The 69,500-nt window shown below is 41.8% G+C and overlaps 9 protein-coding genes across 9 annotated transcripts in view; 1 reads left to right on the top strand and 8 right to left on the bottom strand.

Annotated features, from left to right (window-relative positions):
• gna11b (guanine nucleotide binding protein (G protein), alpha 11b (Gq class)) overlaps window positions 1-3,243 on the bottom strand; it is a 24,687-nt gene extending 21,444 nt beyond the window's left edge. The window contains exon 1 of the mRNA XM_061082405.1: window positions 2,128-3,243. Within this exon, the coding sequence (XP_060938388.1) occupies window positions 2,128-2,263 (136 nt within the window). The 5' untranslated portion in view covers window positions 2,264-3,243. The remainder of the gene's footprint in view (window positions 1-2,127) is intronic.
• A 2,041-nt stretch (window positions 3,244-5,284) lies between these two features.
• Window positions 5,285-8,837, bottom strand: LOC133015551 (uncharacterized). The gene is made up of 4 exons (XM_061082779.1): window positions 8,630-8,837; window positions 7,130-7,678; window positions 6,877-7,037; window positions 5,285-6,220 (listed from the first exon to the last, which is right to left on the bottom strand). Exons 1-4 carry the CDS (start codon window positions 8,792-8,794, stop codon window positions 5,788-5,790), a joined length of 1,308 nt encoding a protein of 435 aa, XP_060938762.1. The 5' UTR covers window positions 8,795-8,837; the 3' UTR covers window positions 5,285-5,787.
• A 165-nt stretch (window positions 8,838-9,002) lies between these two features.
• On the bottom strand, window positions 9,003-12,402 carry tpgs1 (tubulin polyglutamylase complex subunit 1). The gene is made up of 2 exons (XM_061082781.1): window positions 12,059-12,402; window positions 9,003-10,606 (listed from the first exon to the last, which is right to left on the bottom strand). Exons 1-2 carry the CDS (start codon window positions 12,400-12,402, stop codon window positions 9,961-9,963), a joined length of 990 nt encoding a protein of 329 aa, XP_060938764.1. The 3' UTR covers window positions 9,003-9,960.
• A 1,027-nt stretch (window positions 12,403-13,429) lies between these two features.
• On the bottom strand, window positions 13,430-20,222 carry LOC133015818 (inositol-3-phosphate synthase 1-A-like). Its single transcript, XM_061083092.1, has 11 exons — window positions 20,169-20,222; window positions 19,920-20,044; window positions 19,122-19,283; window positions 17,466-17,595; window positions 17,105-17,298; window positions 16,667-16,816; window positions 15,845-16,060; window positions 15,126-15,290; window positions 14,921-15,034; window positions 14,304-14,521; window positions 13,430-14,114 (listed from the first exon to the last, which is right to left on the bottom strand). The coding sequence occupies exons 2-11, from the start codon at window positions 20,031-20,033 to the stop codon at window positions 13,925-13,927; spliced, it is 1,653 nt and encodes a 550-aa protein (XP_060939075.1). The 5' UTR covers window positions 20,034-20,044; window positions 20,169-20,222; the 3' UTR covers window positions 13,430-13,924.
• A 3,017-nt stretch (window positions 20,223-23,239) lies between these two features.
• LOC133015236 (programmed cell death protein 10) lies at window positions 23,240-32,708 on the top strand. Its single transcript, XM_061082391.1, has 8 exons — window positions 23,240-23,370; window positions 25,056-25,280; window positions 26,580-26,633; window positions 29,102-29,219; window positions 29,406-29,532; window positions 30,733-30,811; window positions 30,918-31,000; window positions 31,824-32,708. Exons 2-8 carry the CDS (start codon window positions 25,191-25,193, stop codon window positions 31,903-31,905), a joined length of 633 nt encoding a protein of 210 aa, XP_060938374.1. The 5' UTR covers window positions 23,240-23,370; window positions 25,056-25,190; the 3' UTR covers window positions 31,906-32,708.
• A 4,751-nt stretch (window positions 32,709-37,459) lies between these two features.
• On the bottom strand, window positions 37,460-40,686 carry LOC133014950 (uncharacterized). The gene is made up of 4 exons (XM_061082162.1): window positions 40,097-40,686; window positions 39,004-39,334; window positions 38,721-38,896; window positions 37,460-38,009 (listed from the first exon to the last, which is right to left on the bottom strand). The coding sequence occupies exons 1-4, from the start codon at window positions 40,684-40,686 to the stop codon at window positions 37,778-37,780; spliced, it is 1,329 nt and encodes a 442-aa protein (XP_060938145.1). The 3' UTR covers window positions 37,460-37,777.
• Window positions 40,687-47,866: 7,180 nt separating this feature from the next.
• LOC133015937 (uncharacterized) lies at window positions 47,867-52,833 on the bottom strand. The gene is made up of 4 exons (XM_061083229.1): window positions 52,202-52,833; window positions 49,378-49,708; window positions 49,075-49,250; window positions 47,867-48,663 (listed from the first exon to the last, which is right to left on the bottom strand). The coding sequence occupies exons 1-4, from the start codon at window positions 52,801-52,803 to the stop codon at window positions 48,438-48,440; spliced, it is 1,335 nt and encodes a 444-aa protein (XP_060939212.1). The 5' UTR covers window positions 52,804-52,833; the 3' UTR covers window positions 47,867-48,437.
• Window positions 52,834-56,997: 4,164 nt separating this feature from the next.
• LOC133015654 (beta-1,4-galactosyltransferase galt-1-like) lies at window positions 56,998-61,556 on the bottom strand. The gene is made up of 5 exons (XM_061082898.1): window positions 61,476-61,556; window positions 60,769-61,378; window positions 58,805-59,135; window positions 58,495-58,670; window positions 56,998-57,782 (listed from the first exon to the last, which is right to left on the bottom strand). Exons 1-5 carry the CDS (start codon window positions 61,483-61,485, stop codon window positions 57,542-57,544), a joined length of 1,368 nt encoding a protein of 455 aa, XP_060938881.1. The 5' UTR covers window positions 61,486-61,556; the 3' UTR covers window positions 56,998-57,541.
• Window positions 61,557-65,182: 3,626 nt separating this feature from the next.
• The window catches only part of LOC133015904 (beta-1,4-galactosyltransferase galt-1-like), a 7,486-nt gene continuing 3,168 nt past the window's right edge, over window positions 65,183-69,500 (bottom strand). The window contains exons 2-4 of the mRNA XM_061083194.1: window positions 66,498-66,828; window positions 66,188-66,363; window positions 65,183-65,476 (exon numbers count right to left, since the gene is read on the bottom strand). Coding sequence (XP_060939177.1) covers window positions 65,236-65,476; window positions 66,188-66,363; window positions 66,498-66,828 — 748 coding nt within the window. The 3' untranslated portion in view covers window positions 65,183-65,235. The remainder of the gene's footprint in view (window positions 65,477-66,187; window positions 66,364-66,497; window positions 66,829-69,500) is intronic.

Below are 69,500 nucleotides of genomic sequence, written 5' to 3' on the forward strand. Positions count from 1 at the left end.
CTTTACATCACTATTAACGGATTGTCTTTTCATTTAGAACTTCTGGACGGACAACAGAAGCTGTTTTAAGATATAACCCGAGCACTTTTATCTTGAATCTTTAAATATCATGGCTAAAATATTTAAATTAAATTAATAGAACTAAGAACAGTTGCAAATACTCACAATGGAGTTTTTTCTACCCTACATCAATCACTGTAAATCCAGATACTGAACATCGTATTATAACACGTCTCCACACTGAAATATTTCGGGGCTAATGCTACAAAAGTCTTACCCGCAGAAACACTTAATTTTCAACTAAAAGCCTGCAGGCCCAGCTGAAACATACAATCCATCTCCTGCACATGCACCTAACTGCATGCTGCTGATGACAGAATATCTCCCACAATACCATTATGCACAGTATCACTTTCCTTGTTCCGTAAAACACACTTGATGGAACATGGTTGGTTAAATGATTCGAAGCTGCGATTGTCTTCCTCCTCCAGTGAGGTGAGGAGAGGCAGGAGAGCTCACCGAGGGCCTGAGAACAGTGTCAGAGGATAATAGGAGTCAGTGACATCTCAAAGTCTGAGCAGCGGATGTGTTTAACCAAGCCTATTAAGACCTGGACTAATCCTGCCTTACACGTCCTTATCCAGGCGTCCACTGACAGCCTTAGCTCACGCTGGATGGGCCACTTACAGCATGACTGGTTGCAGTTCTTGTCAGCCTGTCACACAGATGCTTTCAATAATTGTTTTGTGAGGTCTGTCGAAATCAGGGATAGACTGGTAACAATCGAAGAACTACACATTACAATTCCAAAGAGAACGATGCTACTGCGTGTTATCGATTGCCTGAATCCCGAAATATCTTGAATCACTTTGTCAATCCAACCTTTCATTGATCACCTGGCAAGAGAAATATGATGGCAGCACACAAGCAAACCATTTTTAAAACTGCTGGGACGAAAATAACCACCCTTTCCATCTGTTCACCTACGCCGTCAGGTAGAATTAAGCGCAATGGCGATTAAAATGTATGACACAGATTACAGTATGTCCCATCCACGGTGTGTCTCTAGTGTGGCCTACTTCTCCGCAGAGGTATTCAGCAGGGAAATGAAAGGAGACACACATGTCAAATAACCAGGGCTGCTTTTGATGGGCGAGAAATGAGAGCAAACGTTTCGAATCCAAGGATGCAACCTAGATATTCTTAATTGTCCCTAAAATGGGCACCCGCTTTATTTCCAAGGAGCTTTCGCACTTGGAATTGGTTCTTCGAAGAGGCTGGCGGATGCACGTGCGGTTGAAAGTTCATCTGTTCGAATTTACACACACACACACACACACAGGATAGATTTCCCTGAAAGCAGCACAAGTGGAAAACGCATAACCCAATGTTCCTCTTTGTGTCCACAGAAGTATGAATCAATGCAGCGCAGAGCAACTTGTTCAACAGCAGCTCCCACCTGCCCACACACCAGCTATAAAAATAGATAACCTACTCAGCTAGACTCCCGGATGAGGGGGGCAAATCTCTCAGTATCCTTGTCCACTAGGAGGGTGGGTTTGTGACACTGGGTGCACACTGACATTACCAATAAATGGGAATGAACTAGCTCCAGGCCAGATCTGCACTGAGGCACCTCAGGTTGTACAAATGTTATGCAACCCAGTGAGCAACAGTGTAAAGCAAACCAATGCTGCTTCTGCAACCAAGGCACCATCTTCACCTGTTAACCAGCAGCAGCTCACAAACCACAGGGATTAGCTTGCAGGGCTGGTTTATATGTCAAACTAGCCTGTGAATGGTGACATCTTAGTTAACAGCAATGCAAAATGAGACGATCGTTGTCTGCACACACACACATAAAATCACACACATGAATAAGGCGACAGAAAGGGTGGTTAGCATGTTCTCGCAGATATGCACATGGACCAGGAAGCTCCACTTATTTGATCAAATCCTGTCCCCAGGCGTTCCTCACTTACAGAAGCCAGGCTCCAAGCTAGCCACCTCAACTAGCTGTCTCTGCTAGCATGGGCAGGAAGGCCCGAGGAGGTTCGTCTTGCACATAGCGACACAAGACAGCACAATCAAAATGGGAGCACATGAGAGAATGAGCGTGGCACCTACCGAGGAGCAGCAGCTTCAGCTCTCTCCGGGAGTCTCGCTTGTCTCGGCGGAGTTGTTTGTCAATCTCTGCATTGATTCGTTTCGACTCCTTCGCCTCTTCGCTCAGGCAGCAAGCCATCATGGACTCCAGAGTCATCCCCTCTGCTTGTGGCAGCCCGGTTCAGACCCGACCCGATACAAACACTTGCCCACGGTCCGCTGCTTTTTTTTTTCCCACACCTGCTTGTTCGTATCCCCCCGGTCCCTCGCGTTCTGTCTGGGGCGAGGAGGAGGCGGTGTGCTCGGGGCTGGACGGATTGAAGGCAGGGAGGGAGGATGGATGGACGGGACTGGGGCGGAGGGGGAGGGGAGACTAAGCTAAAGGGGCCTCGCTGTCAAGTTGCCCCCCCGGCCGGGAACAACTGCGACCTCACCCGGGTGTTCTCGGCAGATCGCTGGAGACTCGGTCAGGGGAGGGGAGTCGGGAGCCGGCGCGGCCTCCCGGAGATGCTCTGCCTTAGCTAGGGGGGGGCTAATGTTAAAGCAAAAAAAAATGCCTGCAACAGACTAGCCACTTGATACCCGCGTCACACCATGAACCCGCCTGCTATCCGCTATTCTGTGGTCCGGTTCTACCTCGGTAGCGCCTGTCGCTGGGCCCCGGTTCGGTCTCCGCAGTCCGTGGTTCGAAACCGGCAGTGTCGCGACATCCAAATCCCGTTACCGGTCGGTTTCTGTGCAGCGCTAGCAAGCTAGGAACAAAAAGTGGTAGTCCTCGCTAGTGAGCTAACATTAGTGATAACAGTCAACTAACCACACTTGCTAACGTTAGCTAGGACAGACGTGACGGCTACGGACGCTAGCTAGCTAGTCCCGGCTAGCTCACCCAGCGACGCCTCTGCTTACGGCGGTGCCAACCCCGCAGTGAGTGGAGCGAGCAGCGGGCTGGTTGGAGGAATGTGTCCGCCTGGCTAGCGACGGCGGGGCGGCATTACATCCCGACTCATTCTGACGGTGAGAAAACGCAAAACGAGCAAAGGGCCGTCGCCGGTGAGACAGAGACAAACCCCGAAGACACGAAGGAAGAGGGGGGGGGGACGAGATGCGATGCGAGGCGGCTGCTTTGTGCCAGAGATGTTTTCACAGGGAGCAGCTGGAACAGGGTGGGCGCGCGTACGTGCACGCTCACACCAGGCTGATGCCAAGCAAGGAGGAGGAAGAGGAGGAGGAGGAGGAGGAAGCGTGGTGTTGAGTGACAGACGGAGGATTGCATGGAACAGATTTGTGACAGTGATTGAACCGAGGTTGGATTTAATGCAAAACACACGAGAAGTGAGGGAAACACCGATTCTGTAGTCTCTGCACAGCAAGTGAGGTAACAGCCGAACATCTGCTGCACTTCAAAGATCTTCCCAGTTTAGAGGAGATGTGTGAAAAGAGAAACCACTGCAAATCCCCATCACTCCCATCAGTTTACCTGCAGCACCAGAGCTGACAGGTTGTAGGTGAGGGCTGAGGAGGCCCTGCGGTGTGAGAGCAGCGATATCTAGTGGCCTTGTTGTGCAGTTGCATGTAACTCCACCATCCATCCATCGCTTCTTAAGATTCAGAGCCTCAGCATGTTGAGAAATAAAACTCAAAATGACACTCAGTTGTAGTCCCCTTCAAGGTTCAGTGTGTAAGATCTAGTGACAGTTAGTGGTGAAGTTGCTGAATATCCCTCCCCTCATCCTCGATGAAACATGAAAGAGAACCTGTGGTAGTCTTCAGTTGTCATAACAACTGAAAAGGTGTTTAGTTTGTCCAGTCTTGGCTACTGTAGAAAACATGGTGGCCTCCGTAGAAAGGACCTGCTCACTCTGTGAATATAAATTATTTAAATATATAGGGTACATTCTAGGGTAGGGAAAACAAGTAGTACAATTTAGATGAAACACAGGTTTATTTTATATTCAATTTCTGCCAATAGATCCCTTTCACCTAAATATTACACATAGGACCTTTAAATTCAGTCAAGATGCACCAATTTACAAATACTCATAAATATCTGTCCCCTAAATTACGAACATACATAAAATAAAGATTTCCCTAGAAACAAAAATGTTGAAAAACGCCCCTCTTGCTAAATCTGCTCCCTGATGCGGATCCTCACCAAAACTCAATAGGTTTCCTCCCTGACCTGACTGCATCCCTACACCAAGTCTTGTGGTAAGCCATCCAGTCGTTTTTCTGTGACACTGCTAACGATCAAACAGACTTACAAATGCAGATGTACACATAACGTGCCATGTCTCAGGTTTAATAGTGAGAACCTGAACTCTTTTGAGCCTGAACAACATTGAAACCACTCACAAATTCCCTAGGAAGCGTAACTCCACCATCCATCCATCGCTTCTTAAGGTTCAGAGCCTCAGCATGTTGAGAAATAAAACTCAAAATGACACTCAGTAGTAGTCCCCTTCAAGGTTCAGTGTGAAAGATCTAGTGACAGTTAGTGGTGAAGTTGCTGAATACCCCTCCCCTCATCCTCGATGAAACATGAAAGAGAACCTGTGGTAGTCTTCAGTTGTCATAACAACTCAAAAGGTGTTTAGTTTGTCCAGTCTGGGCTACTGTAAAAAACATGGCGCCCTCTGTAGAGAGGACCTGGTCCCTATGTGAATACACATTATTCAAATATAAAGGGTCCATTCTAGGGTAAAGAAAACAAATAGTACAATTTAGATGAAACACATTAGGGTTTATTTTATATTCAATTTCTGCCAATGGATCCCTTTCACCTAAATATTACACATAGGACCTTTAAATTAATTTAAGATGCACCAATTTACACACTCATAAATATCAGTCCCCTAAATTACGAACATACATAAAATAAAGATTTCCCTAGAAACAAAAATGTTGAAAAACGCCCCTCTTGCAAAATCTGCTCCCTGATGCGGATCCTCACCAAAACTCGATAGGTTTCCTCCTTTGAATCTGAAAAAGGTTGAATCACCTTTGAACACTTGCAATTTGTTGTTAAAAGTGTACAGATGTGTCTACACTGATGTAAATCTACACAAACTAACGCTAAGACTTGTCACTTAAGTGTAGTATCCATTATTGTGTTAGATTTGATAAAATTGAAGGCAGTGGAAAGCTGGAAAATAAAAATCGGACCAAATAGGATCTGGATTCTACATAAGTAAGTACTTTAAATACGTATCAAGTCATTAGAATAAAATAAGAGAGGACACATAAAAAGTTTAATTACAGAATAAAAGAGAAAAGGTTTTCGATAGATTTAAAATGAAAATGGGAAGAAAACAATTTCCCTGTTGTAAGATAAAACGTGAAGTTTGGACGGAAGGTGGCACCAGAGGCAAGACGTGATTCAGCCTGAATGAGAAGGCTTTTTCTCCCCTGGATTCTTCATGATTTGAGGACATAAAATAATCAGATGTCTTGAATAAAATGGGTCTGAACTGTAATTTGTGATAGTGAAGAGCAGACAGGTTCTACTGTGGTTTGAGATGTATGCTCATGTTGTCAATATGCCTGGCTACAATTAGCATAAAGCTACATGGTAACACTGGACTGGCAGAACAAGTGACTGAGTGACACAGCCATCTCTACAGCACGAGCACAAAACAGTACGATGGTTTACATGTTTTTTTTTAAAATAGTATAAGTCCTTGATCAGATATTCAAATGTTGAAAATAGTCACTGAAGAGGTGCCGGACCTCCTCACCCTGACCTTGCTCCACACTGGTGGACAGGAGCTGCTTGTGGCTGGGCTGTGGGCTCTCTGACTCGGCCACCTCCGCCAGCCACTCCGCCATGAAGGCATCACCGTGGGACTCGCATATGTTGTGCAGAATGCAGCACGCCAGGATCATAGTGGGCACCACGTCCAGGCCACAGTCGTTCCTCTTGCTCAGACACTGCCAGCGCGCCCTCAGTCTTAGCAGAGCCTCATCGGCCACACGGTGCGCTCTGGAGAGCCGACGGTTAAAGAGCCGCTGTGGCTCCGTCAGTGCAGCGTGAATTGCCCCTCTGCCTCTTTGCTCAGGGTAAGGCTTCATCAGCCAGCTCTGGAGGGGGTAACAGGCCTCGCCCAGCAGCACATACCTGGGCATTACAGATGTTTATTAGTCAGTTACGGCCTGAAAACACAGACTAGAAGACTTTTGGTATGAATATCCAGATATTAATTCATTTAAATTTAAATGTTTGATAGAAGCGTGACAACATCCTCTTTAGGTTCAGTTAGCAGAGAGATATAAAAGGCAGCTGGAATAGTTCAGGAAAATGTAATTTATTTAGTGCATGTCTGAAAGAAGCTTCAGTGAAGTGTGTGGCCCCTCCGCCTTCCTCATTATCTCCAAACTCTGAACTTTATTTTTCCCACATCCTTTTGGTCGACTCAGCATAACTGTGAATTCAACTAAGCTTTTAGAAAACCTTTAAAATGGCAGTGAGTAGGTTTAATTTTGTGTCAATCTCATTGCTTTTGCACAAATTTAAACCCAACAGTAAGTTTTGAAAACAGTGCAGCTCGGGCCAGAACGTTTGACATTAAATCAGTATATAAAATGTGTTTGTATGTGTTATCTGGTTATACAAGCCTTAATGCTAGACACCATTCAAGGTGACCAGGAAAATGGAAAAAGATGAAAAATGTACTTCTCCGACATTTATATTATTTTAAATGTCTGTAAAATGGTAATAACTTGGTACTGAAATAGATCCTGATGCAACAGTTGCGCCAGTGGCTTTAATTTTACCTAAGTGGTCTTCCCATGAAGACAGGTAGTGGGGCAGGCGACAGTCCACCCTCTGCGGCTGTGGTCCACAGTGATGAACTCTGTAAGATTTCAGCTGGGTCTGTTCCACCTGGGAAACTGGCACATACATCCCAGAACTGCCCCCGACCACTGACGGCCACCTGAAACAGCAGAGACACAGCGAGAGGCGAGAAATAAAAATCTAATGCAGGACGACGACTTGCAGCAGCATGGATGCAGGTTCCTTTTCTACCTGAGACAGTACTGAGAGCCAGCCGGCAGGGTTAGCATAGTCAGACGCATTGTTTGATGGAGTGATGATAGCTGTGTGGAGGGTTGCTATGGCAGCAGCACAGTGGGGGAAGCCCAAGTTGTTCAGGAAGAGTTGGGCTGAGTCCTCCAGCTCCCGCTCATTGGGGGGCCGCAGGTAGATGGAGCTGAGGAGCCCCACAATGGCGTGACACATGTCTCTAACACATCGGCACACGGTGGACTTCCCCACGCCGAACAGCGTGCTGATGGTGCGGTACTCGATGTTCGATGCCAGGCGCCACAACGCCACAGCGACACGCTTCTCCACCGGCAGCGCCAGACGGAAGCTGGTGTCCTGGCGAGCCAGACGGGGCCTCAGTTTGTCACAGAGGTGAAAGAACGTCTCCTGGCTCATACGGAACTTATCCAGCCAATCAGAGGGCTGGAATTCTGTCATCACCACCCGCTCCCACCAATCAGTGCTTGCAGTGGTGGTCCAGGGACGAGTGCGGATGCGGACGTTGGAGCGGATACCTCCTGCTATCATCATCTGGTAAGAGAAAGATAAAACAGATAAACAGATTTTTTTCACTTTGAATAAACCACTTTGTCGACTGATACTATAATTTATATAAAACATTCTGCTTTTTCTCCTAAAAGGGGAAATGTTTAATTCAGTTCCTTTCAAGCTGAAAGGTGACTTTTCATAATATATCACCTTATATTTAAATGGACATACTCTATACTTTATCACTGTTGGTCGTTTGTATACTTGTAATACTCCTGATTAATCATCATTACTTTTTTTTTTTTTACCATAACAATGGTTTCAGCTTCTATCGGAATATACTGTATAAGAATTGATGGATTTACTGAGAAGATAATTGGCTGATTAAAATCGATGTTGACATTAGTTGTTAGATGCAGGTCTGCGTATGTTGTTACACTCCATGTTATGGCTGGGAATTAAACAATAAATATCGCAAAATCAACACAGAACACATTTAATATATATTGATTTAATTCTTAGTCATTTTGCAAGCACAGTAAGGAAGAATATTTCAAGATGGGTTTTAATGTTTTAAAGTGTTTTTGCATTCTCTGCCTATAAATAAGAGTTTTACAGCTTCACTCAGGAGCAGAAATCTCTCATGAAATGTGTAAGAAATAACTAAATCATCAGAAATATTGAAATGATGATTATTTCAATAGCCCTACTCCACGTGACCGCTGAGTCCATCTAACCTTTGTAAATAAGAATATCAGCTTGTGATAATTGATTAATGTCATTGTTGAAATGATTATTATCATTCACATTCTTGTAATTGGTTGTAGATTGGTGAGAAAATGGTAAATATAGCCCCTGAGTTTTAAAATCCAGGTAATAAAGTGTACATATAAAAGGTGGAAACGTTGTGCAGCCACTGTGTGATGGGGGCGGTTTTCCAGGTGAGTCTGATTCCTCTGGGAGGAAGAGGGGATGGAAGATGGAGGGACTGACCAGCAGCATCCTCCTCTGTCTCTGGAAGAAGTACTGTCTGTGTCGGATGCGTCTCTGGATCTCACTGCGCCTCTGGACGTGTGCGTCGTTTATGTCTCTGCGTCGCTTCTGAAGCACGAAGGTCAAGAGGAACATGAGGGAGAGCAGCTGCTCCTCTTCCGCCATGTTTCACAAACACACCACATCCACTGACAGATAAACACGGGAGCTCATGTGTCGCTTGTGTACTTCCGGATTTCTTTCCGGTTTCTCTGACTCTGACCACATGATGGTGCTGCCATCTAGTGGCTGACGAAAAGCATGTGTTTCAAAGATTCAAGATTTATTGTCATTGCAAAACATGAGGTACATGAAACTAAGTACAGAGGTCCTGGTGAGAAGCAATGAAATATAGCAGAAGCAGAAAATAAATACAATGAAATAAAAATACTAGTCCATCATCGTGTCCATACACAATCTACACCGCTGGTGCTTTATTGGGGGTCGGGGGGGACAGAGACACCCCCAAGGACAGCACATGTGACTGGCTCCTGTTTCTATTACAAAATGTTATATAAGCTTAGATAGCACAGACCAGTTTACTCAACATCACTGACAGTCTCAACAAAACCTTGAAATGTTGTATCTTCAAAGAGAATCTCATACAAGGCTGTTGTGCTGGACTGCAGCAGATGTATTGTACATACTTTATTAACTGAGCACGTCAGTGAAAACACTGAACAAAGGTTGAAGCCGTCGGGACAAATGCTGAATTCAATGAATCTATTTAGTCTAACCGAGGTACGTCCTGTCCTCCACACGGCACAGCAGCTGCCTGTGTGGCCACAGCAGATGTTGTTGACATTAATAAGCTCAAGACAAACAGTGATATCCAGAGAGGAGGTAATATCTGTGGGTCTTATGGAGACATTAGCCTTTGGCCCATCTTTTTTGTTATGCTAATCCCCTCAGTATGTTTTGTTTCCTTTGTGAGGCAAGTATCCAGAGGGGGGAGTCTGGTTGATGACTTTGGTTGGAAGAACCGTCCTATAAGAAATGGCCTTTTCTGGCCAGGACCCGCCCCAGCACATTATTTTGTGTTCATGCATCCAACATCTTTCTCATCCCACATTCATGCATACATGAACCCTCACTACTGACTTAACTGATCCCATAATATCTTAAGTTCATTCTGGTGTTGATTATATTACTGTACATTTTGAATAAACAACTATTTTCCTTCATCCTGCATTCTCCTTATATTTTGTTGTGACAGTAGTAGGTGCACACAGGATAATGATTTACTCTATAACATGGCTGTACATTCATAACTGTGAACACAGAGAGGAGACCTAGGACACAACTTTGACTCGAGTGATAAAGAGCTCAGCCGCTGCATTCTCAAACTCCTTAGCGTCCATGTCGCCGCCCGGACCCCGCAGCTGCGCTCCAGACATAGCCTGAGCGAGCTTGCAGGGAGAGATATTGGCGCTGGCCTTCAGGTAGCGTATGGCCTTCACGTTGGCCTCCAGACAGGAGTTGTTGGCGTTAACGCAGCAGTTTGCATCACAGCCCTGGGACGTCTCCAGAGCTTCCTTCAGGGTGCCCAGCACGGCCAGGCACAGCGCCCGGGAGGCGGGCCCGTTGTCTGGGCAGCACACCTCGGCGTAAAGCCTCTGGGCCTGCCGGATGTAGTCCGAGAAGACGGCACACGTGAGCACGCCGTGTCGGAAGATGTCGTAAGGGACAGCCTCGTGGTCTTGGCAGTGGAGTCGTCGGAGGAGTGGAGCGGAGGTGGAGGCAGGGACGCCACCTTCACTGCATAGACACTGCAGAGTCTGGGAGTAGAGGCCTCCTCTCACCCCTCCTCCTCCTCCTCCTGTGGGGCTCTCGGTGCAGGAGCCGTCTGGGCCTTCAGGAGCCTCCCCTGGATGTCTTTGGGGCCCGGTGAGGTTTAGGAGGTCGAAGGCCACGCGGACGTTGTTGCTGAAGGCAGATCTGGGTTTAAAATGAGAAATGGAATCAGCGTGAAAATCATAGTTTAGTCGGACGCATTTAGAAGCAAATCAACCTTTGTTAACTGGTAACTCTGGTAACCTGTACCACAATGACATATTTATAAATAGCATAAATCGTTATCTTCAGTCTCTAAAATAGTAGAATACCCTGTAACATTTTCAATCCTTGTTTATTTTTTAAAATAAAGGTATCATATCTTCCACCCTAATTATCCAATTTGTGTTTTGTAATTTTTAAACAAACGGGGAGCGCTGTGGATTATGTACAGGTACGGGGACACCATTTCCAGAATAAGATGTTTCTTTCTAATTTTTTCAATTTGTCATTTATCACTGAACCAACAGAAGTCTGTTCACATTATATTAATTGGTGATGTTACTGTAAATATCTCTCACATTGGCAGATAAGATCAGTAGTGACAGACAAAGGTTGAAGAGTTTGTTCCTCAAAACAGTTTAAACATGTATTATTAATCTGTATTATTAATTATTACTAGCCAGCAGGTTGTTACCAATACAGTCAAGTCAATAGTAGCCTTTGATGCAGGATGTGATTGTGGGACTTTAATCTTCTGTTAGATGGCAGAAGCTGATATTCCTCGAATAAAACAAGAAAGGGGTCAGATGAAATATTACCTGCCAGTGACGGCATTCTTCTAGTGTGCACTAAAATAAATTTTTATTATTTATAACAATCATACCTTTACATCCGTTTTTTAACTTTGACACAAGGCCAGGTTAACTAGTGTCAAGCTGAATTCAATGGTAGAAATACGTCAGGGCTGTGTCCTGTTAGAATATGTGGTTCATGTCAAAGTGGGTGAGTGACAGAATGTTGCATCTATAATCAGGGTTCATACACATTTTGACCAATGGATTTCCATGACTTTTCAATAACTTTAAACCAAATTTCCATGACCAAACATTTTGTGAGATCTCAGTGTAAACATGAAAAAGTGACCAAATTTAGTATTTAAGCTAACAATGAGAATTTCAAAGCATACAGTATACCTTGAATTAGACAAATTAATGAGACAGTAGTTTGATTAAGGTCTTAGTCTGTTGTAACCCATGGCATGTACTTTTCCATTTGTAGCCAAGCATGGTTCAATCTACACTTCCATGGCATAGTGCATTATCCCGCCTGCTTCCCCACCGAACTTTTCAATAAGTATGAGAGAGTATGCTTGCATTTATATTTTGAGCGTATATTTCTTTTAAAAGCATATGAATTATTTAAAACTCAGCGTAAATGAACGACATAAAAATATGAATATAACAAATTTCCATGACTTTTTTCAAGCACTTTTCCAGGCCTGGAAATAAACATTTTACAATTCCATGACTTTTCCAGGCTTTTCATGACCGTAGGAACCCTGTATAATGGAACCCCCCGGATCCCCTGTACAACCACAGTGTTTGGACCGTGAACCTCTGGGAGTGATGCGCCAGCCGCAGGTGCCACAGCGCCCGGTTGAGATGCTGCTGCTCCTGGGCGCCTGCGCTGAGCGGTGGTGCCTTGCTCAGCGGCTCCGGGTCGCAGCCCCCCGCCGAGCCGCCCTCCGTCATGGAGGAGGAGAGGTTGCAGAAGTGGTCGGCGAGGAAGCCGATGGGATCGTCCGACCTGGCCTCCACCATCTTCAAGATGGCGCCGCGGAGCAGCTCCCCCACACCGGCCTGCGACAGGAACTCCCTGTCGCTGTCCGACTTGGTGGCTTTGCCCTCGGGCATCGCGGGGGGAGCCAGCCCGGGCCGGCGTTTGTCTTTGTCCGCCATTGATGTTGACATCCCGTGTCGCAGCAACGGCAGCGGAAGTGGTGGAAGAGCGGCCGGAAACAGGAAACGGAGCAGTTTATTTCAGGGAGAGGTGCATGGCACTGCATACTTATGAATAATTATGTTATTTTCTAAAATAAATAAATAATTTATGCAGGGTCATAACTACATATCTGACGTTTATAACAAACCAGACCGTTTCAAAATCGGTTGAAAATTGAGAAAGTTATGGTTATTTACCACTACCAACACAATGTTATGGGTGAGCCAGCTGCCCCGTAGCAAGATGGCCGCCATGTGGTGACGTCCGGCTCCGTCGAACGAGACATCTAGTCTTTATATATGTCTATGGAGTAAACCAAGTGGTTCCTGGTCCCCTGGGTCAAACTGGACTCATTCCATAGCTGTAACATAATGTAAAATAAAATAAAATAATATAATTAAATTGTCTTTTACGCTCTTATAATACTCCCATGACTCATTCCTGTCACTCTCCTGAAACGTCTAGTCAACAATTATACAAATACATGTTTACAGGCTTTCTGAGTCAAAACACAATGGTGAGTAATTGATAAAAATTAAGGATTCAAGATTAGACCATGACCAAACAAGGTACAATTATGAGATAAAGAAAAATGTAACATATGACTAACTACATGAAAAGTTTTGACTTCTGTCTTTTTATTTTAAAATCTTAACCCGTCCCTAAAATTGTTACCTTTTATAAAATATTTTTTTTATTCATCAAATAAGATTTTTGGCTTCTCTTATCATTTTGATAGTAAGTCAAAAAAGATTAATTCACATTTGTTTAATATGATCTTTTTGCTCATTACCATGTTTTGTATGCCTAAACATGTATTTACCCATTTATTTATTTACCTTTAATTACCCAGTCACACAGAACGCATATCTGAACTTCACAAATTGCTAAGTAGGAGGAAAGTTGAATTAAAAAGACCAACCACAATAATTCATATCACTTCAAACAACAATACCTAAATGTTTATTTTGTATTAGTATTTAGAATGCTTGACCTGTCAACCACAAACAACAGAAAATAGATGGCTGAATATAAGTAAGCCAAGTTACTCTTTAACATTACATTTCAGCTTCACAAAAACATTTGGAGAAAGCAAACAGGCAATGATAGACAGTAACACAAGATACAAAGATGCCACTCATTCATCAAGAAAATCTACAGTACATTAATTTACTGAAGATGAATTAGAGCTTGAATAAAGGTACAAACACCTACAAAAAAAAAAACTAAAATAATACAAAATGTATCTGTTAAAACCATTAAATGGTTAATTCTGCGTAAAACCATGTCTATCTCTAACAGGACAACATGCTCCGAATACCCATCATATTAAATGCATCTCACCTAAATGTCAAGTTGATAGCAGCTTGTTTTTTGTGATGACAGCTTGATCAATAAGGGCCCTTGATCTTTTACAAACAAGGTTTTCATTTTGTTTCAGTTACCGTTGTATTTAGGAATGTAGTATTGTGTCTGTAATCATATTTCACATGCATCCTCATCATGTGCATGGAAGCCATTTGTTGAACTGTGGATCCCGTTTGTGAAGATGGCTTTTTTCTTAGCCGCTACTTCTCCGTTGATGTAGGTGGAAGGTGGAGGCAGGAAGTTTCTCTTCAGCTTGTGCTCCAGAAGCATGTGATTCTGAGGAGGGAGGCCAATGCACGCTCTGGAAAAGACAAGGAGGTAGTCTTGCGTCAATTTCTGCCACAAAATTAACACTAGAATTTCACACCTGTACCCTGGCCACGGTCATATAAAGTATCTCTCTTCTATTGAATGTTATAATTTTATTAAAATTGTGTAAGGCAGCCTTAGGTAAAGAAAACCAATGCCTTCAAGTGGAAGGGAACCACACCTCATAACGTTTTCTATGCAGGCTCTCTGGCTGTGGAAGGCATTGATGATTGGAGTGCCTTTTGGGACCAGTGGGGCCTTGCAGAGGAAGGAGAGTAGTGCCAAGACACTGTGGAAGGACTGGAAGTCCTCCTCCCCCTGAGGCCGCACAGTCACACGCTGACAAAGCTCTGTTAGGATCACCAGGTCCAGGATGATGGGGCTGGCGAGCAGAGAATCCTGTTGCAATCAAAGACAGATGACAGATGAGTCTTCTGCATTGTGGATTAAACTATCAATTGAAATTCATGTAAACTGAGTAGATTTTTATATCTTGTGATGTAATAAATGGTAGCCGGTCAATACAGGTTTGCCCCTGAAACATGAAATAACTATGTCAGTGCCCCGCAGATTTACTGTAACTTTAATTTAGCTCCAAGACCTGCTAAGAAGGATTAACAGTAAACTCTGGCTCCTGAGCCCCCTCCTCCTCAACTACAGTCAGATAAAGGAGCACAGCTCAGCATGTTTAGTGGGCAGTCAGCAGTTTGCACTCTTAAGTCAGAAATGTTTGGTTATGACATTTTTAGATTTTGTTCATTTCTGACACATTTATTACAAAAAGTAGTGACCACCGACCTCACAGGTGTTGTGCATAGCAATAGTATTGTGCCCGCCCATCATGATTTCAGAGGTGTACTCGTCCATGGCACGCTTGCTGTCCCCCACATAAGGGACATACTTAATCACCACCTGAAACAACACACAGAGATAAGTTCCATCAGTTGTTTTCTGTCATTCGTCCACGTGGAGCTCATTCTCTTTTTGTGTCTGTGTCACTCACACAGTGGTCAGGCTTCTCTCCAGGCCGGTACAGGATGGGGTTTGACTGGACCATGTCGTCCACCACGTTGCTCTTGGAGATCTCCTTAGAGCGGAACTGCTGCGGAGCAGACAGGTTTTTCCCATCGTTGTTGCCGAGGTGGTTGTAGCTGACGATCGCGGTCGGCTGTCGAAGGCATAGGAACATGTTCAGATGTCTTTGTTTGAAAATAAAAAAAGTTGCTAGTGGTTACTGTTGTATGTTACTGAATTTTTTCATTTGTAAAATATTATTTTTGTCTAATGCCCGGTCAGAGGAAGTCAATTACCCTTTACTGACACCACTTCTCGTAGGTTCTTCTGATTAATTTCAAACAGCGCCACCCTTAGAGGATAAGTGGTGTAGATGATGCCTGGAAGGACTAACAATTTTTTATCATGCACCCTCAACAGCAGCAAGTGACTTTAATGTATTTCAGCTGACTCAGGTTGGTTGGAGGGGTGTGCTGTGCATTAAACCTTCATAGTAGCTGGTAATTATGTGGTTATCAGGACAATTACTATGCTGAAGATCAGCCTAACACCAGTTAGTAATCATATTTGTGATTTCAAAAGTAGTACCTGAGGTACAATTACCCCCTGTACTTTACAAATCCTTCAGAGGAGTGACCCTGTCTGTTTAGGATCCATTCATTACTTCAATAATCCACCCTCCTTCCCTCCATGCATCCTTTCTGTCACCTTGATCCCTGCGCTGACCAGGAAGTCCACCAGCACTGACTTGATCTTGGTCTGACCGGATTTGAAATCGTCCCCTCCAATGAACACGCCCTTCTGTATCGCCAGCTCGATGGCCCCTGGGACAAAAGTGTTTTGCGGGGAACCGTTGAGGTAAGCGCAGCCCTCCAGTATGCTTGCCACTGCAAAAAGAGTGGAGGGAGAAACCTCAGCTCCGGTCTGATGGTTATAGAAAGAAAAAATAAATCAGAAAAATGGCCATAACCAAGCATATCATTATATTACACAAAAGAGGAAAGCTCAACTCGCAGGGCTACATTTACCCTGAGAATCTCTTCATTTAATCTCCGGAGTGCGGCCTATTGTCGATTTTATGCCTATCAAACATTTAGTTATTTACTGAAGATCATAAGTCTGTGACATAGACGATTATCGTAGCTGACAGCAGTACAAGCCTGCTGAAGATTTGAGATTAAATAAAAACTCCACCAAGAGGCATCAATCATAATTTGCCTCACCCTGATCTGATATAAAAAGGAATAGCTGACTTTTTACTCATTATGGCATTTCATTCACAAATACACAGGGTAGTGTTAATCTCTTCATCCTCGGCGATTTCATAATCACTAAATGTGATGGAGGATTACTGTTTGGTCCTCAGCATTGGGAGAAATTTAATGTTGTATGGATGATTTATGTCTACAGGACAACAACATTCTGGACAATTAAAGCCTTTCATAGTAAATCCAGCGTCACGATTTGTACGTATGTTTTATGAATCTGGACGTTTCTGAGCCAAACTCTCTTCGCGGCTTCTGGTCTCACCTGGATTGCAGCTAGCAGATTTTTGGCGGTGTCATTGACCCCCGGTATGATATCACAGAAACGCTCAGTGTTCGCTGTCCACAGAACGATTACTTTGTCCACACCACTCGACAGGCGGAAGTCCCTGATGTCGGCTCTGATCCGCTCCATCTAGAGATTTGTATATTTCAGTTAAATAAAAAATGAAGCAAAAACAGTCTGGAGTGGAATAGAAGGCTGTAGATCAGGAAAAGCTCAAGTGGAATTAATAGCATTATTGATGGCTGCATTCCACTTAGAGCCAGAGAGCCAGACCCAGGGCTCCGTCGGTGTGCATGCTCACTCACTATTCTATTAATGTTTCATTAATAGAATAATTAAAAGCACCAGTGATCATTATTTATTTTTTCATGATTAATTTACTCCTGTGCTTTTTGTGCTTCAAAAACAGTCTAGTACCTGCTCTGCCAGGGTCCCAGGGAGGACATTGTCAGCTCTGCTCTCTTGGTTTGCAGCAATGAAGTCTGGGATATAGATGGACGGTCTGGGTTTCATGCGGCTCATGAGTGGTAGCAGCTGCTCTTGTAAGGACCATTCGAGAACTTGAGCTCTCTCCATAGCACAACCCAGATCCATAGAGGACACATCCCAGCCTAAAAAAGACAAACATACTTCAAGTCAAAAAGAAAAGTGCTTCTTGGTGGACGGGCTCTGGCCTCTACAGCTGCTCTGAGGTGAGAATATTCTGCTGTTTACTCTCACTTGCCTACTCACATACACACACATTCACTTCTCAGTTTCAATCTACAATTATCCCTACCATCAAAGACGATATCATCAGGGTGCACCATGGGTAGGAGGTCACGAAAGGGCACGTTGACGTCGCCTTCAGGCCCTGATCCCACGCAAACACAAGAAGCCTGCAGGAGGGAGCCGAAGTAATTTGCTTTCTAAAGAATGAGGAAGAGAGAGGAGAGAAAAACACTGTGAGTTCATTGATTCTAAGATTATTTTGACTGGTTTTAAGGTGTATTACAAATTAATCAAATGAAAAAATGGCAAAAATGGCAATCACAGGAACAAGGTCACAGAGGTAACAATGTGTTATGTCCATATAAAGGGAAATCTCAGAGAGCAGTAACAGTTAAGCTCTTAACACTCGACTGAACATGTCCGAAAAATCTGCTTTTAAGGAGACTCCACCACTGTATCAGGCGATATACTGGAAGTCTCTCTCTTCACTCACTGGTGTTGGCCTCAGGTTTCCACATCTTGTCTTAGTCTGGTTATAAAGGCTTTAGTCACCATTCAACCTTTTCCCCTCAAAAATTACACTTCGAAAAACAATAACTGTGGTGGTTTTCTATTTTAGCTCATAAGTGTCTTTTTGCTTAGTTCTTTTTCCAGTGGTTTGCATCTTTTTTTTTTTTTTTTTAACTTAAGTTTTTATTAAACTTTTCTTAGGCATGGTACATGGCAAATTAAACATGTTTCTTTATACAGGAACAAGTAGTATATGGTTGAGAATTGACTCTAATAACAGACTTTGCACATATTTGTCTCAAAAATAGGCAGCTATTACAAAACAAAGTGAGTACATAATGATATCCACTCATACCTTCATTGCATACCTGCACACCCCACCATACATGATATAGCATACATCATATAGACATGTTGCTGAGGTATACAGTATTACTGGATCCCACTTGGGAGAAACACAGCAAAACAATAAAACCAGAGTCCTAGTGGGGATCATTATTTACCTTTATGTAATTCCAAAACTTGTCCCAAGGGGTCACCCCCTCCTCCCTGTCATCACTCAATCTACTAAGCATACATTCATAGGATGCAGTTTCAGTCATTGCACATACCCATTCTTTTACCTGTGGAATTTCTGGCGCCTTCCAATGTCTTAAGATAACTCGGTTTGCATCTTTTTCAACACATGAATGTATTTGAAGTTACCTGGGATCCAGAAGTTACAGGATACATATTCTGCTCATGTTCAGGTTCATCATTTTAATTTAGTTTATTACGTGAAAAGGTTCACATCTTCTAATGTTCAGAATCCGCTGTCCTCATTCTGTCCATTGATGCAGCTCCTCTTTTCAGTCTCTGTCTGTAACCCCCCCCCCACCCCCAATAAAGGGAGTCAAATGCGTCACAATGCGTCTAAGTACCCGCTGGGCTATTGACAAGGTGTGCTTCAGGGGCAGTGTTTTCTGTTGGAAAGAAGATCTCCCTATACCTAAGACTTTGAGCTTTTTTTTTTACTTTGCAGAACTTTGAAATACACAAAAAACGTATAAGACACACAAGAGGAAAGGAGAGCTGAAAAAGCCTCATATATCACCTATAACTCCAGGCATTACAAATACTAAGTTACATTGTTCTGTGGATCGCCCGATAGTATGTAAACCAGCAGCTGATCCCTTGTTTGTATCTGCACAGGCACATGTGTTGCTCCGCTCACCTTCACTCCAGTCTTTGTCCTCCAGGTGAGACCCAGCTTGTTGGCCAGTACAGCTGCTGTGACTGTGGTGCCGTTGTTGCCACCCCAGCCCACCAGCATCACACCAAGCCGGGGAACACGCTTCTCAGTGCGAAACGTCATCTCGGTGGTTTTGGGGGTCACCTGTTTCCCGTACGGAGCAGAGTTAGGGGAAGATTGTATTTACAGAATGTACAGGATGCACATACACATACACAAAAATAGAGACTACGTTAGAATGGGATCACACTGACCTTTACAACAGTATCACATGGGTACTAGTATTATGTATCACCCGACAACTCAGCATTATATTTTGTTTTTACATGAACACTCTGCATGACTACTCTGTAGTAATTTACTTTATTGTAATATGAGTACTCTGTTATAATTATTATTTTATTAAATTAATTTTATTATGAAATATTTATATTAAATCGAAAACCCAATAGTAATTATAATTTTTTTTTTTACATGAGTACTGTATAGTAATTCCTATGATAGAACATACATACAAGTATAATCAGTTGCATGAATACTTTGTGGTAATTATTACTTCTTACATTATTACTTGAGTATTCATTCTGTTGTGATGAGTAATCAGTATTGCCTCATTCATTATGACGTGATGAGAAGCTAGTATCACTTCACTCATTGTGGCGTGATGAGTAGTCAGTATAGCTTCATTCATTAAGGGCTGATGAGTCAGTGTTCACTACTGATTACTGTGTAATCATGTGGTTAAGAGACAATGGGCTACTGCGTAGAGAGTAAGCTCACCGTCAGGTTGTTCCCCTCCCTGGTTACTGAAGAGGTGTGATAGGGATACTGAGCCACTATGTGAGTATCTGTGTACTTCACATTGGGGCTGTTCACATGAATGTTCACCGACATGGCTGAAGAAACTGGAAATAAACAGGAGACACATATTTCATTCAAAACTCTCTATCTCTTTGTCTGTCTGTCTCCCCCCCCCCCCCCCCCTCTCTCTCTCTCAGACGGTTAATGCTGCGTTTCCTGAACACGTACCTCCTCCCTGAACCACACTGACTGCGTCACATGATGGAAACACATGCAGAACTTTTCTCTGGAAATAAACAGGAGACACATATTTCATTCAAAACTCTCTCTATCTCTCTCTCTCTCTCTCTCTCTCTCTCTCTCTAACGGTTAATGCGTTTCCTGAACACACCCTCCTCCCTGAACCACGCTGCCTGCGTCACGTGATGGAAACACACGCAGAACATATCTATTTTACAGCGGAAGGAAATAGTCAACGTATTTGCTATGTCGTCATTGACCAGAATGAAAATGGACAAGTGAGTAATTTTTTTTTTACTACGCACCTCTGACGCAATAACACAAAAAAGGGCTCACCTTCACTTGGAGACGCCTTGGCGTGTCGTAGTAGATGAGGAAACAGTCTGACTGGTTCTCGCTTCAGTGTCTGGGTTGTCCAGTGTTCGTCTTCTCCTGCTCAGAATACTGCTGTGCTAAACTCTGCAAAGCTCGTGCGTACTGAAGTGATAATCTTCCGGCTGCTCGACAGCATCTCCGACACCGACCAATCACAGCGCTCCTTTCCTCTTATATAACCCGCGTGGATGTCAACCACGTCAGGGCCAGTTGTCAGGCTGCAGATCAGCTCATGGTTCATGCATGTTGTAGCACATGCATGTTCACACATGTTCACACAGGCTGTTATCCACATTATCAATGAGTCTAGTGTAAAGTACTGCACCGAGAGCAGGGAGCAAGGCCATTTACATGAAAGTTAAGAAAAGTTCCTGAATCCATTCATGATCGGTCACTTAATTCTGTTTCCATGGTGACACGACACTTTCCATTAAGTAAACTAAATTAAAAACAGAGTATTCTATCTCCCATGCAAGATTTACAGACCAGGGGTCTCATTTATAAAAGAGTGCGTAGGATTCATACTGAAAGAGTACGTAGGGGCTGAAGCCCCCCTAAAATGTTCTTCAGCCCCCCCAAATAATTATTGGGATTTTTTTTTTTTTTTTTTTTTTTTTTTTTAAATTAAACTATTGTTTAACACATGGACAAGTTATTTATAACTCTAACATGCTACATATGTCAGTGTGTTTCTGGTTTGTAGGTTTTCTCCCCCTTCAAATTACAATCCAATAGCCTCTCATCATACTTAACAATAAAATACCGGGCACTAGGACCTTGGGGAGTCTGCATCGCTGCTGCGCTGGGTTTCTCACTCTGCCAAGTAACGTCTCTCATCAAGACAGCAGGATTACAGCCAAGGAGTTTAGCTCATAGTAAATGATGCACGGAGTGAAATTGTAAGTACAGGTAGTTACAGAATGTGGCTATCTGTAGTTGTTAACGATTAAATTTAGGTTTACTTGAGGCAAATGAAAGGGAATATTGCAGGGGCGTTGTTAGGCCTGTTTTAGGGGGGCTGTTCTTCAGCCCCCCCAAATAATTATTGGGATTTTTTTTGTTAACGATTAAGTTTAGGTTTACTTGAGGCAAATGAAAGGGAATATTGTAATGAGCTATGTTAACACTAAGCTAGATAGCTAGCTTTTTGGTTAGAAAATGTCTCCAGTGAGCGGAATGGAATGCACTGAACATTCATGTTTTCTCAATGGTATGACTATGGCCATGGAAACATGATTACATTTTCTAAAATCTCCTGTGGATTGGATTCTATTTTTGAAATAATTTGAATGTATTTTTGTGTATCTTATTCCCTTCTGCTCATAATACAACAAATAAACAACTCAGAAGTTGACACTGGCAGGTCCATTCTCCATTCATTGTGTGTGGTCCCTTTAAGAAGTAGGATTTGGAAGTGACGCGGATATGAAAACTAGTATATCTGTCTTTCCTTTACAAGTAGGAAAATTATTTCTCTCTATTTGAGAAAAGTTCATATTTGTGTTATTTCACTGTCACCCTGAAATTTTGTCTCTTCTGTTATCTTATACTGAATGAATGCAAGCAAAGATACAGAGAAAAATCACACTCTGTCTGATTGAACCAATCTATGAACTGTCTGAAACAATGGATATCCGCAGCCCCAAATGAGCCCAAAAAAATTGGTGCGCGCTGGACGCGCAAACATTCAGCATCCTTATGGGCTAAGCCCCCCCTTTCTTTCAAAATTAGAAACGCCCCTGCAGTAAGATGACCTACACATTCATCCACAGTATAACAATACTATTCAACTATCAGTTTTATTGAAAGGTTGTAAAGGGAATGGCATCACTGTGCATCCTGGTGAAGATATGGGGAAGAGAGAGGGGTGGGGGAAGTGTTTGAGTCCACAAAAAACTGGTGAAAGTTCATCCTTTTCCAAAGGAGACAATGTTGTCATAACTCCACTGTGAATTGTCCTATCACCACCAAAACTCTGTCACATGACCAGAATCCAAGCCTGAACAGCTCTATGTGTCAATATTACCTCAACATCACAGTGCAACCTACTGATTCGCCATGAAACAGGAAGTACTTTGTAAATCCACTTTGCATTATCCAACCGGCCTCCAAATTCTTACCTATGATCAGGATCCCGACCTGAAGAGGTCCACATATTAATTAGGGTCATAGCGCCACCTACTGATCAGTGTGAAAATGAAGTTTTTTTTAACATTTTCCAATTGATACAAAATTGCTCACGCTACAACTATCATTACCATTTCCTGAGTTTGACGTAATACTTTAGGTGTTTCCTCCATCTGACCCGCGAACACCAAAAATAAAGTAATAGCGTTGGCTCCGACAATTTAAAAACAGAAAGAGTCACATTAAAGTTGCTGAGATATCTTGATTTAAATTCAATGCAACTTGATAACATCTTTAATTCGGGCTGCGATCAAGTGATAGATAATAATAAATCAATCTTTTCTTTGCCCCAGTATTCATTACTCTGAAGCACCTGATTATAAACTGTAAATCTGTTGCTTCAGGGTTATACATTATACTTCCCGAAACAATCTGTGTTAAAAACGTCCTCAAATTCACTAAAAACGCGACGAGAACAGAGACTTTGATAAACCACGCAGATAGCGCGTGTGACGTCACGGTCGCTCCACGCCTCCTCTGATTGGAGGGCGTGTGTTCACGTAGCAACGGTCCGGAAGATGTCGCTGAGGCCAGTCCTGAGAAACTTCCGCCTTAAGTTGTAAAGAAAACACAGCAGCTAAAAGGCGACGGACGGCGGAACCAGCCCGATTGAGACGTCAGGCCCCAGGTAGATATGAGTCCACGTCGGACACGCGTACACCGACTCGCACACGTCACCCGAAGCGGTTCGTTGATCACCATCAGAGTGCAAATGTACGATTTGCTGCAGCTAGCACGTAGGCTACGCTGCTCACTGCTAGCAGCTCGCTACCCTCGACCTGCTCGGCCACAGGCCTCAGCTGTGAGCCTTGAACGGTCAGATCGAGCTTCGTTTGTCACCGTTCACACTCGACTGTCGGCCCCACGCTGGATTGTAACAGTGTGTGACTCCGGATTAACAGGGCAGAGTTCAGTTAGCCTCACATGAGCTGTTCGGTAGCTATGCCCAGTTAGCCGAGTAGCTGCCTTGTGTAGCCTTCCACTCAGGCAGCCGTGGTGTCTGACACTGTAGCTCACAAACAGGGATGTTATCGTTCAATCTTTGACACTATGTCGACTCTTAATGACACACGTACACAGCTAGCCGGAATGCTAACCTTTAAGTAAGCTAGCAACTGTGCTAAACGTTACTCTCCCAGTCAAGTCCCCCAGCCCCAGACTCTGTCAGTACAACGTAACGTCTTGGAAACAGCCATCGAGCCATTGTGTGTTGTTTTATTGTTGTTGTGTTTTCTTGATGCTCAAACGGTTTGATGTGTGTTGAAGTTGCTCTTTGGTCTTGCTGTCAGTCGTCGGGTGATCGATCTGTAACAGTGGAAGTGCCGCTCCCTCCTCCAGGCTCAACATGTCCCCTCTTCCTGCTGGTTGCAAAGATAGAACCATAAGTTGATCAATAGATAACTGATCTGCAACTATTGTAATAATGCACTGTTTAAAAAATATATGTCTCTAAAAGGCTGGGCCACAAAACAATATAAATAATTATTACAATATTATTTTCATCAATAGCGATATAATAAAGGTTCAAAATCAATCAACAAAATGTTGTTTCATTCTCTGCCCATAGAATCACAATTCAAACTCTTCAAACTTCAAATTGTGATAATTGTCAATGTCGACTGATATGAAATTTTGATGTAATCTTTCTCCCAGCTTTAGTTTCTAGCCTCTGGAATATAAGGATTGGAGGTTTTTCTTGGTTCGATATATTTTTTGGGACTAACAAACTAAGACATTTGAATGCAGGAAATTATAAGAGGCATTTTTCTCTGTTTACCTTAATTTTGTAGACAAATTAATATGTGACGAAAACCATTTGCATGCAACAATATAAGGAAATTCAGTACAGATATTCCAAAAATGTTTAGATCATGTAGATACAGTCAATATCATAGCTTGTCCTTACAGCGAGTGTTGAGTCGTTCGTGTTTTATCTGTAAAATGTTATACATGTGCTGATACCAGGTACTGATCTCATACAACTGCTCTCCTATATTTAAGGTCTTATTGCCTGTCTGAACTGAGTGGAATCATTTTTATGTTTGGTAATGGTAACATAACAATGCCGATGGAGGGATGTACCACCAGTTACAAGCCACAGTAGCTGAATGAATGCAATAAATAGCTGACACACAACATATTTATAGACACTGACCAGTAAAATAGTATTTGATTTGGATGTGTGATCATAGCCGGCACTTGATCGACTTCATCATGTCAGGATAAGCACCAGTAAATCGATATAGTGTATGTAGGTACTCTATGTTTTAAAAATAAAATATCAATAGTCTTTCTCTTTTTCTTTTTTTTCAGGCTCTTGACGCTCTGGAGCTTTTGTGGTTTTCAGAGTGTGTGTGAGTGTGTGTGTGTGGCTGAGTGTATGTGTGAGTGTGTGTGAGCTGCACTTTCCTGCTGACAGTTTGACCAAGAGCTGCTCCTCCCTGGAGGATGACAATGGAGGAGATGAAGAATGAAGCGGAGACAAACTCCATGGTATCCATGACGCTGTACGCCGTGATGTACCCAGTTTTCAACGAGGTAAAAACATCCAGTGCTGACAAATTTTGGCTTTCGCAATTAGTTTGCTGAAGCATTCTTGACTGCTTGGTCAGTATTGTGTTAAATACCATTCGTTCTTAGAGGATTAGTTTGACCTTTGTATCACCAGTTGAAGAGTTGTTTTTTTTTCATCATCACTAAGTCTTTTGTGTTACTTGGACAAAAAAGGGGGAAAGTGAGGTCCCTCCATAGCAATAAAGTATTAATTAAAACACCATTTAGGAAGGTGTGAAGTTAGTTTGTGTGTCACTCAATAAGCTGGTATCGTGTATGCATTGTTGAGTCGTGCTTAAAATCACAGAGAAACATAAATATATGTACATAAACTGGAAGATTAACAGAGATAGACATTAGGGCTTTAGGAAAAAAAATTCGGGAGATATAATTTGAATATTACAAATGTTTATACCATTTAATTACTGTACTTAGAATTGAAGTTTGTTATAATTTATTTTATTCATGTTTTAGCTCTGTAGCTCAGGCTTGACCTCTGTCACTGATTTTCTGCGTCAGTTGGCTGCAGCGCTTCTGCTTCCAGCCCTGTCTTTCTACATTTAACTCACCGCTCCTGTACACGTGCTACATAGTCATGATAGGCTACATTTTATTAAAGATTTCATAAAAGATTCAAACAAGATAAGGTTAGAAGAGATAAGATAAACTTAATTGGTTTCACGCCTGAGAAATGAACTTGAAAAAGCAGCAGATGGTCAGATAGAGGTAGACAACATGTACACAATATACACCTTCCACTACAGAAGGGAATATTATTTGAAAAGAAATGAAGTGCAGTGGTATGCAAGATGATTGCTCGAGCATGTATACTGTGTTTGTGCATTTTATATATGAGAAATGTGCACATATACTGGCATATACAGACTGTTCTTAGTATATAGGCTGGTATGGTATACAATATAGAGAGTAGAAAAAAGGTGTGGAATGGATATAAATAGAATATAACAAATAGGGTATAGAAGAACGCTTATACACATTAAAACTTGTAGTTAAAATGTATTTGACAACTATTATAGTTCCAGCAAAAATGTCATACAATGCGATTCCCATTATTCTCAATATACGATAATATAGTGACAAATGTATTTTTTCCTACAATTGCCTACTTTGTTACTTCAGCATTAATCCTGTTTTGTGTCTCTCTTTTGTCTGAGCATTAAAGTGTAACTTTGCACCCCTGCAACCTCTAGTCAAATGTTAGGCCAGGTGTTATGTCCAGACTTTTTCAGTAAAGTTCTGTGTTCTTCCCTTTGTCTCCATCAGCTGGAGAGGATCAACCTATCAGCAGCTCAGACGCTCAGAGCAGCCTTCATTAAGGTAAGACTGTGCATGGATCAGATGACCTGAACCAACACCTGACTTATCACAACTTCCTGACTGTCATTACCTCTTATAATAAGATTAAGATACATTTATTTATCCCACACACATGCACAATCATGCACAGGCACACTCATGCAAGGGGGAAATTTAACCTCTGCTTTTAACCCATCTGGTGCCAGACACACAGAGCAGGGTAGGGAGAATCCTCTTGGATTTTTGGACAGATCAATTCAGGTTCGTCTTTTTGTTGTTTCTCTGTGGAGTCGAACCAGTGACCTTTTCTGCCCATAGTCCAAGTTTCTACCACTAGTCCTCCGCCTCTCCATAATAACATACTTAGGTTGCGGTCTGTGGTCAAAACCAGTAACTTTTCCATTCCAGGGTGACATAACCACAACTGCAAGTGTTGTCTGTTGTAAATTTCAGACAATGAAAAAGGAAACAGAATGATACACTGTTGAATAATACACCAGTTGAAGCTCAGTATTCCTGTGTAACACTTATCAGCAGTTAAGCTGTAATGGTGCATTTAAGGAAATATACTGTTTATTACTTGAGATTTATTCTTATACATAAGGCCGTGAGTTACTTTGATCATTGTATCATTTTACACATTAAAGTAAATGCTGAGATTTCAGGGCTCTGCCACTTCTCTAAAACAGGATTATAGGGTTTGGAATCAATGAACTTCTTCTGATAATTGTCTGGTCTTTTGAAAGGGCACAAAATATCTTCATATGAATATTCACAGATCAACAGGTAATCTCATCAGATGTCTGACATTATGCAATCAGTTATTCATACTCGGAAGTTTACTATCATAAATCAAAACAACTCATCTGAGAACCAGATCACCTTTTTAATGTTTGCTGAATGAACTAAAGTGATTGATTAATTTATGATCAGATTATTTACTGATTAATTTTCCTGTTGATTCTGCCACAAGCTTGGAGACACAGATGACCAGAGAGCTTATCGAAACTAATGAGACTCGTCTAAATTTTAAATTTTAAACAAAGACGAGCTGTGAAATCTCAACCCAGAGTGTTCGTTCTAAACCTTCCACCACAGGTTCAGTCCAACATCCTGGTTCACCTTTAATTATTATAGTGACATAAATGATGCACATACATTTAGATTTTTACCTTTCAAATAAAAAGGGTTTAATTATCTGGTAACACGTATTATCAATGTGTTTGTTGCCAACTAGAACCTGATTTTCATTTTTTTCCCCTGCAGCATTTACTTTGAGGACAGTCCCGTTATAACTGATAAGAGTGATGAAGGCTAAGAAAATAAAATAATAAAATTCAGGTTGCAAAAAACAATATTTAGATTACATGATGGCGAATGCATGACATTGATGATATGAAAGCTGGGCTGTGCCGCGTGATGAAAAAATGAATATGAGATTTTAAAACAAAGTGAAAGAGGTATGAGATGGGGCAGCTCTGTGGCCCAAAATCTTTCAGTCTGTGCCACAAGCAGATGAGGGAGGGATCACAGCAGAGACGGCCGTAACGTTTCGTTATTTATTTATTTATTTGCAAGTGAGGGCTCAGCTGGTTTCAAGCCCGTAGGAGAAGGCGGAGTTTTGTCTGCTGCCGCTCAAGGTCTCTCACGAAGGAGCCCATTCATCATTCCTGCTCCCTCTCTTTAAAGTCTTAACCCTGCTCATGAGGGAAAAACAATGCACAGTTGTAATAAACTTTGAAATGAGAAATCAAAGCCTTGTTAGTCTTGTGCTCTCTGTGCCTCTTGAATACAGTAAAAACTGCCCCTGAGCAAGGCATTTTACCCCCCCAGCATCTCCTCCCCGGGCACGGTCCATGGCTGCCCACTGCTCTGTGTGTTCACTGTGTGTGTTGTGACCTGGGTGCTGTGTTCACACAGATGGGTCAAAAGCAGTCTAATGTCTATTTTTTTTGTTTTTTGTTGCTGATTTGAAAATGTATCTGTTCAAACAGTGAGTTTTGTGAGCCTAGTTGTTTCATTTACATAAATGAAGAATATGTGAAGTCATAAAAAGTTTATTTTAGTCTTACCCTTTATCAGTTGTGATTTTACAAGTGATGCCTGACCGGTTGACATCATATAACATATATGTTTGCATTGCCACGATGCACAGGAACAATAGACACACAGTTGACATACATCACCTCTGCACCGCTGCTGATGACTGGCAGCGTTTTCCGTTGTTGGAGATGTGATCAACTTACAGCGGTTTTACAATGGCAACTGTGGGTCTTTTGTTCACTCACTGATTGGTGTCTCTGCGGCCCTGATGCTCCAAGTTTAAATTATTCAGGAGGAAAGCTTTTGTGTGTCCACCTGAACTGCCCATAGAGGACTTCTGACGTTCAGTGAACTTCTGACGTCGTTCTCTCATAGCCCCCAAGCCTCCTCTTGCTTGTGCTGCCCCTGATTTCCCTCTCACTTCCTGTGATCTCGTCTTTTGTCAGGCGGAGAGGGAGAACCCTGGTTTGACCCAAGACATCATAATGAAGATCTTGGAGAAAAAGAATGTCCAAATCAACTTCACTGAATCGCTACTCCGCATGGCAGCGGATGATGTGGAAGGTAAATATCTTGTTTGATAGAAAGATGTTCTGAGACATCCTATCCTATCCAGCCTACCCTGTCTCCGGTAAACACAAGTGTTTGTTCTATTCTGACTCAGCCATCTGGGTGTTTTTGTGCATCTGCTTACTCACCTACATGATCGAGGCTCCTGGATATATTCTGCAAACCCCCTTTTTCCTGCAGATTTCATGATTGACCGGCCTGAGCAGGAGTTCCAGGATCTAAATGAGAAGGCCAGAGCTCTGAAACACATCCTCAGCAAAATCCCCGATGAGATCAATGACAGAGTACGCTTCCTACAGACTATCAAGTGAGTGTGAGCACGTACACAGGCAAGCACGTCATGCCATATTTAAAACACAAGTGTGCACTGTTAGAGATCAGAGAATGTATTAGAGCCCAATCAATATATTGTCAAAAATCGACAGCTATAAGTCTTTCACAGACAAATCTGTACTTTATAGTTATCAATATGTCCAAAAATCCATATGGTCGGGCTCGACAATTAATCACAAATAAATATATGTAATGTACACATAACAACTTAAATACTGATCTTATGTATAGTGCACAGGCTCTTCTTAAAATATCTTTAACTTCTCCAACATTGTATTTCATGTGTGTCAGCATTTAGCTCCAAACACACATAGGCACACACACTTGAGACTCATTTTGATTCAATAAAACTAGTATCCAACTGTGTAATATTATACTACACAGGATCGCATATGAATTTCATATAGATGTACATTTATTTATATGGTACACATAAGCCTCTTAATTTTTATACCATTTCATATAACGTCTGCCCAGCTTTCCATCATTATTCCATATAAGCTGATTGTGACCATCACACATTTCCCAAGAATGCAGTGTAATGTCTTCCGATGTCTCAGTTTGTTCCATCAGAAAAATCCAAAGGTTTTCAGTTTTTACAATGGTGAAAAGCTGAGAAAAGTAGCTAATCTTTCGTTTGGAGAGAATGATCATGCCCTTTCTCCATCCAAAAATAGATAAGTGAAAGATGAAAATAGAGGCTGATTATTTTTCTGACAAGTCTGACAAGCTACAAATCCTTTCTTCCCTGAAACTTTCAGCTTTAAAAATGCACATTATCCACTAGACCAACAAATACAAAACCAGCTAGGGTAGTGATTCATTCTTCATGTTTCTGACGAGCATTGCTGTTCTTTGTTTTTCCATCATGAAAATGTTATGACCCTGCTGCTACAGAGCGTTAATGCCAGAGGTAACATTCTACCAAAGATTATTCTTATAGAACCGCTACGTTTGAGGTTTTTGGCAACAGTGAGCCGCCGTTACAAGACAAAACAGGAAATGGAGGAGACAAAAAAAACGAGGTCACATGAGGTCAATACACATTTAGAAAAGCTTTCATGAGAAAGAGGGAAGTGGAAATATTACATGTTCTCTACAGACATCACTTACCCTGACAAGTCTTGTTGACTTTGCCTGATTCTAACTGTTATTACCTTTTTGTTACCGACAGAGACATAGCCAGCGCCATAAAAGAGCTCCTGGACACAGTCAACAATGTCATTAAGAAGTATCAGTACCAGAATCGCAGAGTGAGTGACACACGCAGACACACAAATACACACCTGTATACAGTTAAAAACGTGTTCTTGTTTCACAATGACATTTCTGTGTCTTTTTTTATTTCTGCTTATCAAGGCCCTGGAACACCAGAAAAAGGAGTTTGTGAAATACTCCAAAAGTTTCAGCGACACCCTCAAAACATACTTCAAAGACGGAAAGTAAGTGTAACCGGGCGACTGTGTGTGATTCAACGTATATTTGCACTGTAATTATTGTGTTCGAATATGCTTGGCAACTTTACAATGACAATTAGATTATTGGATGTTGTGGCCAAAAAAAAGTCACACTTTGGCTATTTGTTTTTTACAGTGTTTAAAAATACGAGATACTATGTGTTAACTAGGAAGCTTTAGAAGTGCTGTTAGGTTTGATAGGTTACTTTAAAAAAGGTACTGAGGTAATTGTTTCCTCGTGTTTCCAAATTTCGTGCCAAGCTGAGCTGCTGCTGGCTGTGGCTTCATTTTTATCAACGAACATGGAGTAGATGGTTTATGTGCTTCATTGCAGCCAGCCACCAGGGGGCGATCAAGATGATTTGGTCTTCACTTTCGGAAGGCTGTCTAGTCGTCAATTAGGTTGATAAGATAAATGTAATTGACAGGTCTTCACAGTTTCGATAACAACACAACATGATAAGTTTCATAAGGACATGCTGTATATTAATGTTGCTGGTTAGACATTAAACTGAGTGTATTTTTAAAAGTGTTTTTCTGGATATCATGCCAATGTTATCAAATCATCCATCTGCTCATACACTTCTTAATTCATCATCCGACTTTTTATGAAGGACCAAGAGAGCACTCGAGGGCAGGACTGTTAGCCTGAAGTGACTCCGCTGGTCACTTATTAGTCTTTGAATGTCTTGGCAGAAACGGCTCCATTCATGCTGTTTCCCCAGCAATACTTCTCCAGTTGTTTAGACAGTGTTCGGGCCTTTATCTGTTCTGTTTTCTCAAGTTGTTGTTTTTCCTCGTTTCCTAGGGCGATAAATGTCTTCATCAGTGCAAACCGGCTCATCCACCAAACCAACCTCATACTGCAGACCTTCAAACCCGTTGCCTAGCCCTCTGAGACCACTGAGTCCCCCCCCCCCCCCCGTGTCCTGTGGGGAGCAACTGCTAGAATGGTGGAAGCTTGAAGAGCGCCTGACCCATATATGTAAATTAGAAAGAGTTGATTTTAGGGTTGGGGGGGTCGATTCCGTTGGAGTCGAGATTCTAGATTCCAGTTCAAGAGACTGAAAAGTGCCATTTGTTTTTTCAGTGAGGATTTTCCAGTCTTGAAGTGGAACTGAATGGGCCCAAAGTCTTGGTTGTTTGATTGATTTTATTTGGACAGTTTTAATTTATAACCCTGGTCTTTGGTTGGGAGTAGGTGAGGCGAGGTGTTTATTAAAGACTAATTGCCATTTTTCTAATATATTCATGTTGATCATTTTACTTTTAGCTTTTCAGACATGGCTACACAGCATTAAGTACGGGGCCCGTCTCAGCCGTCTACACTGGTTTTCTCTTCTCGCCTCCCATTTGTGTCTTTTTCGCCATGGTCTGTACGCGCAGGATCGACAAAGGCACCTGACCGCAGGTGAAAAAGCTGCAAGGAGAGGAGAGGAAACAGTGCTGGACATTTAGGAGGCAGACTCAGATTTAATTTCTCTTTATTATCAGAAGACAGAAAGCCAAATGACTTCCAGCACAGTGTGCGCCTTACCAAGTCCTGTAACATTCCCTCCTCTCAGAGTGTAATGAAGTGGAGCCAGTCCCTGCTGTTGGGGGATGTAGAGAGAGAAATGAAAGTTCTGTATTTAACTGATATCTGGTTGCAAATGTTCAATAAATAGTTTCCAAATGATGATGCTTTTTTAAATGTGTCCGAGTCCAATATGTGTGCAGTGACATCTTTGTTCATGGTCATGGAAAGGAGTTTAATTTAAGGGGTTAGTCTTTTTTTTGTCCTCTTATTTCTTCTTTGGCTGAAATAACGTAGAAAGAAAACTTTATTATGAAAGAGGTTCTGTAAGGCTAATGTATTGTACTGCATTAGTGTAAGCTAGGTGTAACTATAGACTGGCAACTGAGTCAGCATTGCACTTGTATAACACACAGTATATAAAGTTGGATTACATGTCTCCACTCCCACTTTCCAGAAATCAAGCCAAAATATCTCGGATGCGAATGCCCCCATATTGCACATATGGAGCTGGAGTCGCTGCTGTCAATCGTGACCCCATTATTAAAGCATCATTTAAAGATATGACAGACACTACAATAAGTAGTTACATTCACAAATGCCTGACTGCGATAAATTCAGAGTTATCCCGTCCGTGCAGTCCCGTCCATCAGCCCTGCCCCTCCGAGTTCAGCAGTCCCGCTCTCTTCAGCGCCTTGTCCACGTACTCACTCTTTATCCGTCAACCCAGGGGAGAGAGGATCTCACACTTAATATAATTATACAAATTTAATTTAATAATGGTAATAATACTTCTACTCCAACTATTAATGCAGTGCTACTAATAATAGTAGTGATGATAATAATGATATGATAGTAGTGATAATGGTAATAAAAATTGTATTGTGATAATAACAATTATCATAATTTTCTAATTATATTCCACTTCTCTCAGCATAGAATGCTGCTCAATGTACACTAGAAGATTAAAACATATCAAGAAAATAAAGGATGTAAAAACTCTATTAAATAAGTTCTTAAAAATTATTTTGAAGAAAAAAAATGGTATCAGTTACTTAAAATTAGTAAGTTAGTAATTCAAAGTAAGTTTCTAGCAGATTTTTATGCATCAATGAGTAAAATAACGCAGGTAAACTTCATCCACTCTCACTTAAACTTTCAATTTTGGTTTGAAAGGTCAGAAATGAACCCAGTGTATTCAAAATGTTTTTGTTTGATGACAAAAATAAATAAATTTTTGTTTTTTATTTACGTATATTTTTCTGGAAATATTGCTGATCACCAATCCCAGGGAAGAAGAAAATATTATATTCGAGTCTAAAGGTTCTTTGTCGACTATAGAAAATTTAGTTTTTATAAGATTATGTCAATGTTTAAAATCTGTAAATCTGTAAAAAACAGCTGAAGGTTTTTTCATAACCTGAAAATGCAAAGGAGTCTGGAACTTTTTTTTGGTCTCAGTTATGTGAGTAGGGTTCATCACAGGCTCCATAAACCCAAACAGCAAGAAGGGAGGACAGCTTGTGTGTTGTCGGACAAAAATAGTCCTTATCACTCACTACTGTTTGCAAATCTTAAATACTGTGAAAATGCAGTGATGAGTGAGGAGCTTTCAGCACTGTGATCAACTCAGAAGTCTCTGAGTGAATCAAAACAAAACTTAGAAAGTGATGGATTAAGGCCCACAGCCGTTAATTGTTGCCAGTGGAAACGTCGTTCTCCTGATGATCTAAGGCGAAGTGATGTTGTTCTCATACGGTGGACTCACACCTTGCTCTTTAAATCAGTCTCATCCCATGTATATCATCACGTAACTATTTAAAACCATCGGGGGAAAAACAATACCCGAATGCATATCTGTGTGATAAGAGCTGCCTTAAATTTGGTCCTTGCCTGATCCATTTACATGGAGGAAGTGGGTTGATAAACTGTACTGAAGCCAGCCACCAGGGGCTTCTTTTTTGGGAGCTACCTTTATGTATGGCTTGAACTCAAAGAATGGCTGTCTGTTCAATTCCCAGAATCCCTGATCTACGTATGTGTATTTTAATTGAAGGACAAAAATGTAATAGCAAATGGTTTCACACCCACGTCAGTGCACAGTAGCAGGCCACACCTTCTTTATTTCATCTTTGTGTTTGCATAATGTTAAATAATGATATTGAAGTGTCTCTATCAGTACATACATGAGGCAAATATATTTTAAACAAGAATATATTAACTAAATAATATATAATGACATTATAGTCATGCTAGATTTTTGTAGGTCTGTGTTGATTAGGCTTACACATTTGTTTTTGTGTGTGTCTATCCTTCACACAGTGGGCAGCATGTGCTCTTCCTTTCTCATATCCATCACCCTTTCTTTCAAGAACAAAGGGTCAGTTGATGTAATTAAATGCAATTGTGATGGGCGCCCGCTCACAGTGAAAAGGAAAATAAGGAAGGGCAGCTCAGTTAGAACCTACATTTCAACTCTAAACCCAAACTGAAAGAAAAGCATCACTCTGACATTGGCAGGATGGAATTAATGTTTCTACAAGTAAAACCGACATCCATGATTCAAACCTGTCTAAGCATCTGTATAGGTGAGGATCAAATGGATGAGTCTGAATTTTTAACGGACTTCCCTGAGTTTTTATCAAACCTAGTCCTAAAGACCGATAAAATTATAATGGTTGGTGACTTTAATATTCATGTTGACAATTATAATGATAGCCTTAGCGTAGCATTTATTTTGATACTAGTCTCAATTGGTTTCAGTCAGTGTGTATACCAACCTACTCATTTTTGTAACCACACACTTGCCTTGTATTATCATACGGTGTCAAAATTGAACATCTAACACTTCTTCCGCGCAATCCAATTCTATCAGACCATAATTTAATAACCTTAGATTTTTCATTATCAGAATATATGCCACTAATAAAAAACTAATTTTCTAGATGTCTACCTGATAGTGCTGTAGCAAAATTTAAGGAAATAATTCCGAATACATTTAAACCTGTATTATCTGTCGATATAAACAACAAATTAATTAAAAATAATTATTTGCTTATTGAATCCTTGCTGTATATTGTAAAGCAGCCAAGCAGCTGGCGCTGGGATGAGTCAATAATGACACATGGATCTGATAAGGGCGGGACTGTGAATGTGTGAATGAGGTTTGAGGCTGAAAGAATAATGCTATAGTAAAAGTTATAATAAAGTTATAATAAATCCCTTTTTTGGCAAATCATCAAAATATCTCACCACTCCACGGTCACACCGTGTGATGAAATCATATATACCTAGGTAGTTTATATCTCCATCTTGTTGAGATAACATTCACAGAAGTTTAAGTTGATCTAATGAAATCCCAAGGACAGGTTCACCAGACTTATTTGTTTGTCATGAATAGACAAATGTCCCTATTGATTTTTGTACATGTCGGCCAATCTTAGTGCCGGGGCTGCACTTTAGGGGGCGCTAGTCAGTTATTTTGTCACATTCCTTAAAACCATATGCATACCTTCAGGGGAGTGCTGTTGATACACAAATGTATTTTGAGGGAGACTGAAGCATTGACACTGAAGTTACAGCAATTTCGTGTTTAACAGCGAATTTATGAACTTTGACGCCACGCCACTAATATGGCGTTTGACGAAAAGTCACAGTAATCTTATGCCATTATCAATGTATTGAGACACTTTTGACACAGTTTGAAAGGTTGCAGTAAGTGATGAGGAAGAACACTTCCAGGTGTAAGATGTTCCAAAAACAAGACATTTCCTGTTGCCACCAGGGGGCGCTCTGATTTTAATTCATAATTTCTGTGTAGATGTCATCATGCCGGGACTCTTGTCTACATGTCTAGTTTGGAGTCGATTGCACCTTGTATGTCTGAGGTACAGAACATCGTGTTTTGATGGCGTGTAATCAAACTTTGACGCCACGCCACGGTCACACGGTATGACGAAAACTCTTTAAATTCGAGGTAGTTTATATCTCCATCTTGTTGTAATGACACTTATGTCCATATGAAGTTGATCTGATGAAAACCCTGGGACAAGTATATCAAAGAAAAAATTTATAAAACGGCCAAAATGGCAACTAAACCCTAATGGCGGGCTTCCTGTTGTGTGTTACTATTGTAATACTAGACTTTTTTTTGTCTAGTCATGATACAGATCGGTGAAAGCTTACTGAGGGGCTTTTCCATAGATGGCGCTGTTGGGGTTTTGAATTTCCTGCAAACCTTGGTAAGAATTTGAGCATGTCTAGGCCCTGAAAATCAAGGGCTCAAGACTAAGCTGACTGAAAGCAATATAACCACATGGGCTCAGGATTACTTTGGCAAACCTTTGACAGGCACTACAATAAGTAATTACATTCACAAATGCCAGTTAACACTTTACTGTGCCAAAAGGAAGCCTTATGTTAACCGTGTCCAGAAGCGCCGTCGACTTGTCTGGGCTCGAAGGCATCCGGGATGGACCCAGCACAGTGGAAACGTGTATTTTGGTCAGACGAGTCAGTATTTCAGGTCTTTTTTGGAAGAAATGGACGCTGTGTACTTCAGACCAAAGATGTTAAGGACTGTCCAGACTCTTAACAGCTACAAGTCAAAAAAACAGTGTCTGTCCTGGTATGGGCTTGTGTAAGTGCCCTTGTTAAAGGTACCTTACACTTCTGTAAAGTACATCAAGATTTTGGAGCAGCATCTGCCGCCTTCAAGACGACATCTTCTCCAGAGACATCCATGCATATTGACAAGACAAAACCACATTCTGCACACATTTCAGAGGCATGGCTGCGGAAGAAGAGGGCGGGGGTGCTGGACTGCGTGCAGTTCCAACTTGGCCACAAAAGAGAATATGTGAGGCATTTTGCATAACTTTCCTTTATTCCAAAAATATAAATACATACTTTAGATAAAAAGCCCCATAACAAGAATATACCCTCAGGTGTATTGGACATTTTGATTTCTCTCACATTTTGCATTTTCCCATCAGAAGCTCAACCTGTTATCACCTGTCTCAAGGAAATCTAATTACGGATTTTCATAATTTACTGTAATTAATGTCGATGTGATGAGGGACAGTGAAGAAAAAGACCTGAGCTGGCTGCAACCTATAACTAAATAAAAAAAAATAAACCAATTAGTCCCATTTATCATCAACCAGCACCTCTGCAGCTCTCCAGACTATCCTTGACACTTGAACTGCGTTTAATTCAGAGTTCTCCTGTCCGTGCAGTCCCGTCCATCAGCCCTGCCCCTCCGAGTTCAGCAGTCCCGCTCTTTTCAGCGCCTTGTCCACGTTGGGAACCAGTTTTTCATGGAAGTCCCACAGTCGGTTGTCCACATTGAGCTGTTCCACCGTCAGCGCCCCCTGTAGGGCCACGCGGACGTGAATGATCCGACTGATCTCTTGTGGAACCTGGAAGTGATTCCCCATATGTTTGATCACCTCGTGCACTGAAGTCTGCTCCACCAACCTGTGTTTGCACAGAGACATCACTTGGTAACAGATATTTGTTAATAATACACTCCCAGTGATTTCATTACTTTTTAGGGTCTCCATTGTGGTGGAAATTTGGTCAACAAATGAGGTTCTGAGACAAGTTGTCTCTTTCTGCAGAAAGGATCGCACAGGCAATGTGGAGGTTGCAAGTGAGATGAAATGTGTCTGTGCTCATATTTAATTGTCTCTGTGTGGGTTACCTCTTGATCCCAAAACAAGCAGAGGGATGTGTGTGAATGTATTGTTTTGTTTCTGGAACTTATTGTCTGATAAGGTGTGACTGATAGGCTGCATTCTAAATGTGTTTGAGAGGGAATAGTATCATGTGGGGTTAGGATGTTGGTCAGCTGAGTTATTCAAACGAAGCACAAACTCAGTTAAACCAGGCTAGAGCCAACGGTCCCATGAAAAGGTGATATCAGGATCAACTTCTGCAAGACATGATTAGACGATGGGCTCGCATGCAGTGGGTGCCCCATAAAGTTTATGTTGAGCTGTACCCTAGATTCAAATGTCTGCTGAAAGCATGAGATAATAAGTTATTAAGTAAATTTCCATTACACCTTTTAGTGGTCCTTCACAAAATTCATGGCAAAAAAGAAAATTAAAAAATATACAAGGTATTCAAGTGGTATTTAATTCAATATTCAAAAAGACTTTAAAATCTATAGAGAAATCCACCTACCTTGGCTGAACTATCATCTTGTGCGGATGGTATACGTTTATGCTGGGTTCCTCCCTGTAGATGTGCTCCAGAATATTAACTCCTGGCAGCCCGTTCCATTGCGGCAGGTGAAACCTTCCACTTGGCTCAAAGTGTTTTTTGGGAAAAATATGGTTCTCGATGAGGAACACCCCTGTCTACAGAGTAGGACACAGCATGGAAGATGGAAAGACAAATATAACAATAAAGAAAAACAAATTGATCTTATAAATAATATTCTCAAATACACACAAAAATATCCTACATTTGGATGCTGCTCTTGGAGCATGTTCATCAGAGACATCAAGTTGTCGTGTTGGTAAGGCATTATAATCTCATCGATGTCGTTCAGCAAGACGTAGCGTGAGCGCTCCATGGATCTGTAAATGCACTCATTGAGCGTGGTTAACTGGCCAAAGTAGTGCACGTCCCCTCCGTGCTCTGAGAAGAGCCAACCTGTAGATGGATTCAGATGTTGGTGGATGGGCCAAGGAACTATCTCCAGGAAGCCGTCCTGGCTGTAGATCTCCAACAGACGCTCGAGCTCTGGGCCACAGCTGGTTTTATAGATCACCACTCTGCCCACTCCCAGCAACCTGAGGGCAAAAGTGATGCCAAGGTTAAATCATTAGCTTACACATATTACAAAAGCACATTAAACTTGTTGTCGCCAGGCAGGTGTTGGTTTCCCATCGACTGTATAAATTGGAAGACGTGTCAGGAAGAGTGAAGCTAAAACTTCTTGGTCGTCCCCTGGTGGCAGGGTGCAGAATATGTCATAAACCTAGCTTCCTCCGTGTTAGTTGATGGGACTAACTTTGATCATGACTTGTTTGGTACACGGCAAGTAGCAGAATAGATCTTAAGATCTTTAAAGTAAAGTTGGAGGCTGATGAACCAAAATGTGCTGTTAAGCTCTCTATAAAGTTAGCTGCAGCAGAGTCTGATGATAACACTTATCAAGATATGATAGTTTTAACTAGATCTTGTCTGCAGGCTAATGCTATCCCTTTGTAGGGCTGTGCTTAGACATTATATGCACCTTCGGGCAAATTGCTAATGTCAGCATTCATGTGGACAATGGTGATTCTAGTGTGCTGATATTTACCAAATGTTTGCCATTAACGATGTCCACTGTTGAAAAATCATCCAGAGGGGAACAGGAATGAACCGTTTGGTTCCCTGTCGTTGTGAACGTGTCCAAAGAATCACTTGCTGCATTCCTCAAACATGAAAAGGAAAACTCTGGAAAATGTCTGCCATTTTCCTTTCATCTTCTGAAATAACTTGATGAGAGCATGACTAAAGTATGTCATAGAGAAGGTGACAGAGTTTTGTGGCGTTTCTGCTGCACTGACCTGTACATCTCCAGGGTTTGGGCGAACTGAAGCACGTTGTTGTAGTCTCCAAACAGGTTGGAGATGCAGACTGTGAAGTTAAAGTGCAACTTTTCCTCCTTGTTCATGTTGGTCTTTCTGTTTCTTATCGGGAGCCAGATCTGTTTAGGTGCAATCCCACTCTCTGGCTGAGTCAGAAGAGTGACATGTGTAGCTTTGCAGTTTTCAGGAATCAGACACATGACATCTGTCGCGACGAAGGGAAATCCAAAGTTGTCTGAATGTTGTAAAATGTTTGCTGGAGTGGAGATCGACAAGAAACCTTCACAGCAGAACCGACAATGGAGGGGTTGGATGGAGTCTCTCCTGAAGAGGCCAATGATGCGTATATCAAAGCCTTTCACCCTCTGGTCCATGAAGGCCGACACCAGAAGGTGCTTGGTGTTGTTGAGGGGGGTGATGGTCTGATCAGAGACATGAGAGGGGTAAATGCTCGTAGCCGGGATAGATCTGTTCCTCCTGGGTGAGCTGACGGTGAAGATGACAATGCTGACGAAGGTAATACTGAAGAGGAGGAAGAGCTTCCGTCTTAAGTCTTTTATCTTGTCCATCACATAAGAGAGATTTCCAACCTGCGGTAGAATAAGTAACCACAGAGGGAGAAGTTAGACATAAGGAACAAAGCAAACACAGTGAGATCAGACACCCAACCCACGTGTAGCATTACTGTTTTGTGTCTAGTTACAATATTAACTTCACCCCAACATCATCATTGATCAAGAGCCTGACACCAGCTACAACGTGAGATCTAAATGTAAAGGGGAATTTTGTTTGGATGGTCCAATATTTATTCTTTAAATCCCAGGATACAACCTTGCAGTTGGACCTATTCTCAGTTCACATGCACATCGGTGCTAAATATTATTATTGTAACTTGTTCAGTAAGAGCTGGGTGATATAGAGATGTTAACTTTTTGGAGCTCAAGCTAGCACAACAGGCACAAAAAGGTTATTTTAACGCAAAAAAGTAACCCTGGTGATCGCTGCCTATATGACACACCTTGGAATAGGAACATTTAGAAAATCAGTTTGCAGTTTAATAATTTCTTTCAATCTTAGCTGTTATAAAAGGGCTTGTACCACTTGGACTATTCCGCTGCACTCCTCTCAGAGTGGCACGCTCCATCTATCTTATTTAGCTCATGATCCCTCCACCAGAGCTAATCTACAAGAGAGCTTGTCCAATTCCTGTTAGTACCGTCTCACCGACATTGGCTGCAATTCACCTAAAGAGGGCAGTCACGAGGTTTTCAGCAATGAATTTGAGTACACAAAGCTACACAGGTAAAATTATAAATTACACTTGTGTCTAAACAAAAAGGCCCATGTTTTATTTCATGGTCAGTTATGGGTTTATGAAGGAAGTCGATTGATCGTTTAAAGGATGATCAGGAGAATTGTTGTGTAAAATGATCAAATATAAATCAGGCAGCTGCCAACTGATGATAATGGAAAATTTGTTGATCAGAAAAAGTTCATTCTTATCATTCTATAAAAACCATTTTCCACTGGTCAAAAAAACACTGGCATCTGCTAACATCTTGCTTGTTTTTGCAGTGGCAAATGCATTCAATCGGCATTCAAATGACTGCAGGCGACATAGGATTTATCCTATCTGCAGTGATGGAAAAGTGACACTTGGGGTAATGCCCTAATTTAGCTGGGAATGTGAAAGGAGTCAACGGCAGTAACTGCTCAGTGTGAGCAGAGGCATTGAGTTTTATTTTATTACTTATTTTTTTGTGCTGCAAAGCCATTATTACCCTCCATTATTCAGTAGCAGTCTAGTTTTTCTGGGGTAAAGGTCAAACCAGCATCACGTCCTGAAGAAGCTTATCAGGAGAGATAAAACCAATCCAACTGGAGCGCTGGAGTTGTGGGTGCAGGGAATGAAGAGAGCAAAGCGTTGTTTTCCAATTTAAATTCCTTGTAATCAAACTTGTTTAAACTGAGTTTAGCCATTGTCTCCTCCCCCACATGCACTTTCCTCCTCCTGTTTCAGCTCCCTCACCAAGGCAATCCGGTTATATGGTTCAGCTAGGCAGCAACCATTGTCCTGACTGCTGACTATCGACTTTGTTGTCTTTTACTGGATGCCATGATGGTTACATCCATCTTGGATACCCTACTTGGCCAACCTCACCCAACTACGCAAACACACACACACACACACACACAAATCACACTCCTGTGACACCCCTTTACTATTTCACTACCCGTACATGTCCGACAGTTCCAACAACAGAGCAGTTAACACAACATATAAAGCCTTTTACAATTGTCTGTGCGTTGACACGTTACCTTACGGAGAAAATAGACTTTATACTAATGCTACAGCCACAGATGGACGTTGTTTTGTCTCTAAACCAATACGCACTAGTACTAGTTCTACTAAGTACTAAGTTTGTCATCTAAATCGTCCCATTAAAAAATGAACTATGAACGTTTTCGTTTGCATGAACTGAACTTGGAACTCATTCTTTTTAAGTGTGATATGGCTCAACACTGCTTCTACAGAGGGCTCAGATATCAAACAATAATTTCTTTTAAACATTTGATAGCCCTACAGGCCACCAAAAGCACTAAGGGAAGTTATTTCCTACAATCATTAATCTCAGTAGAAAATAAATTCTTTATTTCTATTCTTTCAATCTACATTTGTTTTCTGTGAAGCACAATGTAATCGTAATAGGGTAGTGGTAGTGTATATATATATATCCTCCATTTAAAATGACCCCGACCAACACTCATATGTTAACAGAACATCATCAAGTTTAACAAATTGAAAGATAATTCCTATCCCCAGTTGATTGTTGTAGCTGATTTCTCATGAAGAACACGAGTAGTGCGTCTCATCCTCACATTGTCCTCCCAACACTGCTGTCAAGTTTGATCAAATCAGGCAGTGGTGTATAAAGTACTTGAAAGCCATTATTGAGTAAAAGTACAGATATCTTACCTGAAAGGGACTCCAGTAAAAGTAAAAGTCACCCGTAAGAAAATGACTTGAGTAAGAGTGTTAAAGTAGATAATATTTAATGTAATTAAGTATCAAAGAACCAACACAACAGAATAAACAAGTGCCTCTTGTGTCTGCCTAAGAACACTAATAGACCACAGTATAATATATGCTGTGGGATGGGGATGTGCTCGCTTTGATTAAGTCCCTGCCCTTTGTACACACATCGCCACACCCATTGGATGGTTTGGTGATTTATTATCTGTACAATTTTAGCTTTTTCTCCCTTTATTTAATTTTTCTGAAGTAACGCCCTTCATTTGAACAAGCACAATTCTCCCATTTTATTTATTTTCTGTTATTTTGAAATGCAGCACTTCTTTTATTTAGTTAATGAGAGAACATTTTACGTATCTGCAATCATACATATATGTCCAGTTCTATGTTACGTGACAATAAATACTGTCAAAAAGTTTTTGAATCAGACTGAATTCATTTGATTTGACAGTCAGTTATTTAGTACATGCAGATGTTTATACAACTACTAGGTTACTTAAATATATATATCACACCAAATAGTTAGACATTATGATCTTGCGTACCTTTGGTTCAAGACATTTCATCTAACTGGACCTCTCTAAATTTTAGTTGAAACCCCTGATCTCGAGGAAGTAATGTACAGATATGTGAAAAATCTACTTAAGTACAGTAACAAAGTATTTGTACACTACACAACATGTTTCTTCAGGGGTCGACTTTTCTTTGTATGAGTTGTTTGTTACTTAACACTACATTTCATTTAGCTGACACCTTTATGCATTCAACCTTGAGTGTACAAACCCAGAACAACAAGAATCAAGAAAGTATAATTACTTGGTATATTTATTTAATCTGTATATACCAGTTTAATCACATTTTTAAATTTTTTTTATATATTGTTGTACATGTCTATTTCTTTATATTCCTTCACCCAAGTACTGCATGCTACTTCTGTGTTGTCTTCTGCTGCTGTAACCTTGCAAATGTCCCCATTACGTGACTAAGAAAGGACTTCTTATCTTATCTTATCTTAAAGAAAAGTGTTCTAAATAGTTTTAATATTATATTCATTAATATGAACATGTTAAAAAAAACATTATAAGTTTAGTCAAGCATAAATAAATATCCTAAATACTGATACTCACTCAGAGCTGAAGTGCAGGAGCTCCAGTAGGGGCAGGTGAATTAATGTTGAAATCCACGTCCTTCTGCTTCTGCCTGGTTGCGAAAGGTGTCCTGCCCTCTCTCACATCGGATCACTGCTCAACCGTGGGTGGGACTGTTTCTTTGCAGGGAGGCACCTGGGGCCTTTTTAGATAACAGCAGAAGCACAGTGAATAGAAAAGAGACCACAGACAGTTGGCCTACATCTGTGTCATGCAGAAACACAATGCATGAGACAATACTGCGAAGGAAACCTTGTGTTAGGTGTCACTGAACCCTGCTCTTTATCCGTCAACCCGGGGAGAGAGGATCTCACACTTCATATGATACAAATTTCATTTTAATAATGATGTTTTTTCTGGAAATATTGCTGATCACCAATCCAAGGGAAGGAGAAAATATTATATTAGAGTCGAAAGGTTCTTTGTCGACTATAGAAAAGTTAGTTTTCATTAGATTATGTCAATGTTTATAATCTGTAAATCTGTAAATTAAAACAGCGGTTTTTCCATGACCTGAAAATACAAAGGAGTCTGGAACTTTTTGATGGTCTCAGTTATGTGAGACGGGTTCATCACAGGCTCCATAAACCCAAACAGCAAGAAGGAAGGTTGGCTTGTGTGTTGTCGGACAAAAGTAGTCCTTATCACTCACTCACTGTTTGCAAATCTGTTTGCAATACTGTGGAAATGCAGTGATAAGTGAAGAGCTTTTCAACACTGTGATCAACTCAGAAGTCTATGTGGGTGAATCAAAACAAAACTTAGAAAGTGATGGATTAAGGCCAACAGCCGTTAATTGTTGCCAGTGGAAACGTCGTTCTCCTGTTTGCTCTAAGTCGAAGTGATGTTGTTCTCAGACGGTGGACTCACAGCTTGCTCTTTAAATCAGTCTCACATATCATCACGTAACTATAACTATTTAAAACCATCGGGGAAAAGACAACACCCGAATGCATATCTGTGTGATAAGAGCTGCCTTAAATTTGGTCCTTGCCTGATCCATTTACATGGAGGAAGTGGGTTGATAAACTGTACTGAAGCCAGCCACCAGGGGCTTCTTTTTTGGGAGCTACCTTTATGTATGGCTTGAACTAAAAGAATGGCAGACTGTTAAATTCCCAGAATCCCTGATCTACGCATGTGTATTTTAATTGAAGGACAAAAATGTAATATTTTATATATTATCATCAGGATATTAACCACATTCCTTTTAAATAGCGGTAATCAAACCCCTCGTCAAGTGTGAGTTTCTCCAGGAAAATAATATATATGAAGTCTTTCAGTCTGGGCTTAGCACTAATCATAGCACAGAGACAGCCTTGGCAAAAGTCACTAATGACCTTCAGATCAGGCATTTGTGTCTGTCCACTTTCTCAGGGACGACCCTGGCACGCAGGCACACACACACACACACACACACACACACCTTCACTCCAGAGGTTACATTCATTAGTTAATAAAACAAGTTAACAAAAACAAATTTCTGCTGACGTTCAGCATTGCGCCTGACCTCTGCTAAGCGAGCATCCTCAAGCCCGATGCAGTGACCTACGTGTGCCCTAATGTGGAGGAAGACGAGTCAGATCGTCAGTGACTGACTCTTTGTTGGTTGGTAGAGTCTGGTCATGTCACTGCATCATATTGAGGAGGGTTTTGTTGTTGGGGAGGAGGAATTCAGGGGTCGAGCAGACCCTGTAAATGGAGGATACAGAGATCTTTGTGATTTCTTTTCAACTTTCTTAGGTCCTTTAATCTCATTTTCTTTTTTACTGTTTAAGCATTTTTTTCCCCACATTTCAAGAAATTTATTTTTATCTTCTGTCATTCAACATTTGTGACCTTTTTATTGTTTTTTTTCTTAGGAGTTTAATTTTGTCGATACTGAATGACCCATTTTGAGCAAAAGCAAACTCTCTGGACCATATTGGAAGAAATGTCAAACTTTCCCGATCCACTCTTGTAATCATAGAGTCCAAACTTGGATCCTCTGGGTCCGGAAGTCTCTTACTTCCCTGGTTTCCGATCTTTATCAATTCTTGTTTTTGTCTCACAAAACAGGAAAAATGTCTTCAATTAGGATGATTGCCATGAGGATGGGTCAGAAAAACATCATTAACAACAATAATCCAGAGACAATGACTAATACACCCGTTCCAAATAAAACCATAAACGTGTTATTTCCTATGTCTGTTTGATTTTCTATTTGAGACATCCTCTAAGCAGTCATTAGAAAATCTGAATTTCAACATCTCACCGGATATATAAAATGACCAAAGAGAGGTCTTTGGATCCCTATGAAGACAGTACGGAACCCCAGTCACTTCGATCCTCTCTTAAATGTCAGAGGTAGAAGATTGTTTTCTCTCCCGGGTGGCCAACCACTGAAGACTTCTAGGGTCCATAAACGACTGATATCTTGCCTACAAAGAGACGTTGTGACCATTGCTCATCGTATTGACGAGATAGCATCTGATGTGAGGGTGCGACTCATAGAGAAGCTGAAGTTGGCAGATGCATTTGCATTACAATTGGATGAATAAACAGATGTGTCAAAGGACGCCCAGCTTCTGGCATTTGTGCGCTTTGTTGATATAAAGGAAATTTTGTAGGAATTTTTGTTTTGTAAGCGGCTTCCTAAACGCACAACTAGTTCTGAAATCTTCAAAGTAATTGATGTTTTTTTCAGAGAATATTGCATTCCATGGGCCAAGTGTATTGTGCTGTGCACCGACGGTGCAAGAGCCATGGCTAGTTTAAAAAGTGGACTAATAGCACGTGTAAGAGATGTGGCTCAGCAAGTGATTTGGACGCAGTGCTGGCTACACAGGGAGTCACTTGTTGCCAAAGACCTGAGTGCTGAATTGTCAGATGTCATGGACTCGGCCGTGAAAGTTGTCAATATAGTCAAGAAGAGTGCTTTGCAAACGCTTCTCTTCTCTGTTGAGCTGGGAGATTCTGCTGTGCTCTCCCATAACACGCGCAATTCTTGGGGACTTGGGGGCTCGAAGGACAATTTAGGAACTACTTTTCTGAAGCTGACGCAGGGACAAGACATGGATACTGTTTCCATTCAGAGACAACGCAGCAGACGGAAAACACCTGACAGTGACAGAGGAGGATCAGCTCTTTGAACTATCCACTGACAGTATGATCAGAAACCTATATGCAAGTTAACTGCTCACCCAGTTCTGGATCTCTTGCTATGATGAGCCTTTTGCCCTTTGCATTAACATATCTTTGCAAAGGTGGATTTTCCTCACGCATGTACCTGAAGAACAAATACAGGTCAAGACTGCAGCCTGAGACTGATATGACCCTCTGCCTGACAACCTCCATCCGTCCACGGTTAGATAAGTTGTGTGCTACTCATCAGGGTCAGACATCACACTAATGTGGGAGTATGTGAGCCATCCACAGATGGCTTGGGGATTCACTTCCTTCTCCATGCATGTTATTTGAACCTGTGTATTATTTGAATACCTTAATATTGAATGCACTATAACAGGGTAGCTACGTTTATACATGGCACTAGGCCCAGTTTAATATAAAACACAGTTTTATACAAAATATATAGTAGGGTGTTTAATTAAAGGGACATATATCAAGAAAGTAATATGAGCTTACAAAGGCAGGTGCACATCACGTATGGCACTCTGGTAAACGTACGTTTGAAGAAGGGACTTAAAATATGACACTGGCTATCCAAATTCAGGGGCAGCATCCTTCAGAGGCTGCATTTAAAGGCCATTGGTGCCAAATGCTCCTTCAAATGCTGCTGGTAAATGCGTCATTTCTAAGTAACAGAGGATCCAGGCGGGTGGATCCTCTCTGGTGCCGATGCAATGCAGTGAAAAGCAGCTGGCAGATATGAAATCCTGAAGTCTGCTGAAGGATGCGGGCCTGAATTGAGAAACAGCTACTGACTTTGACAGCCTAATTTCCTCTGGCAAGTCGCTCCAGAGATTCGGGGCCCTTGTCCCCTTTTAGTTGCCAACCTGCTCTGTATAATAGTGAGTAGACATCGGCCCTCTGCCCATTAAAAATGTGAAAGCTCAGTATCGTTCTTTCCTTTTTCAAACGTTTTTTATATGTCCTGCTGATGAGAATGTGCATTCACTCAGCCTGTTTATCCAATCTGTCACTCCACCTCGGAGCTCAGCAGCCCGGCTCTCCTCAGCATCTTCATCACGCTGGTCAATAGTTCATCTGAGAAGTCCCACAGTCGGGTGTCTACACGGAGTTGCTCCAGCTGTGATTTTCCGTAAACCATTCGGCAGTGGACGAGCCGACAGACTTCCATCGGAACCATGAACTCTTCGTTGAATTGCTTGAGCACTTTGTGTACCCAGGTCTGCTCCACCGCCCTGTGATCCACACACAGTCAAGTAGACATTCAGTAAGGTGTTTATGTTCATTATCATTTATACATTTCAACAGTTTCTTTTAAAATATCTGTAGCTTTTTGAGCCACATTCAGCTACATTATTATACACGACCTTTGAGGACATGGACATATCTCAGGATGAAAAAGATGTTCACTGAGTAAGACAGTGAGATTCGGGAGTTTTGGGCGATAACGTTGCTTTCTGCAGCAAAATGTATACGTTATGTCCTGCCTTCTTTTATGCTCTACCCAGACTCCACCCCTCGCCTGGATGTTCTGTACATTGTCCTGTTGTGAACGTCTCTGACCCGGACAAACTCCTGTTGCATTCTTCATATGTGAAAGAGATCATGTCTAAAAAACAGCTCAGCATTCTGACAAAGTATCCTACCTTGGCTTAACTATCAACTTGTTGGGCATGAATTTGGTTCTGTCCGGCTCCTCCCTGTAGATGTACTCCATAATATTAAAGCCTGGCACCCCTCTCCATTGAGGCAGTGGACCTGATTTGTGTCCCTCAAAGGGTGTCCTTGGAAATGAATGGTTCTCTATGATGAACACCCCAGCCTGCAGAACATTGATTCAGGTTTGACGAAGTGGCATGAAATAAAAGAATTCGAAAACAAATGAGTGCAAATTGCAAGAAATGTGTAAATGTTGAGTTATTCTTAAATACAGAGGAAAAATATCCTACATTTGGATGCTGCTCTTGGAGCATGTTCATCATAGACATCAGGTTGTCGTGTTGGTAAGGCATTATAATCTGATCGATGTCGTTCAGCAAGACGTAGCGTGAGCGCTCCATGGATCTGTAAATGCACTCATTGAGCGTGATTAACTGGCCAAAGTAGTGCACATCCCCTCCGTGCTTTGAGAAGACACAACCTTTAGATGGAATCAGATGTTGGTGGATGGGCCATTGAACTATCTCCAGTAAGCCGTCCTGGCTGTAGATCTGCATCAGACGATCGAGCTCTGGGCCACAACTAGTGTTATAGATCACCACTCTGCCCACTCCCAGCAACCTGAGGGCAAAAGTGATGCAAAGGTTCAAATAAATGGAGCGACGCCTTCTGCAATAAATGTTCGAATGTGGGTGAACTGAACCTGAACTGCACTTCAGTCAGACAACTCATATAAAATGTTTTATGGTCATGATCAATCTATTCTTTACATCTCCTAAACCAGGGGTGTCCAAACTTTGTCCCGAGGGCCATATACAGAAAAAAATATGAAGGTCTGGGCCACTCACGCCGCCACGCCCCCCTGCCCTGGAGCGGACTGTTGACAGTCCGACTCAACCACGTCTATCTACTCTAACGAATATACGACAACTGTTTATTACTTTATTACTTTTTCTGGAGGACAATTTTGTCCCTGATCTTTCTCCACAGCTTCGTACACTCATCGACCTGCAAACCGACGTTAGCCGAGATCTCCTTCCAGGAACTGCAGGCCATCTGCGTGTCCTTGTATTCCCTCAGTGACGGGTTATACAAGTGGTCATACTTTTGGACCTCTTTTTCCAAACGCTCTTCTATTTGGTCCATATTCGTTCTTTTAGGTCTTCCTTGGTTTCTGCCATTATTATGGGGCATGAAACCGGAAATGTGAATACGGAAAGGATGTAGTTAGGGGACCAATCACAGCCTTTCGGGCTGTGTGAGGCTTGCGTAGCTTTGTCGTATAGTTACAAAAATTGGGCAATGCACGCAGTACACAATCACGTGTCTCTGAAAACGCAGAGGCATGCGCCGGCCTTAAGTGCATCAACCCTGAGGTTACAAACCCAGAACATCAAGAATCAAGAAAGTACAATTTCTTCAAAAATAAAGCAAAACAAAGTGCCATGACTAATTGCCATTTTTTTTTTATATATTATATTTTTAGACATTGATGTGGGCCAATTCAAAATGGATGACGGGCCGCAGTTGGCCCGCGGGCCGTAGTTTGGACACCCCTGTGTTAAACCAATCGCTACCAGATTTTAAATCACCATTGACCAAGCTGAATTAAAGATGAAGGAAGCTTATCTCATTTTTGAAGATATTTCAAGGGATTCTGACCAATAAATGTCACAAGGTGTTAGCTTAACAGGAAATTGGCCCTAACATATTGTAACGTCCTCGCTTACAGAGGACAGGAAGCTTCTTCGTCGTTAACAACTTTTATTTTACCTTTACACGAACATGTGCGCTTCTCGCTTCACTCGGTAACCCGCACTCAACAACAACTTCACTTCCTCATTGACTCCCTCTCCCCCGCAAAACCAGCCAATGAGAGACTCTCTTCACCAAACAACCCCATCCTATTGGTCTACACAATCACATGTCCCACCCTTGACCCCTTCACTGACCTTAGGACATCAGAACACTTCTTAAATTAACTGTTTTACTGAACATCAAAATCACACATAAACATAACCCCGGTCCATTACAATATTACCAATTTCTCAAGTGATCATAAATCTTGGTAGATATCATGTCATGAGTAGGAATAGGGGGTACCACAAATACCCCCCCCATTTGTTTTCTTCTTTAACATAACAATAAAATATATATATGATGACAGTAAAAACAGTACACCATTTTGAAGTTGAAGAGTTTGGAATCACATGTGCAAAATTATATTTGAAATCAACAATAGGGGGCGCCACCAGTTTCAAATATGTGCGTGAGTCTGGTACAAATTGTCCCATAATTAAATGAATGAATTTAACTAAAGCTGTGTCAGAAATCACCAACTAATTACTATGTAGTACACTGTATAGTGTGTGTTTCACCATTTTGTAGAGCTGTCCAAATGCTTAATGTAATCATTCCGACACTGTTGTTGTTGTGAGTCATAATCCTGCGACAATGACATCATCGGTGCACTGGGAAAACCTGAAACCATTTCTTACTTTTGCTGATGGGTTCACTAATTAGTCCAGAAGACCCTAGTAAAATAGGAGCTAGTGAATCATTTCAGACACAGCGTTAGTTTTGAAAAGTTATCTTCAAATTGGGGAGGCATCATAAGTCTGGCCTTAAACTGCAGTATAGCGTATATGGTTTGATTTTAAAACTGGGCTGTGTTTTTTAAGAATGGGCCTCCTTGTCTTAGTAGTCTTGCTTAAGTTCAAATGTTTGAAGACTTTTGTCACCCTGCATGCAGATTGCAGCGAAATAATTCAGTCAGTCATGGTGGAAACAATGATCCTGGATGGATGTTGTGTCGCTTGGAGCTTTATGTTTGTCCTATTGAGTTGCTTCCTTCTCTTAAGCCCAGGAGGATTTGATCTGAAATCTTTGCCTGCAGCCTTATTACAGCATACTGACAGGATGCCAAATGTGAGTGCACGAGTTGTAAACGCTGCAGTGACATTTAAGCCACTTGACGCTCCCTTCGACGAGAATAACTGGATGAAATCCAGAATCCCTGAAACTGACGCCTTGCAGCGTTTGCGGTATTTGTTGTGGCAGTGTCAGGTGTTGTTTATTTCTGACCAAGTTTTGTGGGGCTTCTTCTGCACTGACCTGTACATCTCCAGGGTTTGGGCGAACTGAAGCACGTTGTTGTAGTCTCCAAACAGGTTGGAGATGCAGACTGTGAAGTTAAACTGCAGCTTTTCCTCCTCGTCCATGTTGGTCTTCCTGTTTCTTATCGGGAGCCAAATCTGTTTAGGTGCAATCCCACTCTCTGGCTGAGTCAGAAGAGTGACATGTGTCGCGTTGCAGTTTTCAGGAATCGGACACATGACATCTGTCCCGATGAAGGGAAATCCACGTCCGCTTAAATGTTGTGAAATCTTTGCTGGAGTTGTGATCGACAAGAAACCTTCACAGCAGAAGCGACAGTGAAGGGGTTGGATGGAGTCATTCCTGAAGATGCCAATGATGCGTATATCAAAGCCTTTCACCCTCTGGTCCATGAAGGCCGACACCAGTAGGTGCTTGGTGTTGTTGAGGGGGGTGATGGTCTGATCAGAGACATGAAAGGGACACGTTTTGCTCAGTCTGTAGGGTCCTGGATTTGACCAATCCATCATGGGCAGTTTCACACTGAGGATGCAGAGGAAGATGAAGGTACAAATGAAGAGGAGGAACAACCTCCATTTGAAATTTTTGACCTTGTCCATTGGAACCTGTGGTGGGATTAGAAACCACAGTTAGAGAGTTTAACTTTGACCAAACTGCAAAGAATTCTTGAATTGAATCACATGTCCTATAAGAAGAGTAATCAACCTGCAGGCATCTCAGCCACCCATAACACTGTGGATTGTCTCCTTCCTGAAACTGTTGTTCTCAACTGGCTCCTCTGGATCTGAGCACTGTATTGATTGCTGCTGTCAGTTATGTTTTTAAATATTGTGTTTATTCTATTTACATGAATGGGATAGATTATAAAGTGAATTTCCCTTTTGGGATTAATTAAGTTTTCTGAATCCGAACAAACCAATCGACAAACAAAGGGACAGGTGGAAAAAATCCACCTGCTTGGCGAAGGTAATAAATGTTCCCCAACACCTTTTCCTTATCAGCTTAATATCTCTGGCTACCTAAAGTCCATGCCGGATGTACTTTCTGATTAGACCTCTCTGTTACGGTTAGATGCAGAGATGGACCCAAATGCAGAGATTATAAAGTAAAAGGTCATTAAATTACATAAGTTTTTTAACAAAACAAACAAAACATTAACACTAAACAGTTAACAAACAAAACACGAGGCTTACGCGGGGATACAAAGCTCAGGAGATCATGACAGCACCATGGAAGGCAATTGAACACAGGTGTAACACATGAGGGCAGAGGAAGACAATCACCGACAGGAAGTGAAGACAGAAACAACACACAAGGAACAGACTACAAAATAAAACAGGAAACAGCAATAGAAACAGAGTGCAAACATGAAAACTCAAAAAACAACAGAGATCTACAAGATAACCAGGAAACACTCTTGGCCTGACAAATACAACCTAAATAGCCAGACTGTTTGCCAGACTGTTACACTCTCCTCAGGACTATATGAGTGAGTCCACTAGTCGACCTGTTATCGTTAATTTCACTTTGATAATACTATCTTGTTTGTTTTGTAAGTTGAAAACTTTCCCTCATAAAGAAGTTCCACCCATTTTCAACATGACAATGTTTGAGAGTAAATAAAACCCCTGTGTAAGTATATAGGCTTTAAAATATCATGAGTTAGTTTTGGCTGCATTCAAGTAGGGCTGCACTAACGACTATTTTTCTATTGATTAATCTGTCTACTATTTAACCGATTAGTCGATTAATCTAAACGACTCATTTTATTTTTCAAAATAAAACGGTGTTTTATTTTGAAAAATAACCGGATCCTCTCCGTTATAACTCATGCTTTACCCATGTCAAGACGCTTGTCTCGGTCACGTCACTTTTTCGCTGAACACAAACCCACATGGTATTTGTCGGACCCATTTGTCAACAAACCCTGTGAATCCAGCATGTCTGTGCCAGAAGAAGATCAGCTGCTGGAGATCGCAAGTGACGGCGCATTTTATTAAGTATATTTGAGGGAACAACTCTGCTGGTGTCCTGGATTAAAGTCACGGCAGAATACCCTGAGATCGCCACAACAGCACTAAAAACTCTGTTGCCATTTCCGACATCATATCTGTAGTGACATCGGTGGAATTATTTTTTATTAACGAATTAATTTTTTATTTTAAATAACAAAACAACCTCTCCAAAGCGCACAGAAGCGCTTGTGCGTAATGGAGCTTTGGTATCCGTTCGTCTCCGTCTATCTGGTAACTTACCACGCAATAATTAAATTGAGGCCGCGTATTAACAATTCGTTAATTTCGTTAACGAATTGTTAAACAATCTACCGATGTCACCAGAGGCCGTACCAGAGAAAGTGCGTAGTGAGGCTCCGTAGCCACACCTTAACGGCCGGTCCGTGAAAATATTGTCTAACATCCAACCTTGTCTTCTTGTCTGCAAGTGTTAATTTTTCACAAAAGAGGTACGCGAGTAACGAACTCATTTAAATTTCAGTAATTGTAACTGCGTTACTTGATTTAAAATAATAGCGCGGAGCGGGGCGGCGCAGTGCTTCGGTGTCCGGCGTAAACCCGGCGTCAGGTAGTGATATTGAAGAAGAACATTTGTTATAATGAATTGAAATGAAACGTTTTAGAAATCTAAAAGGTAAATTCACAATTTGTGTGGGTCCGACGCGTTGACTTAAAATATTGATGTCGACGGATTTTCAGCGATGACGATTAATAATCTGAGACCTTTTTCCCTCCAGTGAATATCATACTCAAAAAAATCATGTGACGTACTGAAAGCTGAGGTGATTCTGAGAAGTGGAAAGAGATGCACAGTAAAATGCAGGCTCTGTAGTTAATATTAAAGCTGTGCTTTTCTATAGTATAGTATAAACTGTAAATAGACAGAAAATATAAATATTCTATATATTAGTTACTCAATACATAGTTAAACATAGTATACACTAAAGAGGCACACGGTGGATAGGATGAGATGTGCAAACCACAATAGTGCAAAAACACTTCCTGGAAAATCATACAATGTAGTAAATAGCAGTTAAATATATAACAGTACACTCTAAATACTAATACATTGTCTCAACAAAGTAAATTAACGTAACAGTTTGCTTTGATCTTTTTTGAGTCACGGTAACTTATTTAGACATTAACTTCATACAACCACAAACATTGAGTCTGGTCAATGTGCTTTTCCTCTGCAATGAAAGGTTTTTTTAATTTCTACTTACTTAAGAATTGTTACAATAAACACAAATCTAGATATATCTACTTAAAAACCTCAAACAAATCTATAAAAATCTGTGGAAAAACAACAAAAACGGTTGATTTTCAGTGCTTAAGAATTGAAAACAAAAAAATTAAAATGTATTTTGTAGTTGTCCTGCATCTCAGCACCATATGTACATCAATATATAACATTCATGACTTAAATATAGCTGACATGTTGAGAGAACGTTAAAGTAAAGTTGATCATTAAGAATCAACATAAACTGGGGCTACAACTGAAGAGGGAAGATGACAAAGCAATGCAGAATATGTCACAAATGAAAATCATACAATATCACACAAACAATTGAGGCCTACTTAAGTTGAATCTCATGATCACCTTTATATCATTTTAGACATTTTTCTTATTTTAGATATTTTTCACGATATTCAAGAGTAATCTGGAAATGTGTTGAAATATCAAAGCGAATTTCGCGGACCCCCTGCAAGGCAGTCGCGGACCCCCGGTTGAAAACTACTGCTCTATATCGCTTAAACGAGGGAGTTAGAAAAAAATTCACCCCCTCAGAGTTTTCATGAAGGAAGAACCTCGCGATTGGGACTAAAACCAATTGTTGTACCAGCCTGTAAACAGGTTTAATTCTTCTCTAAAGTCTGGGTTTTTAACATGGGAGTCAATGGGGACTATCTGCTTCTTGGAGCCACGCGGAGCGGCTTCCCATGGAAGCATGTTGCCCCAGGAAACAGCTGGACAAGGCTTTGAAATCACGGATTTCGTTCAATGATTTCAAGGGAACGGCGGACCAGTTGCGACGTAATGTTTTCAGCGGCGCTGATGTTGGGGTTAATTTACCATCAAACAGCGTCGGAGGATTGCACACACAGCGTCATTACCTGTATGTCTGATTCTGCGGTCAGAGGAGAAGTGGCTGCAGCCGTTTGGCCCTCAGCTGCATGAGGAGGAGGAGGAGGAGAGGAGGGGCGGGGGCTTGTGAGCGGCGCGGAGCATGTCGGGGCGAAATTCTCACAAGAACTCAAATAAATGCCCCGTCAGATATCAAACACATTTGTGGGGAATTGATGACAGAGAAAGTAATTGTCATTCTTAAATTGGGCTCCAGCAGAAGGGGCACTTTTCTCATCCAGGGCAAAAGGGCAGGTGCTTGAGCACCACTAGGGGTCTATCTGTGCTCCTGCCTGTGAAGAACAAATACAGGTCAAGACTGCAGCCCGAGGCTGATATGACCCTCTGCCTGACAACCTCCATCCGTCCATGGTTAGATAAGTTGTGTGCTACTCATCAGGGTCAGACATCTCACTAATGGAGTATGTGAGCCATCCACAGATGGCTTGAGGATTCAATGTCCCTTCTGCATGCATGTTATATGAACCTGTGTATTATTTGAATAGCGTATTATTAAATGCGAAATAACAGGGTAGCTTTGTTTATACATGGCACTAGGCCCAGTTTAATATAAAACACAGTTTTATACAATATATATAGTATGGTGTTATATTAAAGGGACATATATCAAGAAAATAATATGTGCCTACAGAGGCAGGTTCACATCCCGTAAGGCTCTCTGGTAAAAGTAAGTTTGGAGAAGGGACTTAAAAGATGACACTGGCTGTATCCAAATTCAGGGGCAGCATCCTTCAGAGGCTGCATTTAAAGGCCATTGGTGCCAAATGCTCCTTCAAATGCTGCTGGTAAATGCGTCATTTCTAAGTAACAGAGGATCCAAGCGGGTGGATCCTCTCTGGGGCCGATGCAATGCAGTGAAAAGCAGCTGGCAGATATGAAATCCACTGTATCCTTATTTCGGCAAGTGCTCACAGAGGTTCATGAACCAAGTCTGCAGAAGGATGCGGGCCTGAATTGAGAAACAGCTACTGACTTTGACAGCCTAATTTTCTTCTGGCAAGTCGCTCCAGAGCTTCGGGGCCCTTGTCCCCTTTTAGTTGCCAACCTGCTCTCTACAATAGTGAGTAGACATCGGCCCTCTGCCCATTAAAAAGGTGAAAGCTCAGTGTCGTTCTTTCCTTATTCAAATGTTTTTTATATGTCCAGCTGGTGAGAATGTGCATTCACTCAGCCTGTTTATCCAATCTGTCGACCCTCCACCTCGGAGCTCAGCAGCCTGGCTCTCCTCAGCATCTTCATGGCGCTGGTCAATAGTTCATCTGAGAAGTCCCACAGTCGGGTGTCTACACGGAGTTGCTCCAGCTGTGATTTTGGGTACGTCATTCGGCAGTTGACGATCAGACAAACTTCCATCGGAACCATGAACTCTTCCTTGAATTGCTTGAGCACTTCGTGTACCGAGGTCTGCTCCACCGCCCTGTGATCCACACACAGTCAATTAGACATTCAGTAAGGTGTTTATGCTCAATATCAATAATACATTTCAACAGCTTCTTTTAAAATATCTCTTGCTTTTTGAGCCACATTCAGCTACATTATTATACATGAGCTTTGAGGACATGGAAATATCGTTTCTCCTGCAATTTCAAGAAAGCTGATTTCAGACATGAACTGAACTATTGACACATTCCTTTTTTTCCCGGACAAATTCCAGAACTTTTCTTGCCAACCCCCTGTTAAAATGTGGGAAGATGTTAGAGTGAGCCCATGTGAGAATACGACAGGGAACATTCTGACAATTCATACTGAGTGAGTTAATGCTGACGTGATGACGTTGATGATGCTGATAACACATAGCAGACCCAAAACTAAAATTACAAAAAGATTAAAAATATCTCAGGATGAAAAAGAGATATCATACACAAAGGAGACGCCGACAAAGATGTTCACTTCGTAAGACAGTGAGATTCGGGAGTTTTGGGCGATAACGTTGCTGTCTGCAGCAAAATGTATACATTATGTCCTGCCTTCTTTTATGCTCTACCCAGACTCCCCCCCTCGCCTGGATGTTCTCTACATTGTCCTGTTGTTAACGTCTCTGACCCGGACAAACTCCTGTTGCATTCTTCATATTTGAAAGAGAAGATCATGTTTAAAAAACAGCTCAGCCTTCTGACAAGTTCTCCTACCTTGGCCTAACTATCAACTTGTTGGGTAGGTATTTGGTTCTGTTCGGCTCCTCCCTGTAGATGTGCTCCATAATATTAAAGCCTGGCACCCCTCTCCATTGAGGCAGTGGACCTGATTTTTCTCCCTCAAAGGGTTTCTTGGGAAAGAAATGGTTCTCTATGATGAACACCCCAGCCTGCAGAGCATAGGTTCAGGTTTGACAGATGTGGCATGAAATGAAATAATTCGAAAACAAATGAGTGTTAATTGCAAGAAATGTGTAAATGTTATACATGAGTTATTCCTAAATACAGAGGAAAAATATCCTACATTTGGATGCTGTTCTTGGAGCATGTTCATCATAGACATCAGGTTGTCGTGTTGGTAAGGCATTATAATCTCATCAATGTCGTTCAGCAAGACGTAGCGTGAGCGCTCCATGGATCTGTAAATGCACTCATTGAGCGTGGCTAACTGGCCAAAGTAGTGCACGTCCCCTCCGTGCTTTGAGAAGAGCCAACCTGTAGATGGAATCAGATGTTGGTGGATGGGCCATTGAACTATCTCCAGGAAGCCGTCCTGGCTGTAGATCTGCAACAGACGATCGAGCTCTGGGCCACAGCTGGTGTTATAGATCACCACTCTACCCACTCCCAGCAACCTGAGGGCAAAAGTGATGCAAAGGTTCAAATAAATGGAGCGACGCCTGCTGCAATAAATGTTCGAATGTGAGTGACCTGAACTGAACCTGTTCAGTTCAGGTCACTCACGACTTTTACGGTCATGATCAATCTCGTAACTGGTTGGCCTGGTTCCACAAATTTTCTAATAAGCTTTTGGGATAATTTATTGAAAATGTACTTGTTGTAGAAATTCTATGAGCACTTTCAAACCACAGGGGAGCAAGAGTTAGAAATCTAAAATTGGGAGTGTTTCCTTTTAGAAAATATCCAAAAGCAGGTTCAGTGTCACAGTGATTTCTGCCTGTTCCTGATACAATAAGAGCTACAGCGTCGGCTGTTGACATGAGGTGTCAGTTCAAGTCTAATTATTAACACATTATGTCCTTTGTAACATTGTAGCTTATATTTCCCCTCATCTCTGCAAACTGTGCACACCAACCACATCTTTATAAACAAATCAAAAACCTGTTCTCTTTCTGTCCGTTCTTGTTCTTGTACATTCTCACTCCAGTCATTACTAAGGCTCAATCTTCAGACGTCCAAGTGACCAGATGGTGGCGCTGTAATGAAGGGCCCCAAGATTGAAATTTGAAAGTCAAATTGACTTGACTGAATTTGTCACACTAGTCCAGCTCCACATGCCCTACATAAAAACTGTATTTTTTACATCTCCTAAACCAATCACTACCATATTTCATATCATCATTTGACCAAGCTGATTAAAAGATGAAGGAAGCTTGTATCTCATTTTTAAAGATATTTCAAAGGATTCTGACAATACATGTCACAAGGTGTTAGCTGAACAGGAAATTGGCCCTAACTCATTAACAATTTCTCAAATGATCATAAATCTTGGTAGACATCACTGTGTCTTGAGTAGGATTAGTGGGCACCACAAATACCCCCCCATTTGTTTTCTTCTTTAATATAACAATAACAAATATAAATTATAACAGTAAAAACAGTACAATATTTTGAAGAGTTTGGAATCACATGTGCTATATAATATTTGAAATCCCACAATAGTGGGCGCCACCAGTTTCAAATATGTGCGTGAGTCTGGTACAAATTGTCCTATAATTAAATGAATGAATTGAACGAAAGCTGTGTCAGAAATCACCCACTAATTACTATGTAGTCCAGTGTGTGTTCGCCATTTTGTATATCTGTCCAAATGCTTAGTGAAATCATTCTGACACCGTTGTTGTTGTGAGTCATAATCCTGCGACAATGACTTCATTACCGGTGCAGGTAAAATGCACTGAGAATGTCTGAAATCGTTTCTTTCTTATGCTGAAACAATGATCCTGGATGGATGTTGTGTCGCTTGGAGCTTTATGTTTGTCCTATTGAGTTGCTTCCTTCTCTTGAGCCCAGGAGGATTTGATCTGAAATCTTTGCCTGCAGCCTTATTACAGCATACTGACAGGATGCCAAATGTGAGTGCACGAGTTGTAAACGCTGCAGTGATATTTAAGCCACCTGACGCTCCCTTCTCGACGAAAATCCCTGAAACAAACTGACGCCTTGCAGCGTTTGCAGTATTTTTTCTGACATTGTCAGGTGTTGTTTATTTCTGACCGAGTTTTGTGGCGTTTCTGCTGCACTGACCTGTACATCTCCAGGGCCTGGGCGAACTGAAGCACGTTGTTGTAGTCTCCAAACAGGTTCGAGATGCAGACTGTGAAGTTAAACTGCAGCTTTTCCTCCTCGTCCATGTTGGTCTTTCTGTTTCTTATCGGGAGCCAAATCTGTTTAGGTGCAATCCCACTCTCTGGCTGAGTCAGAAGAGTGACATGTGTCGCGTTGCAGTTTTCAGGAATCGGACACATGACATCTGTTGTGTCGAAGGGAAATCCAAATTTGTTTGAATGTTGTGAAATGTTTGCTGGAGTTGGGATTGACAAGAAACCTTCACAGCAGAAGCGACAGTGAAGGGGTTGGATGGAGTCATTCCTGAAGATGCCAATGATGCGTATATCAAAGCCTTTCACCCTCTGGTCCATGAAGGCCGACACCAGTAGGTGCTTGGTGTCGTTGAGGGGGGTGATGGTCTGATCAGAGACATGAAAGGGACACGTTTTGCTCAGTCTGTAGGGTCCTGGATTTGACCTATACGTCATGGGCGGTTTCACAATGAGGATGCAGAGGAAGATGAAGGTACAAATGAAGAGGAGGAAAAACTTCCATTTGAAATATTTGAACTTGTCCATTGGAACCTCTGATGGGATTAGAAACCACATTTAGAAAGTTTAACTTTGACCAAACTGCAAAGAATTATTGAATTGAATCACATGTCCTATAAGAAAAGTAATCACCTGCAGGCATCTCAGCCACCCATAACACTGTGGATTGTCTCCTTCCTGAAACTGTTGTTCTCAACTGGCTCCTCTGGATCTGAGCACTGTATTGATTGCTGCTGTCAGTTATGTTTTTAAATATTGTATTTATTATATCTATATGAATGGGATAGATTATAAAGTGAATTTCCCTTTTGGGATTGATTCAGTTTTCTGAATCCGAACAAATCAATCGACAAACAAACAGACACAGGTTAATGACACAAGTTGGTGAAGTTAATAAATAATCCCCAAATACGTTTTCCTTATCAGCTTAATATCTCTGCCTACCTAGAGTCCATGCCGGATGTACTTTCTGATTAGACCTCTCCTCAGGACTATATGGGTGTGTCCACTAGTCGACCTGTTATCGTTCATTTCACTTTGATAATACGATCTTGTTTGTTTTGTATCTTGAAAGCTTTCCATCATACAGAAGTTCCACCCATTTTCATCATGACAATATTTGAGAGTAAATAAAACCCCTGTGTAAGTATAGAGACTTTAAAAGATCATTAGTCAGTTTTGGCTGAATTAAAATGATACTGTGTGTTACTGCAGCCAAAATGTCATACAAGGGTAAAAGAGGACTTTCACAATGTTTAGCTTGTAATTAAAAAGAGAATTAAAATCAGAGGATCTGAAACAGGATGCAGTAGATTCAAACCAGTGGAACATGAAGAGCTGACTTGAAGTTAGACGCTAAAAACGTATTTTTTAAGCAAAGTCAAATAAATATTTTGTATATATACTGTCAATTCATTAGGAATAACACATGTTATCTCATAAAGAAGGAAAAACCTTTAGTGGAATTTAATGAATAAGTCCTGTAAAAACATAGTAGCGGATTTTCCCATATAATCATTTTAAAAAGAATAAAATCTGAGACCTTTTTCCCTCCAGTGAATATCATCCTCAAAAAATCCTGTGACTTACCGAAAGCTGAGGTGATTCTGAGAGAAGTGGACAGAGATGCCAGTCAAATGCAGCCTCTGTAGTTAATATTAAAGCCGTGCTTTTCTACAGAATAGGGAGGGCGTTACTGGTTTAATCTCCAGAGTGGAGCAAATTGCACACATCTCACAACTGTCAGTGTTATCACTTACCATATGCCAGTGGAAAAAATAAAGCATAAAAACCCATATGTTTTATTAATATACTCTACTATCTGTTCTAAAATTATTAAAGTAAAGTATTAAAATGTTGAGTATTTTACATATTACTTTACATATAGTTATTTTCTTCAAGTCAACTTTACAGGACATAGATTGAAATGCTGTCCCTCTCTAACCCCTGGTTTATTCATAAACTGTAAGTAGACAGAACATGTAAATATGCAACATATTAGTTACTCAGTACATAGTAAAACATAGTATGCACTAAAGAGGCACACGGTGGATAGGACGAGAGATGTGCAAACCACAATAGTGCAAAAACACTTCCTAGAAAATCATACAATGTAGTAACTAGCAGTTAAAGATATAACAGTACACTCTAAATACTAATACCTTGTCTTAACAAAGAAAATTAACATTATCAGTTTGCGTTGATCTTTTTTGAGTCACGGTAACTTACTAAGAAATGACCTTCAAACAACAACCAACATTGAGTAAGGGTCAATGAGCTTTTCCTCTGCAATGAAAGGTATTTTTAATTTCTACTTACTTAAGAATTGTTACAATAAACACAAACGTTTAAGTTGGATTACTGCTTAAAATTAAGTTGTTCCAACTACTTTTTCCACGAAGCTGAGGTTGGCAGATGCATTTGCATTACAATTGGATGAATAAACAGATGTGTCAAAGGACGCCCAGCTTCTGGCGTTTGTGCGCTTAGGACATTTAGTAGAATTTTTGTATTATAAGCGGCTTCCTGAATGCACAACTAGTTCTGAAATCTTCAAAGTGATTGATGTTTTTTTCAGAGAATATTCCATTCCATGGGCCAAATGTATTGTGCTGTGCACCGATGGTGCAAGAGCCATGGCTAGTTAAAAAAAAAAGTGGACTAATCGCACTTGTAAGGGATGTGGCTCAGCAAGTGATTTGGACGCAGTGCTGGCTACACAGGGAGTCACTTGTTGCCAAAGACATGAGCGCTGAATTGTCAGATGTCATGGATTCGGTCGTGAAAGTTGTCAAAATTGTCAAGAAGAGTGCTTTGCAAACGCTTCTCTTCTCTAATCTCTGTGCTGCTGAGGGATAAGAAAACACCGGCTACTGTACCATTCTGAGGTTCGATGGCTTTCACGTGGAGCAGTGTTTTTCCATTGTGTTGGAATTACGCACGTCTATTCGGGAGGTTTCACTCTAAAAGTGCACAGAGCTAGCTGCTCTTTTCAGTGGCGATGTCTGGATCAACAAACCTGCATATCTTGCTGAATTGTGAGCTGAGCTGAACAAACTTAACAGTTCTATGCAAGGTCGCAATACACATGCCATTCAGCTGTATGACAGAATGGCTTTCTCAAAAAAATCGGAGGGAACTCGTCGGGGAGGGAATGTTTTTTCTGTTTCCATCAGTTGATGAGCTGGGAGATTCTGCTGTGCTCTCCCTTAACACGCGCAATTCTTGGGCACTTGGAGGCCCTCAAGGGACAGTTTAGGAACTACTTTTCTGAGGCTGACTCCTGGCGCAGGGACAAGACATGGATACTGTTTCCATTCAGAGACAACTCAGCAGACGGCAAACACCTGACAGTGACAGGAGGATAAGCTCATCGTACTATCCACTATAAGCTCAGAAACCTATATGAAACTAAACTGCTCACCCAGTTCTGGATCTCTTACCAGAGAGACTTTCGACAATTGGCAGCAAAAGCTATGATAAGCCTTTAGCCCTTTACATTAATATATATTTGCGAAAGTGGATTTTCCTCACTCACCCACCTGAAGAACAAATACAGGTCAAGACTGATATGACCCTCTCCCTCCATCCGTCCATGGTTAGATAAGTTGTGTGCTACTCATCAGGGTCAGACATCTCACTAACGTGGGAGTATGTGAGCCATCCACAGATGGCTTGGGGATTCACTCTCCCTTCTGCATGCATGTTATATTAACCGGTGTATTATTTGAATAGCTTATTTTTGAATGCACAATAACAGGGTAGCTACGTTTATACATGGCACTAGGCCCAGTTTAATATAAAACACAGTTTTATACAAAATATATAGTAGGGTGTTATATTAAAAGGACATATATCAAGAAAGTAATATGTGCCTACAGAGGCAGGTGCACAATCACGTAACGCTCTCTGGTAAAAGTACGTTTGAAGAAGGGACTTAAAAGATGACACTGGCTGTATCCAAATTCAGGGGCAGCATCCTTCAGAGGCTGCATTTAAAGACCATTGGCGCCAAATGCTCCTTCAAATGCTGCTGGTAAATGCGTAATTTCTAAGTAACAGAGGATCCAAGCGGGTGGATCCTCTCTGGGGCCGATGCAATGCAGTGAAAAGCAGCTGGCAGATATGAAATCCACTGTTTCCTTATTTCAGCAAGTGCTCACAGAGGTTCATGAACCAAGTCTGCTGAAGGATGCGGGCCTGAATTGAGACACAGCTACTGACTTTGACAGCCTAATTTCCTCTGGCAAGTCGCTCCAGAGCTTCGGGGCCCAATAGTGAGTAGACATCGGCCCTCTGCCCATTAAAAAGGTGAAAGCTCAGTGTCATTCTTTCCTTATTCAAATGTTTTTAATATGTCCAGCTGGTGAGAATGTGCATTCACTCAGCCTGTTTATCCAATCTGTCGACCCTCCACCTCGGAGCTCAGCAGCCCGGCTCTCCTCAGCATCTTCATGGCGCTGGTCAATAGTTCATCTGAGAAGTCCCACAATCGGGTGTCTACACGGAGTTGCTCCAGCTGTGATTTTGGGTACGTCATTCGGCAGTTGACGATCCGACAAACTTCCATCGGAACCTTGAACGTTTCGTTGAATTGCTTGAGCACTTCGTGTACCGAGGTCTGCTCCACCGCCCTGTGATCCACACACAGTCAATTAGACATTCAGTATGGTGTTTATGCTCATTATCATTAATACATTTCAACAGCTTCTTTTAAAATATCTGTAGCTTTTTGAGCCACATTCAGCTACATTATTATACATGAGCTTTGAGGACATGGAAATATAATTTCTCCTGCAATTTCAAGAAAGCTGCTTTCAGACATGAACTGAACTATAGACACATTCCTTTTTTTCCCGGACAATTTCCAGAACTTTTCTTGCCAACCCCCTGTTAAAATGTGGGAAGATGTTAGAGTGAGCCCATGTGAGAATACGACAGGGAACATTCTGACAATTCATAGTGAGTGAGTTAATGCTGACGTGATGACGTTGATGATGCTGATAACACACAGCAGACACAAAACTAAAATTACAAAAAGAATAAAAATATCTCAGGATGAAAAAGAGATATCATACAAAAGGAGATGCAGACAAAGATGTTCACTGAGTAAGACAGTGAGATTCGGGAGTTTTTGGCGATAACGTTGCTTTCTGCAGCAAAATGTATACGTTATGTCCTGCCTTCTTTTATGCTCTACCCAGGCTCCACCCCTTGCCTGGATGTTCTGTACATTGTCCTGTTGTGAACGTCTCTGACCCGGACAAACTCCTGTTGCATTCTTCATATGTGAAAGAGGAGATCATGTTTAAAAAACTGCTCAGCATTCTGACAAATTCTCCTACCTTGGCTTAACTATCAACTTGTTGGGTAGGTATTTGGTTCTGTCCGGCTCCTCCCTGTAGATGTGCTCCATAATATTAAAGCCTGGCACCCCTCTCCATTGAGGCAGTGGACCTGATTTGTCTCCCTCAAAGGGTTTCTTGGGAAAGAAATGGTTCTCTATGATGAACACCCCGGCCTGCAGAGCATAGGTTCAGGTTTGACAGATGTGGCATGAAATGAAATAATTCGAAAACAAATGAGCGCTAATTGCAAGAAATGTGTAAATGTTATACATGAGTTATTCCTAAATACAGAGGAAAGATATCCTACATTTGGATGCTGCTCTTGGAGCATGTTCATCATAGACATCAGGTTGTCGTGTTGGTAAGGCATTATAATCTCATCGATGTCGTTCAGCAAGACGTAGCGTGAGCGCTCCATGGATCTGTAAATGCACTCATTGAGCGTGGCTAACTGGCCAAAGTAGTGCACGTCCCCTCCGTGCTCTGAGAAGAGCCAACCTGTAGATGGAATCAGATGTTGGTGGATGGGCCATTGAACTATCTCCAGGAAGCCGTCCTGGCTGTAGACCTGCAACAGACGATCAAGCTCTGGGCCACAGCTGGTGTTATAGATCACCACTCTGCCCACTCCCAGCAACCTGAGGGCAAAAGTGATGCAAAGGTTCAAATAAATGGAGCGACGCCTGTTGCATTACATGTTCAAATGTGAGTGACCTCAGGACTTTTACGGTCATGATCAATCTCGTAACTGGTTGGCCTTGTTCCACAAATTTTCTAATAAGCATTTGGGATAATTAATTGAAAATTTACCTGTGGAACCTGAGGTGTTGTTAACATTTTATGAGCACTTTCAAACCACAGGGGAGCAAGAGTTAGAAATCTAAAATTGGGAGTGTTTCCTTTTAGAAAATTTCCAAAAGCAGGTTCAGTGTCACAGTGATTTCTGCCTGTTCCTGATACAGTAAGAGCTACAGCGTCGGCTGTTGAGATGAGGTGTCAGTTCAAGTCTAATTATAAACACATTATGTCCTTTGTAACATTGTAGCTTATATTTCCCCTTATCTCTGCAAACTGTGCACACCAACCACATCTTTATAAACAATTCAAAAACCTGTTTTCTTTCTGTCCATTCTCAGGCCAGTCATTACTAAGGCTCAATCTTCAGACGTCCAAATGACCAGAAGGGCCTCAAGATTGAAATTTGAAAGTCAAATTGACTTGACTGAATTGTTCATAAATCATAAATCTTGGTAGACATCACCGTGTGTGTGTGTTCGCCATTTTTTATATCTGTCCAAATGCTTAGTGTAATCATTCTGACACTGTTGTTGTTGTGAGTTATAATCCTGCGACAATGACTTCATTACTGGTTGTTGCAGGGATGGCCTGCCCCCTAGTGAAGTGTTGTTGTTGTATGACGTAGTACCCCTAGGGATTGTGGGTAAGGTACCTGTGCATTGTGGGTAGGGGGCTACATGTTGTGCGGGTTTCGAAAACTAACAGAACACCTAGAGTGATGAGTGTGGCTCCTGTTTACGGAGAGAAATAAAAAGAGTGGCGGTGATTGAAAGCTAAGAGCACGTCTCCTCGTCCCTAACAAACACGACCGGACGGCTAGTTACCGGCGAGACAACGAGCCTAGACAAACACTAACAGTGCGCTCCCAGCCGCGGCTACGGAGCCGAGATACTGCGCCGAAGAAAGGTAACACTGGGGGCTCGTCCGGGATGAAAAGAAAAGTTTGTAGCGGATTAGCGGAGGAGATGTCGGCACCCGGAGCTAATGCTAATGCTACGAGACCATACTCCAGCACGAATCCGTTTCTGGTGGACATCCAAGAGGCTGCCCGGGTTAGCGCGGACATCGCTAACCGGGAGAACGCTGGATGCGCGGGGGATGGCTACAGCACCAACCCCTTCGTGACGAGCATGGAGCTAACGTTAGCCGAGCATGGAGCTAACGTTAGCCGAGCATGGAGCTAACGTTAGCCGAGCATGGAGCTAACGTTAGCCGAGCATGGAGCTAACGTTAGCCGAGCATGGAGCTAACGTTAGCCGCACATGGAGCAGCAGACCACGGCGGCTGCACGCCACCACGGGCGCACTCAAACCCTTTCATCACGCCGACACACAAGCAAGTGCCCACAAGCAGTGAGTTTATGAGCGCTTTGCAGCGAAATTGTGACTGTTTAGAGAACACTGCATCCACTTCAGCATATGCATCGTGCTTTCAGCCGGCCGTGGCACCTTTCACCCCATGTATGCCCCAACATGCAACACAGCATTATGGAGGACAAGTTCAACCCAGCTCAGCGGCACACTGTGGAGCAGCACCGCGACAGAGCATGGAGTTTGACCGGTGTGAAGGTGGCCAGCCTGACAGGGGGGCTCTGCCTGAACCACCCAGCTGGCCAGCAGTGCAGCGTGGGAGTGTGAGTACATGGACACCAGGGATGATGATGACCGCTATGGGGGGAGAGAAAGAATTCCCACATTAAACCCAGGTCAGTTTGATGGGACAGGCTCATGGAAAGACTTCCTTTACCAGTTTGAAAGTTGTGCTAAAGCAAACCACTGGTCAGAAAAGACGATGGCTGTTCAGCTTAGATTCAACCTGACCGGCCCCGCAGGTGCCATCGTCCACAAGAACCCCAGATCTGCTCGGTGGAGTTATCAGAGGATTGTGAATGAGATTGAGGCAGCCTACGGGCTGTGCTCCGAATACGCTGCAGCCATCGGCATCGTACTGAGACAGAGAGTCAGAGGATCAAGCGAGCCCCTGCATATTCTGAGAGATGACATCCACGAGAAGGTTTCCATTGTATATGCTGACCGTAGAGAGTCAGAGCAGGACAGCATCAGTGTGGAGATCTTCATTAATGCCCTGCCTGATGCTGAGGTGGTTCAAAAGTTGCTGGAGGAGAAGTCCCCCACCATGGCAAGAGCCTATGAGATAGCCCACAGATGGGAAACCACCAGACGGGCAGCAAGAGCTTATGCAGCCGGGTCTTCGAAATGCCGCAGAACGAAGACCCAGGGCCGCTATGGCGCTTGAGAGCAACCGTGTTTCAGCCTTTAAAGAGACAGTGGGGGTTATTTGCCACAACTGTTCTGGGGTGGGGCATACACGGAGGAACTGCCCTTCTCCACGTAAGCCCAAACGATATGCAACCAGGGCCAGCACAGCTCCGGTTCATTACTCAGGTACAGTGGTCAGCTGCACCAAAGGCTCAGAAGACGAAATGAGTGTTCCAATACGGATATATGGACTTGAACTATGCGCTCTGCTAGACTCTGGTGCTCGGAGGAAC

The sequence above is a fragment of the Limanda limanda genome, chromosome 12 (genome assembly GCF_963576545.1).
Source record: "Limanda limanda chromosome 12, fLimLim1.1, whole genome shotgun sequence".
Lineage (NCBI taxonomy): Eukaryota > Metazoa > Chordata > Actinopteri > Pleuronectiformes > Pleuronectidae > Limanda > Limanda limanda.

Excerpts from the sequence above, each read along its gene's own strand:
- LOC133015654 (XM_061082898.1), bottom strand. Across the intron at positions 59,136-60,768 it reads CAGGCCCTGGAGATGTACAG|GTTGCTGGGAGTGGGTAGAG; the intron begins GTCAGTGCAGCA and ends TTTTGCCCTCAG. Across the intron at positions 58,671-58,804 it reads TCCAAGAACAGCATCCAAAT|GCTGGGGTGTTCATCATAGA; the intron begins GTAGGATATTTT and ends TATGCTCTGCAG.
- LOC133015937 (XM_061083229.1), bottom strand. The coding sequence starts at position 52,803 with ATGGACAAGGTCAAAAATTTCAAATGGAGGTTGTTCCTCCTCTTCATT. Across the intron at positions 49,709-52,201 it reads CAAACCCTGGAGATGTACAG|GTTGCTGGGAGTGGGCAGAG; the intron begins GTCAGTGCAGAA and ends TTTTGCCCTCAG. Across the intron at positions 48,664-49,074 it reads AAGTTGATAGTTAAGCCAAG|GGCGGTGGAGCAGACCTGGG; the intron begins GTAGGATACTTT and ends TGTGGATCACAG.
- LOC133015236 (XM_061082391.1), top strand. The coding sequence starts at position 25,191 with ATGACAATGGAGGAGATGAAGAATGAAGCGGAGACAAACTCCATGGTA. Across the intron at positions 30,812-30,917 it reads ATCAGTACCAGAATCGCAGA|GCCCTGGAACACCAGAAAAA; the intron begins GTGAGTGACACA and ends CTGCTTATCAAG. Across the intron at positions 31,001-31,823 it reads ACATACTTCAAAGACGGAAA|GGCGATAAATGTCTTCATCA; the intron begins GTAAGTGTAACC and ends CTCGTTTCCTAG.
- LOC133015551 (XM_061082779.1), bottom strand. The coding sequence starts at position 8,794 with ATGGCGGAAGAGGAGCAGCTGCTCTCCCTCATGTTCCTCTTGACCTTC. Across the intron at positions 7,679-8,629 it reads GACAGAGGAGGATGCTGCTG|ATGATGATAGCAGGAGGTAT; the intron begins GTCAGTCCCTCC and ends TTCTCTTACCAG. Across the intron at positions 6,221-6,876 it reads TTCATGGGAAGACCACTTAG|GTATGTGCTGCTGGGCGAGG; the intron begins GTAAAATTAAAG and ends TGTAATGCCCAG.
- LOC133015818 (XM_061083092.1), bottom strand. The coding sequence starts at position 20,033 with ATGTCGGTGAACATTCATGTGAACAGCCCCAATGTGAAGTACACAGAT. Across the intron at positions 19,284-19,919 it reads GGGAGGGGAACAACCTGACG|GTGACCCCCAAAACCACCGA; the intron begins GTGAGCTTACTC and ends TACGGGAAACAG. Across the intron at positions 17,596-19,121 it reads GGACAAAGACTGGAGTGAAG|AAAGCAAATTACTTCGGCTC; the intron begins GTGAGCGGAGCA and ends CTCATTCTTTAG.
- tpgs1 (XM_061082781.1), bottom strand. The coding sequence starts at position 12,402 with ATGGCGGACAAAGACAAACGCCGGCCCGGGCTGGCTCCCCCCGCGATG. Across the intron at positions 10,607-12,058 it reads CTGGCGCATCACTCCCAGAG|ATCTGCCTTCAGCAACAACG; the intron begins GTTCACGGTCCA and ends TTTTAAACCCAG.
- LOC133014950 (XM_061082162.1), bottom strand. The coding sequence starts at position 40,686 with ATGGACAAGATAAAAGACTTAAGACGGAAGCTCTTCCTCCTCTTCAGT. Across the intron at positions 38,897-39,003 it reads TCCAAGAGCAGCATCCAAAT|ACAGGGGTGTTCCTCATCGA; the intron begins GTAGGATATTTT and ends CCTACTCTGTAG. Across the intron at positions 38,010-38,720 it reads AAGATGATAGTTCAGCCAAG|GTTGGTGGAGCAGACTTCAG; the intron begins GTAGGTGGATTT and ends GTGCAAACACAG.